This window comes from Lactuca saligna, chromosome 6 (assembly GCF_052625555.1).
Source record: "Lactuca saligna cultivar CGN05327 chromosome 6, ASM5262555v1, whole genome shotgun sequence".
NCBI lineage: Eukaryota > Viridiplantae > Streptophyta > Magnoliopsida > Asterales > Asteraceae > Lactuca > Lactuca saligna.
Genome location: NC_136422.1, coordinates 129,938,117 through 130,010,205, shown reverse-complemented (window position 1 = coordinate 130,010,205; position 72,089 = coordinate 129,938,117). Strand labels below are relative to the sequence as shown.

At 39.0% G+C, this 72,089-nt stretch overlaps 2 protein-coding genes and 1 long non-coding RNA gene across 3 annotated transcripts in view; 1 reads left to right on the top strand and 2 right to left on the bottom strand.

Annotated features, from left to right (window-relative positions):
- The window catches only part of LOC144999791 (uncharacterized), a 3,567-nt gene extending 3,401 nt beyond the window's left edge, over nt 1-166 (top strand). The window contains exon 2 of the long non-coding RNA XR_013661004.1: nt 1-166. This exon is cut by the window's left edge and continues 2,547 nt beyond it. This is a non-coding gene — a long non-coding RNA (uncharacterized LOC144999791).
- A 2,556-nt stretch (nt 167-2,722) lies between these two features.
- On the bottom strand, nt 2,723-4,105 carry LOC145002247 (uncharacterized). The gene is made up of 2 exons (XM_078961551.1): nt 3,999-4,105; nt 2,723-3,782 (listed from the first exon to the last, which is right to left on the bottom strand). Exons 1-2 carry the CDS (start codon nt 4,077-4,079, stop codon nt 2,850-2,852), a joined length of 1,014 nt encoding a protein of 337 aa, XP_078817677.1. The 5' UTR covers nt 4,080-4,105; the 3' UTR covers nt 2,723-2,849.
- A 28,640-nt stretch (nt 4,106-32,745) lies between these two features.
- LOC145002896 (uncharacterized) lies at nt 32,746-34,186 on the bottom strand. The gene is made up of 3 exons (XM_078962078.1): nt 33,905-34,186; nt 33,574-33,703; nt 32,746-33,494 (listed from the first exon to the last, which is right to left on the bottom strand). The coding sequence occupies exons 1-3, from the start codon at nt 34,184-34,186 to the stop codon at nt 32,746-32,748; spliced, it is 1,161 nt and encodes a 386-aa protein (XP_078818204.1).
- Between the last annotated feature and the right edge of the window lie 37,903 nt (nt 34,187-72,089).

Genomic DNA, 72,089 nt, shown 5'->3' with positions numbered 1-72,089 from the left:
TTGGATTTCATTTTTGTAAGAATTAAACATTCCAATTCCATCTTTATTCTTATTTGATTTGTTCTTAGCCATGTGTGGCTAAGAAACCCTAGTTTGCAGTTCTTGTTCAAAACATGTTGATTGCTTGACTTGAAGCATATGATTTGATGTTTGATTTGTGATTTTATTCTAGTTATTATGTTTTTGTTTAAACTAGAATCCTTGAATTTGATTTACGTTTGATTGGCCATTTTCATTAATTGCATTTTTGTGCAGTTAATTAACTTTTGGGGCACCTAATCGTTTTATAAAGTTAATAATTGGTAACAAACAATAAGTTTTCTTATTGTAAAACATATATAACATGTTTTCACACTTCCGAGCGTATGTGAAGAAATGAACATTGTTGGGAAGCCTGTACAAAACTTAATGCAATTTTTCAATACAAACTAAGAGCGTGTTTAGTTTGAATTAGTAAAGCTAGGTCTAGTCAAAGAGCGTGTTTTGGTTAGATAATTTGGCAAATGAGAGGTATTAGAGCGTGTTAATATCTTTCAATACCGAGTTAGAATAGCAATCACAAATTACATCAAGTCATAATCAAGTTAAACAACGATATTGAGAACTAGAACTGGAAACACTTATACAACTTGTTTACAAATCTATTTCATTTCCTGCATGTTTCAAACTTGATTGTTATTTTATTATTTCAATTTTGCAAACAAATCCCCCTTTTGTGATCAAAGTACCTTGCGCAAAAAGGTATAGACTTTTGTCCCGTGTCTCTGTGGTTCGATCCTGCTTGCCTTGTACTATTTTTTAGTGCATTAAAGCAGTGTATTTAGAATTTGTTGTACCCCTACCATTTGTTGGGTTTGACACCCCTAACAGAGATAAGAAAGAAAGAGTAGATGAAACATGAAAACATATAAGAATATAACTCACAAGACATATAGACTAACGTAACAGGTCTAATGTAGTAGATGTTTCATGTTTTAGAGGTTCATGTAGAAGCAGTCATGGTATAATAGGAAAAGATAGGATCACAAGGCCTAGATTAGATTATTTAAATATATTTTCTTGTTCTTTTATGAAATAGATTTTTATTGTAAACCCATGATTTGGCTGGATGTAAAGTGTTTTAATTTGTATAGAATTCCACATATTTTAGATAAAACTCCAATAATCCCAATAGATTAGATGATAGAAAATCTAGATCATTACACTAAATATTCCACCTTACGGATGCTTTCATTCAAATCTTGTTAAAAAAAAATAATTTCTAAGAGTTATCGGTCTCTGTCATGCTCAATCCGTCTTAGGCAACCCTGTAAGACTTAGTTTTATCATCGTATTTAACATTAAGTACATGATATCAAAATATCTCAATTTCAAATGGTCACCATCTATTACGGTCAATGGTTACATCGACGCCACGTAAATAAAAATATGTAAGTGATTAGGGCTATGCCTATGAGTATGCGGTATCCATTAAAAAAATGGTTTGCATAATGGTAAACTCTTTACTTAGTTGGAAGGAGGTCTTGGGTTTGACTTTTGCATCCCATTTTTAGGTTTCCCTTGAATGTAAACATTAAAGAATATTGGCAAAGGCTTAATTACGAAATAACGCCCCAACTTTGTGGTAATTAAGCCTTTGCTTCTTGAGTTGAGTTAAAATTCAAGTCAGCAACCACATTGGCAAGGCAGGTGACTGTTAACCACATAAATGTATACAAAAAATTCAGTGGTATTTTTTAAAAATAAATCAAAAGGTTATTTATAATTGTATACAAAATTAGAGATTAATAGTAATGGATGTACAAAATTAAAAGATTATTGATAAATCATAATATCGTATACAAAAAATAAGTTCACTTGTAAAACATGTATAAAACTTAAAGTTCGTTACCCTTCTATGTCATTAACCTAAGTTGGAACTTGAAAAAATAAAGGATATTAGAAAAATAGTATATTAGAAAAACCCTAAATGGGGTTGTTTGGTAAATCCCATTGTTGAACCTAATGTTTCTTACTTTTTAATAATTGTGAAAAGTAAAGATTGCTTAAGAGTTCAAACGCTCTTACATATTAAACCAAACACACTGAAAGTTGACGGATTCAGATGTGATATTTGAATAGTTTCAAATAAGAGGTTAACAAACAACAATTAATAAATGAGTAACATGGAAAAAATATACAGATCAATGTATTCCTCGAAGGATAGTGTGACATTTGATTTATATATCGCATGGGTATAGGATAGTTTTATAAGTTTACGTAAACTTGTTTATTATTTCGTATGGACTAATAAAAAAACTTGTAAAGTTATGTATTTTTTATAATATTATAAATTCATATATGTAAATCATGTGCATATATTCACGAAAAATAGTCGTTTTTTCAATTCTTTTTTAGCAAATCTCTTATATGAGATCAATGTAATTTTTTGATGCTGTTCACTTAAAAAACAGGAACAAAATTTCTTATGTTTTCGAGGTTAATTACATTCTTATTTGATAATGACACAAACGCGCACATACCCACTACTCAATTGTTGTATAGTTTTTGTGACATTGACACAAGTGGTTAGATTTTTCGAAGTAATAAGAAGACATTGAAATATGAATATTCTAATTGCTATAGTAAACAAATTAACAAACATATACTCCTAATATTTCCATTTAATATTTTACAGGTTTTAGTTCCCTCTACATGACATCATGTGAGGTTGCAACCCCTAGTTAGTTCCTAGAACATGAATAATAGATACTAAAAACATACTCTAGACAACACAAAGAGTTCTAGTTAGTTATTCTAATAGCTATGAGCATCTCCTTGTTCTTATTCTTAGGTGCCAAACTAGACCCTCAATCCCTTTCTCTCTTCGGACAAAACGTGGTGATGTGTCCTTTCTCTCCACACTCGAAGCAAATCACCACATTCTCCGGGCACTCTCGAGCCACATGTCCCGCTTTCCCACAATGATAGCAAAATCTAGCCTCCCCCTTTGGCTTCTTTAAGGACCCCGATGATGTCGACCCTCCCCACTTCCTCTTTTCTCCAACATCTTTCCCCTCCCTATTCTCATTTTCCTCTACACTCTTAGCTGCACAAATGGCCATATCCAAAGTTGTTGCTGTTCTTGATGCCATCAAGTACTCAAGTGGCAACCCGGCCACAAAGAGGTCCACACAATCTTTATCGGTTGGAGCCAAATGTCCCACATACTGCAATTTCTCAACAAACAAACACACATACTCATCAACCGTCATGTTGCCCTTTTTTAACGTGAGAAACTCATTTTCCATCTTAATAAAATCTCTCACCGAGCAATATTGTTTCTTTATCCTCCCAACAAAGTCGTTCCACGTGAGATGGGACACAATTTCATCACCCAACAACACTCGGGTCAAGTTCCACCATGTCCACGCCTTCCCTTTGAGCATACGAACTGCAAACTTCACCTTTCTTTCCTCTTCACACTCGCAACAATCAAACGCCATCTCCATCTCAGTAATCCAGTTCAAGATCGTGGTTGGCTTTGTGCTCCCTGAGAACTCTGGTGGTTGGCAACTAAGAAAAGTCTTGTATGAACACCCATGCAATTGGATTGACTCCACTTTCTTCTCGATTATTCGGATTTGCTTGTGGTTTTTTTCTGCCATGTTACGAATTTGTTCGATTTTTGCCTTTATTGACAATAGAGAATTAGCCTCTTGATTCCCAAATGCCTCTTCTTGTGGTTGTGGCACCCTTTTACTTGGTGCTATCATACTAGCATCTTGATGGATAGTGTTCACCTAAATACAATGATCATATGTTAACCATTTAACAAATATCATAAAAGATCGCAATTAAAACTAATAGAAAGATTCTATTGAGAATGTTCGCATTCAAGATTGTTTAAATAGAAAAGGTGATTCAGTTAGTTATGTATTATGAGTAAGCTAAGCAACTACTTAAATTCAACAAAATGAGCAGCCACAATGTATACTCGGGACTCAGGAGACAATTACATGTTTGCCGGCGAGATATTGTTTAGTGACGGCCGGTGGAGGTGAAGCCGTTAAGGATGAAACGTGTGGAGCAGTAGCCATGATCGAGAATGAAAAGGAAAGAGGTCTTGTTGAACTCCAATGTTGGAAATTGGAAAAGCAAAAGGAGATTATATAACAAAAATAATGGGCTCCTGTTAACACGAAGAATTCATGGGAAACTGATTTTGACTGAGGAGACACCACCTTCACCATTTTGTATGTTTGTATCCAACCTATAAAATTGATTATTAACTAAAATTATATTTGAAAATATTAATCTCAAGGCAATCTATGTAATAATTTTAACATGTAATTCACATCCATTATTTTAAAAGATTATATTTTTAACATGCAATTTCTTAATATTATTATTATTATTATATCCCTTTAATAATAAAGTTTAACATAACATATAGAGAATATAATATACAAGTTTACAAAGTAAAAGATAGGATTTGAAACATTAATAATAAAAGGAGACGAATTGCAAATTTGCATAATAAGTACACAAAGGATTAATGTGTGCTAAAATTTTCACGAATTTTTCAGAATTCTCATCATGCATAAGGAATTATCCAAAAAGTAGGGCCGTTAGCAAAAACAGAAATCAAATAATCATAAGAACCAAATGATGGAAAATTATAGATTATTTGATTTGGTTAATTAAATACATATGATTTTATTCGGCTTTTTCAGTAAAAAAAAATTCTTATTTTGATTAAACGGAATAAAATCAATAAATCATTATATTTGAATTTTTATATTTTACTTTTATAAATTAGTATTTTATTTTATTTGTTAGATTTATTACCATTACTTGATTTTTTTACTTAGTAATTAATTACTATTATTTTATTTGTTAGATTATGCAACTGGTTTTAGGGCATTGACTTCTGATTATCTCACCTTTGAAATGTGCTTAGTCAATTATGGATGTGGTTCCAAAGGTTTATCGATTATTCAGTTTGATATGCTAACAAGTGCAGGTAATGCTATTGTTTGAGTATTTAAAGTGTTTATATATATATATATATATATATATATATATATATATATATATATATATATATATATATATATATATATATATATATATATATATATATATATATATATATATATATATATATATGGAGAGAGATAGAGAGATGTTCAAATGTTTCTAGCAACTATTGTGTGCATGAATACACCAATAGAAATTTAGAAAAAACTAAATAGTTAAATAAATCATTTAAATGTATTATACTAATCTTTGCATATTTAATTATGATAGATAATTAATATATTGTTTATTATTCCTTTAAATATGGGATGTAAAAGTCAAAATCTGTTAAAAAAACCCTAGCCAAATCTTTTTTCTCATTCTCTGTAATTCTTCTTCAAGTCTACAACGATTTCTCCTCCATCTTGTTTTCCCAGCATCTCCTCTCCTCTCCTCTCTAATCTGTTAATTTATATATAATATTTCACTTCTAAATTTTTGATTTATGTGGATAGATATCAAGGGAGGAGGACGATTGTCAATTGTCTGCCCTTTGGCTTCAAAATTCAAACCTCAACTACGTTTTCCCCCAATTTCCCTTTGGCTTTGTCGATTTATCACCCCTTTAGTTTTGGATACAGTCGTCGATTGTTGTTTGCCTGCAATTGACAAATCCACAATCCGTAATAGTCACATTTGAATTTTGATTGTTTTGTGAATTATTAATTTTTGTTTTGTGATGAATTTGATGTTTTATGTTATTATTATGTTCTGTTTTGTTTCTTTTTCAAGTTTCAAATCATCAATCTCTTTACATGCATGATATAATTATAATTATGACAGTGTTTGTACACTTGATTTGTCTTGTGAATTAGTTAAATAAACACAATTTTATTTGTCAACACAAGCTGCAACTTCTTTAGATATGGATGAATCAATCTTATCTGATGATCAAGTAGACAATCTTATCAAAATTTGTCCTACTAAACAAGAAATGGAGCTTCTCATGGTGAAAACATAACTTCATACTTTATTTATTTATGTAGTGAAAAAGTTGCAGTTTTCATTCATGTATTGATCTTCTTCATAGTCCTTTTTTCTATTTAAATTGTTAGGTTTTTTAAATGCAGCTTAATGTCGATCATTCTGCTAGAATGGAATATCGAATTCTAATTTTTTCATAATAGAATCTTGAATTCATTGTCAACTTAAGCAGTGAATTAACGTAATCAATCATGTCAGAATAAAATTGGTTTCTATTCTTGTTATCCGTCTTAATTCTTATAGAATGACATCCAAAATAATGAAACATTACATTCTTTCAGAATAATATACATTGCAAGTTTAAGGATGATTGTTAATATTTGTTTGTAGAAATTATAGTTATATTCTATTTGAATGTATATCACATTCTATTAGAATTTATTGTTTTATTCTATTTAATGCACTAAATTTTTTAATATTTGAAAGTTGATTATGTTTTCCTTGTGAATTTAGGTTTTGAAGAGGTTGTCATTAATGGGGAAAATGAAGAAAACATGGAGAACGATATTGTATTTTAACATAATTTATTATGTCAGAATGTATTCTCTCAGAATAAAGTAGTGTTTTTGTTAGATTTTGATGTTTTTTTTTTTTTTTTTTTTTTTTTTTTTTTTTTTTTTTTTTAACCATTTTTAGTTTTAATATTTAAGAATAAATGTAATCCTTAAACCATTACTGGTCATAATTCATTTTGAATTATTATAATAATTGTTTAGCCTTTTTGTTTACGGATGAATGTAATAGTGATTTTTAAAGAATAAAATCTGCATTATTTAGAAAATGTTATTCTTGATAATATGTTGTATAATTCTTTAAGCATGTTAAACATAGAAAGTATTTTGAATGAAACAATATTCTGCAAGAATAAAACCGTAAATATATTTATTAGTTTATTATTGAGTTTTTGTCATTCTGACAGAATAAAATCGGTTATTATTATAAGTAATATTAAAATTTGATTAGAATTAATTTAAAAAATTCTGATTTTTAAAAAATAAGAGAATTAATGATCCCTTTAAATTCAAAAATTTTCTTATTTTAAAATAGGTTAATTGACCAAAATACCCTTTTGCTGAAATTTTTGTGATTATATGATACATGTTGTCTAGTTGTAATATCATAGACCATCAGATCATGATTGTTGAGTATATTCATCCGATGGTCCAAATCTGTGCATTGCGACACACGATAGTTGGTAAAAACAAAATAACCTAAGCCTATATATATATATATATATATATATATATATATATATATATATATATATATATATATATATATATATATATATATATATATATAACCCTCTTTAGGAACAATACTCTGTTCCTATTGTTTTTTTTTTTGATATCTTTTTCATTAATGCATGTGCTTCACCGACTTCTTTTTGGCTAACGACGATTTGATTTTTCACCATTTATCTGATACACTCCTTCCACCGCCTCTTACACCCAATCAGATGTTGCACCGCCATTTTAATCTTACCAGAATACTGTTCATAGGATGGTTTAAGTCTACCATGGTGACCGCTCAATATCCTTCCCCATCGCCTCTATTATCCAATATCTTCCTATTTTGACTCCATCCCCTTTGACTGCTTTGAAATATCACCTAATCGTGTCCACCATCGCTTACTTCCTACATACAATCTACCTTCTCTCTACCATTCTCCCTCTACCTCGTTACGATAGACCGGTCAGGCACCTAGAAAAACATCAATCGCTACCATAGACGATCTCCTCCACACCTGCTTTAACTTCATCAATGGCTTTCTCTAACGCGCACTGATTGTTCATAAGGTTAGTTTACTCTACCATGATCACCGCTCATCTCTCTATTCTTTTGTTTGGAATCCATCGTCTCTTGATTCTTCTTCTTGGTTAAACCCGGAAATAGCTATGTCTTCTCCGTTAAACCACCGGTTAGATTAATCTGTTCTAGACATTGTCATTCTCTCCTGATCAGAATATACCATCGCCTCCATCCATCTCTCATCGGCTTCTTCTTTTGTTTGGGTTTGAAAGCGACTTCTTTGTATCTGGAAGACACCGATTTCTTTCTTTTACACACACAATTCCTTCGGTTCTTCTATCATTCTTTTTTTCTTCTATGCCTTACCAACGTCATTAGTGAATGTGTAACGCCCGTAGATCCGGGCTAGTCAATTTAGAGATAATAGGAGTCAAAAATAAATTTTTGACAAAATATTAATTGGAATAAATAATCTTAACCAAGTTATAGAATATGTCTCAAGGGTTCCATACATATAAAGAACGCCGAAATCCGAGTTATAACGAAGAAGTTATGGCCCGTCGAATTTTTACGGCAAAACCGACACGACACCGGGAGACGTAAATAGTGAATTTTTGATAAAGGACTTTTTAGCCTTAGTGATCCAAACAATTTTTGTAGTATACGTTAAACCGAGAGCGTCCATAAAAAGAACGCCCAGATCTAATTTCGTATGAGGAAGGTATGAATTTTCTAAGATTTGGCATAACAGTGCACGACCCGAAACTCGAATTTTAGTTCGAGCGGATTTTGGCCTAGGCGACCTAAGTGAGAGTTGAATATCTCATTAATAGGAACTCAACAATAAAAAAACAGACGGAAACGGAGTCTGTATGTAGAAGTTATGAATTTTACGTGGATATTTAACACTATAATCTCCTCCTATCACTAAATTTAAGATCGGTCGAGAATTAGCCAACAGAGTCTAAATAAAAGTTGTAGATCTTGTTTTTACCTATGCGTGGATATAAAGAACATCGAAAATGGAGCGCGTATGCGAAAGTTACGGGGTTTAGAATTCGGTAGGGTGTTGTGCGAAAATGGGTGACGTGGCTGAATATGGGCCAAGGCTTTCTCCCAAAGGCAAGCCACCAAATAGTGATACCTGGCCATGGAATCGATCAGTAGGACCTCCTACTCGACAAGTAGAGCAGGATTCCAACCTATAAATAGAGGTGTCAGGTTCCCTTATTCTTCACACCTTCCCAACTTCACTTTCTCTCACTACTTTCTCTCTCTAAGCCGCCCAACCCCCCTCCCCCCTAAGCCTAGGTAAACCCCCTAGCACCTAAAGGAAGCCCCAAGAAAAGAGCCTTTCAGCTTGGGAACGCTGCTCCAACGAAGCCCGGTTTTCGAGAAAACCCACTTTAAATGAGCTACGCCTAACCTATCTTTAGTATAACTTATGTTTCAATATAGTAATGTTATTAAGAACTTATAATGAGTATTTGGGATATTATTATGAATTATATAAGTGTCATTATAATATCTTTTTAACTACTCGTGGTATGGGGAATCTGGTTTAAAGGGTCACATAGGGTTGTTTGATTTTAAAAGTGCTATATGCCAAAATGGTACTGCCCTCCGTTGTTTTATGTCTGACCCCTGTCTGTATATAGTGGTTGAGAAATATTGTTTCATGCTTATAAAATAGTAATAATAGCAAGAATTAGTCTCAGTGAATAGTAAACTAAACTCTAGTGGTAATGATACTAGGTTTTGTCAAAGGAAAATTGTCATAAGAGTAACGAAGTGTTGTCCGAGTGTCGTGTCACCACCTTTTCAAGTGAGTGCATGGTCCCTTTCATATTACATATAGATATAAAGTATTTAATATAAATTACATGCTATGTGTGCATATTGTCTGTATACTTTCCGTCTATGCTGGATGAAAGATTTTTATACATGTTTTGAATGGTTTAAACTGTATATATATTTTATATCTACAAAATGTGTTGGGTAAAACATGGGTAGATGAAATAGTTCATGTGTGACAAAAACAAAATGATGGGAGGTGATATATACCATGATATAAGGGTGAGAGGTGAACCATGAGAGAAACCTTTTACTCAATTGTTGGCCCCGTCAGCTAGCAGAGTATGAATTGCAAGCACGGACTATTCTAGAAAGTCCAGTGGAACACTAGCAGGCTCGCAACCTGTAGGTGTTATTTGAACTGTGTATTCACCAGGTGTACTCTAAAAACCCATTGGCATGTATTATGAGTGGATTCTCGGAAACGATACCATCGATAAATGAGATAAAAACCCATTGACATGTATTTCGAGTGGATTCTCGGAAACGATACTGTCGATAAATGAGATAACCCTGACAACTATGGATTTAGTGTCTGTTGAGCAAACCCTGGCAACGATGGATTTCGTGCCTATTCCTTAGGATAATCCTTAGGAAAAGATCGAGTCTTGTAACCTCTTTGAAAAAGGGATTAGAATATCATCAAAAAATGAAGTATTCAAAAACTCTGTTTGGAGTACGCTATGTAGTAAATATCATCTTAAGGTTTCCAAACATATAAATAACACAAAAATCCGAGTTATAACGAAGAAGTTATGACCATTCTAAGTTTTTCCGACAAAAAAATCGGCGATACGAGGTTACGTAAAAACGCAAAGTTTTAATAAAACACTTTCTGACCTTAGGTGTCTAAATGAAAGTCATAGATATCGTTAAACTACAAACGTGCATAAAAAGAACGCTCAAATTGGACATCGTATGAAAAAGTTATGAATTTTCAAAGAAATTCCTTAATCACGTCATTTTAATAAATAAATAATAAAAATAATTTTGGAATTTGCCGACGGAATCTAAACGAAAGTTGTAGATCTTACTCTCACCTACGCGTGGTTATAAAGAACGTCGAAAACGGAGTTCGTATGAAGGAGATATGAATTTTTGAAGTTTGATAAATAATTAATATATATTTTTATTCAAAACTTCGGTATTATCCGAAGTCTCAGTCACACAATGTAACAACCCGAAATTGTTCGTCGCCAAAACCCGTTCTACCCGAAAAGTCGCCGTTATCAAATTCGTTCCGTTTTCTCTTTGGAGTTAATAATATAAACTTATATGTTTAATTTAATTTAATGAGTGTCTAAATCACTCAGGAACTCACGTAATTAGCCCGAAAATAATTATTTCATAAGTTTTAAAAATGTCCCCGCCGGGTGACGGTAACTTAATCGGGTGCGACAAAAAGACGCGTTTAGCGTCGGTATCGGGTAAAATTCCACCGCGTACAAATTTTAAGACCTATATAAACGTGTTTTAGCATCCATTTGAAGCTTTTTCCTTCTCTCTCTACTCTCTCTCTAACCTCTCTCCTAAATCCAAGTTTAAGGGTCCAAAACTCAAATTTAAGGCTTCAAATCTCTAAGGTACATTCCTTAGCTTGTATTGTAACATTCCTAGCCTTCAAATTCAAGTTCAAAACATGATTTATGACCATATTCATGAGTTTACGGCCATGGAGCATTCATTGGCCGTAAACTCATATTAAGTGGGTTTTTAAGCCCTTAAACCCCTCCTTGACAAGTTTGGGACTTAGATGTGGCTAAATGGCTTCAAGATATGGACTCTAAACAATTAAAACATGAACTTTGTGAAGTTTGAAGGAGTTTACAGCCAAGGATCATTCTTGGGCCGTAAACTCATATACCTAGGGTTTTCATGCCCTTAAACCCTTCCAAATCACTTATATGTCTTAGTTATGAATTATAGAACATTGATAATTGCATTTAGACACTTGAAACATCATTTTTGGGGGACAAATAAGAGTTTACGGCCAAGGCATGTGCTTGGGCCGTAAACTCCTCTAAATGTGGGATTAAGTGTCTTTAAACATGTCCAAATGCCCTGGAACTCAACCAATGTCCTTGTGGTAAATCCTAGAATCATCTAAAAATGGTTTGGAGACCTTAAAAACATCAAATGCATCACATTTAGGAGTTTACGGCCTAAGCACATAGCCTTTGGCCGTAAACTCATAAAAACATGTCAAAATGTCATTAAACCACCCCTAAAGCCTTGGAATGAATTTTAGAAGTCCATACAAACAAGTTTTTGGCATTAAAACACAAGGATTTACTCTCTATAAGAGTTTCGGCCATGAGAAGGGTCTCATTGGCCGTAAACTCCAAAAACCCCTTCAAAATTACAAACAAATGCATATAAGGCTTTGGTACAATTTTAGCAATCACATGTGAGTAGTTTGGGATCCAAAAACACAACTTTTCATGGATTTATAGGAGTTTACGGCCATGAGACCATGCTAAGCCGTAAACTCCCTAAAATGTGTCATTTTGATGTTAAAAATCCATTCCAAGACTTTGAACCAAACCTAGAAATTATCCCCTAAGTGTTTGAAGTCCAAATTGCACCATAAACCACCCATCATGAGTTTACGGCCGTAAACTCATGGGGAATGGGTGTTTTGGCCGTAAACACCATTTAGAAGTGTACTCTTGAGGAGTAAACTCAAGTCCCAAGTCCCTCGCTTCAATTCCCGTCCTTAAACGCCACCCGGGTCCCTCCAAACACTTGTATCGGAATGTTTTCGCGACTTGAAGCAATTATCCCTATCCAACAATCAATCTAAGTCCTAATTAGATACAAATGTGTATCTTTACATCATAATTAGGAACCTCGTGTGTTTACAAGTCCCGGATCAACTCTTAGCATTCAAACCGTCTCATATCTCGTCCGGTGAATTCATACCCCTACGGCTTTTTCACTGTTTTCAATGTTTTCAGGGGGGGAATACAAGCAAACTATAACTGTTTTCAAATCATAACATTGATATGTTTCAAACAATATCTGACCAACTTATAAACTCTTTTACTCCTTATGTATTATGCTGAGCATAAGGAATGGTTTATCAATTACAACTAAATGAATTTTAGTTAAGGAAACAATCAAACTAATCAAATTATTATGGGAATAATTTGGGGGTCTTTACTGTTCTTTCTATCGTATACTGATGTCTATATAAAGTTAATAGATAAACTATGTCTGATTCAGTTTATCTCCGTATCATTTGAATGTATTGTCAGATAATTTCATTGTATGTATCTATATTTACTGTACTATGTTTCAAAATCCTCTGTATGTCGTTATCGTATGAAGAACCTATGAATAGTTTAGTACTAGTTTGTGAGATAGTCACTACCCTTTATGGATGATCAGTAAATCCTCCCCGGAAGTGTAACCAGAGTCTCCTGGAGGGAGAGCGCGGAATTTGTGAATAGATCTATTCGGGACTGACAATCCCACACCTTAACTGCTAGCTACAGTTAGGCGGGCACGCCTGGGGTGACAAATTTTTGGATATCGTTTCGACGTCTGATAAACGTCAAGGAGGTCTCGTTGTCGTATTAGTATGGTTACCCAACTCACAACATGTATTAATATTAGTTTATTCACAGTTTGGGTTTTCGAATCTATATCTCCTTCGGGATAGTGATCCCATGAGTTCGTATCTATATCTTATACGGGATAGTGATCCCATGGTTTTGTTTCTATATCTCTTTCGGGATAGTGATCCCATGGTATTATCAAACTATTTTGTATCTAGTCCGGGATAGTGATCCCATGGTTTTATACCTATAACTTGTACGGGATGTCTTTCCCCATGGTCTTTATCTATATCTTATACGGGATAGTGATCCCATGGTTTTGTATCTATATCTTATACGGGATAATGATCCCATGGTTTTGTATCTATATTAAGTACGGGATGATAATCCCATGGTCTAAATCTATATCTTGTCTGGGATAGTGATCCCATGGTTTTTAATCTATATTTCATATATATCAAATTATCTCGTGTCTAGTCCGGGATGGTAATCCTATGATCTTAAATCTGTACTCTTATACGTGTCAAACTATTTTATATCTCTTTCGGGATAGTGATCCCAAGATTTTTCATCATATAGTTTTGTGTATTAAACTATACTTTGTGATATACAACTGATCTTACAATTAGGAAAATATGGGATTTTCCTGGGGTAAAACACAGCACGAAATCGAATTGGTAACAAATGATAACTAAACCAACCTCACATAAGAAAATATGGGATTTTCTTGGATAACAAACCTTTTCGGAAACTAAAGGAAACCGATACATTTTTCATAAAACAAAACTGCTTATGAACTCACCAGCTTTATGCTGATTTTCAAACCGCTTGTATTCTCAGGTCCAAGTTAGACAGGTACCCGGTGATCTCTTTTGATGAAGACAGAGTGCGTGGAAGACTCATCTCAACTTTTGTTAATATGATGCATATGTATATCTTGTATAACTTTACTTTTGAAACAAATGTAAACTTTCATATATGTAATGTAATGGTTGTTTACTGTGATTACTATGTACATTGGATTTGATACACAACGTGGTAGTCCACCCCGGAAATGTTTCCGCCTTTGATTTTCGGGGTGTGACAGATTGGTATCAGAGCCCTTGTTTATAGTGAACAGAGTATACCAAACCTTACATGGTATAAAACTATAAACACTAAAGGGCCTCAGTGCTCTGAATTAAAAGTATCTTCAAAACTATAAGTATTTTCAAAAGTATGCAAGTATACCGAACCGTCGAAATCTGTAACTATGAATAGAACAAAACATAAGTAAATGGGTGTTGTACACTGCGGTTAAACCTGGGCAGTTATATAGTCGTGTCTAGGATCAATATAGCCTGGCCAACTATATTCATTCGAGACACGACCAACATGTGCTTGGGAGTGACTGTGGTATGCAGCATGCCTAAAACTTACCTAATATCTCAAACAACGAGTCGTCGCTGCAGCGAACCATGAAATACTATGGGAGTATTTCTCGAGCCAATCCTTCGTTGAAAATCCTTGTATACGCGATGTTACTTGAACATCCCTCTAGCGATAAAATGATCTATCTTGATAACTCTTTCCTGCTTTATCGCTTAGTATGATGCTATATCTGTCTTGATGAGATATCCCCTGTTCCATATCTCTTGATTCAATTCAGAGGACTTATAATCCTCTCTTTCCTGATCTTTTTAGATCAAGATGCCTCTGAGAAAGAGACCCAGCTCGAAGAACAACGACAATCCTCCTCCGCCACCACCTTCTCCTCAATTTGATCTCGCATCACTTCAAACAGTTCTGACTGCTGCAATGGTGGCAGCCATGTCACAAATAAATCCCGGTGGCTCCGGAGGTGGTCCCCAACCACAAAATCCAGAAGACAACCAGGAACACCGAAGAGGGGGTTCCTATAAAGACTTCATGAACGCGAAGCCCACAACTTTCGATGGCACCGGAGGTGGCATTTCCCTGACTCGATGGTTCGAGAAAATCGAGTCAATCTTTGAAACATGTGCCCGTTTGGAGTCTGACAAAGTCAAATTCACCGCCTGCACCTTCCTTGACAAAGCCCTGACTTGGTGGAACGGCCGAGTCAAATCCTTAACCTTACATGTAGCAAATGCCATGGGTTGGGAAGCTATGAAGGAGCTTCTTCTCGCAGAGTACTGCCCTCGGGGCGAAATTCAGAAACTAGAACACGAACTCTGGAACCTTAAAATGAAGGGTTCCAACATAACTGCTTATACTTCAAGATTCGATGACCTGGCATTACTCTGTCCGGGAATGGTTACCCCGGAGAGTAAAAAGATCGAAAGATTCATCTGGGGATTGACCCAGCCAACAAAAGGGAATGTCTTGGCTGCGAAGCCAGACACGTACGACAGTGCTAAATGTCTTGCGAAAATCTTAATCGATCACGAAGACAACTCTGATGAGGAAACTACCACTCCCGAATCGGACACAAGTGGGGGTGAAAGTAAAAAGAAATCTCGGAACAAGCGGAAGGCCCCAAGTATGAAAGGGTCTTCTATGAAACAGCAAACGGTAGCAGTCCATGCTGCTACTGCCCCTGTTGCTGTCTCAGCTGTTGGATCCACAGCCCAAACTCCCGCCAGTGGATACACTGGTACTCTTCCTTGGTGTGGTAAGTGCAACTACCATCACCGTATCCCTGGTCCATGTCGCGAAAGGATCTGCGACAACTGTGGCAAGAAGGGCCATCTTGCTCGAACCTGTAGAAAACCAGCTAAATCAACGAACCAATCATCGGGAGCAGGAATCAGTCCCGCCTGCTACAATTGTGGTGAAGCAGGGCACTTCAAAAGGAATTGCCCCAAAGCAGCTACAACCACTGATCCCTCTGTCGCCGCAGGTATACCTCTCTTTGATAACTCTTATGCCTGCAACTCTTTTCAATTCCGGTATTTAGAAGGAAACCTATTATCTATCTATTTGAACGTTCTCTAAACTCCATCCTTCGTATGTGATTGAAATGTGTATCATCGAGACGACTAACCAATGAGATTGACAACCCTAACTTCGTACCTATAGATTGAATCCTCAGTCCAGAGGACTAATCTGTCCCATTCGGTTAAATTGGAAAACTTTTCGTGAAAATGCTTTGATGCTACGTTTAACATGGAATGACTGGGCCTCATTCATGTTGTTATCTTGATTTCGAGAGGGTCGCCTGTCTATATCTTTTCCTCGACCTAACTCTCATGATCTTCGGCATCAAACCTTCGTATTGTTTCATGCTTTAAAACTCAAGAGTTTTTCTGATACGAATTACCACACATTCCTCGTTTCTGTGATCATTGAGAAACGGGAAGTTAGTAGCTCTTTCTACTAAATGTTTGTCCCGAAGAGTTTCCGGGAATTTCATTTGAACGTCTAAAGTTTAGTTCCATATCATACTTTTCGAGGTCTTCGTAGAGATCTGATTCTACAATCTTCAGGGTTCGGATGCTTATAGAGCTTGTTAACATCTATCCCGTACATCATATCTCGAATCCTTAGAAGCTTCTACCCAACGAAACCCTAGTGACTCCTACTAGAACGCCCAGTAGAGACCCGATTCCACTTGAGAAAGTGAAGATCCGAAGTAACAAATTCATTCGTGTCTCATTTCAAACTCATGATCTATATCTTATTCTTTGAATTTCGGGACGAAATTCCCTCGAACGGGGGGATAATGTAACAACCCGAAATTGTTCGTCGCCAAAACCCGTTCTACCCGAAAAGTCGTCGTTATCAAATTCGTTCCGTTTTCTCTTTGGAGTTAATAATATAAACTTATATGTTTAATTTAATTTAATGAGTGTCTAAATCACTCAGGAACTCACGTAATTAGCCCGAAAATAATTATTTCATAAGTTTTAAAAATGTCCCCGCCGGGTGACGGTAACTTAATCGGGTGCGACCAAAAGCCGCGTTTAGCGTCGGTATCGGGTAGAATTCCACCGCGTACAAGTTTTAAGACCTATATAAACGTGTTTTAGCATCCATTTGAAGCTTTTTCCTTCTCTCTCTACTCTCTCTCTAACCTCTCTCCTAAATCCAAGTTTAAGGGTCCAAAACTCAAATTTAAGGCTTCAAATCTCTAAGGTACATTCCTTAGCTTGTATTGTAACCTTCTTAGCCTTCAAATTCAAGTTTAAAACATGATTTATGACCATATTCATGATTTTACGGCCATGGAGCATTCATTGGCCGTAAACTCATATTAAGTGGGTTTTTAAGCCCTTAAACCCCTCCTTGACAAGTTTGGGACTTAGATGTGGCTAAATGGCTTCAAGATATGGACTCTAAACAATTAAAGCATGAACTTTGTGAAGTTTGAAGGAGTTTACGGCCAAGGATCATTCTTGGTCCGTAAACTCATATATATAGGGTTTTCATGCCCTTAAACCCTTCCAAATCACTTATATGTCTTAGTTATGAATTATAGAACATTGATAATTGCATTTAGACACTTGAAACATCATTTTTGGGGGACAAATAAGAGTTTACGGCCAAGGCATGTGCTTGGGCCGTAAACTCCTCTAAATGGGGGATTAAGTGTCTTTAAACATGTCCAAATGCCCTGAAACTCAACCAATGTCCTTGTGGTAAATCCTAGAATCATCTAAAAATGGTTTGGAGACCTTAAACACATCAAATGCATCACATTTAGGAGTTTACGGCCTAAGCACATAGCCTTTGGCCGTAAACTCATAAAAACATGTCAAAATGTCATTAAACCACCCCTAAAGCCTTGGAATAAATTTTAGAAGTCCATACAAACAAGTTTTTGGCATTAAAACACAAGGATTTACTCTCTATGAGAGTTTACGGCCATGAGAAGGGTCTCATTGGCCGTAAACTCCAAAAACCCCTTCAAAATTACAAACAAATGCATATAAGGCTTTGGTACAATTTTAGCAATCACATGTGATTAGTTTGGGATCCAAAAACACAACTTTTCATGGATTTATAGGAGTTTACGGCCATGAGACCATGCTAGGCCGTAAACTCCCTAAAATGTGTCATTTTGATGTTAAAAATCCATTCTAAGACTTTGAACCAAACCTAGAAATTGTCCCCTAAGTGTTTGAAGTCCAAATTGCACCATAAACCACCCATCATGAGTTTACGGCCGTAAACTCATGGGGAATGGGTGTTTTGGCCGTAAACACCATTTAGAAGTGTACTCTTGAGGAGTAAACTCAAGTCCCAAGTCCCTCGCTTCAATTCCCGTCCTTAAACGCCACCCGGGTCCCTCCAAACACTTGTATCGGAATGTTTTCGCGACTTGAAGCAATTGTCCTTATCCAACAATCAATCTAAGTCCTAATTAGATACAAATGTGTATCTTTACATCATAATTAGGAACCTCGTGTGTTTACAAGTCCCGGATCAACTCTTAGCATTCAAACCGTCTCATATCTCGTCCGGTGAATTCATACCCCTACGGCTTTTTCACTGTTTTCAATGTTTTCAGGGGGGGAATACAAGCAAAATATAACTGTTTTCAAATCATAACATTGATATGTTTCAAACAATATCTGACCAACTTATAAACTCTTTTACTCCTTATGTATTATGCTGAGCATAAGGAATGGTTTATCAATTACAACTAAATGAATTTTAGTTAAGGAAACAATCAAACTAATCAAATTATTATGGGAATAATTTGGGGGTCTTTACTGTTCTTTCTATCGTATACTGATGTCTATATAAAGTTAATAGATAAACTATGTCTGATTCAGTTTATCTCCGTATCATTTGAATGTATTTTCAGATAATTTCATTGTATGTATCTATATTTACTGTACTATGTTTCAAAATCCTCTGTATGTCATTATCGTATGAAGAACCTGTGAATAGTTTAGTACTAGTTTGTGAGATAGTCACTACCCTTTATGGATGATCAGTAAATCCTCCCCGGAAGTGTAACCAGAGTCTCCTGGAGGGAGAGCGCGGAATATGTGAATAGATCTATTCGGGACTGACAATCCCACACCTTAACTGCTAGCTACAGTTAGGCGGGCACGCCTGGGGTGACAAATTTATGGATATCGTTTCGACGTCTAACAAACATCAAGGAGGTCTCGTTGTCGTATTAGTATGGTTACCCAACCCACAACATGTATTAATATTAGTTTATTCACAGTTTGGGTTTTTGAATCTATATCTCCTTTGGGATAGTGATCCCATGAGTTCGTATCTATATCATATACGGGATAGTGATCCCATGGTTTTTTTTCTATATCTCTTTCGGGATAGTGATCCCATGGTATTATCAAACTATTTTGTATCTAGTCCGGGATAGTGATCCCATGGTTTTATACCTATAACTTGTACGGGATGTCTTTCCCCATGGTCTTTATCTATATCTTATACGGGATAGTGATCCCATGGTTTTGTATCTATATCTTATACGGGATAATGATCCCATGGTTTTGTATCTATATTAAGTACGGGATGATAATCCCATGGTCTAAATCTATATCTTGTCCAGGATAGTGATCCCATGGTTTTCAATCTATATTTCATATATATCCAATTATCTCGTGTCTAGTCCGGGATGGTAATCCTATGATCTTAAATCTGTACTCTCATACGTGTCAAACTATTTTATATCTCTTTCGGGATACTGATCCCAAGATTTTTCATCATATAGTTTTGTGTATTAAACTATACTTTGTGATATACAACTGATCTTACAATTAGGAAAATATGGGATTTTCCTGGGGTAAAACACAACACGAAATCGAATTGGTAACAAATGATAACTAAACCAATCTCACATAAGAAAATATGGGATTTTCTTGGATAACAAACCTTTTCGGAAACTAAAGGAAACCGATACATTTTTCATAAAACAAAACCGCTTATGAACTCACCAGCTTTATGCTGATTTTCAAACCGCTTGTATTCTCAGGTCCAAGTTAGACAGGTACCCGGTGATCTCTTTTGATGAAGACGGAGTGCATGGAAGACTTGTCACAACTATAAATTTTGAGCCATGTAATCTATGCATTCAAGTACATGTGAATCAAAAACTTCAATCAAATACAAGATACAAGTACTATAAGTAGTCATCAAACAATTGGAGACCCTAGAAGTTCTTGTTAAATCCATTTAGGACTAGGACTTCCTTATTGGATCCAAATGGACCAATGAATTTCCAAATTGGACTATCATGGGTTTAGGACCCTAATTGGGTTCTAATTGGACCCACATTCGTTTATTGCAATATTTTGGGCTAGGTAGAACCTAGAATGAAATAAAACACAAGTTTTGATCCATAATTTAACCTAACCTAGCTTAATAAAGCATAAAAATCACAATTTTATTTTATAAGGCCAATAAATACCCTAAACTACCTCTAATAGTGGGCTTAGGGGCAAAAGCCCAAAATTTTCCTTTTTCCCTTCACATTCTCGGCCCAAGGCCCAAATCCAAGAGAGAATGGACTTGCAAATGACACCTCATCTTTACCCATAGGATATCCATGCATTAATCTCATTTCTCCATGCACATCACCTCAAATATCACCTCTTCTTCCCTTCTCTCTCTCACTCTCGGCCATACACACATACACACACCAAAAATATCTCAAATTCTCTCTAGATCACTCAAGAACTCTCCTTCCTCCCCTCTCCAAAAATCTCGAAAATTAGGGACTTTCCAAGAGGATTTTGCAAGTAAATCATCATCTAAGGTAAGATTATGCATAGATCTATGGTTTAAATTCTTTTGTTATCAAAACCCTTTCCTAATCTATGCAAAAATCGTGATCTTGCACCCTAGAACCATCTCAAAACTCGAGATCTTCATCAAAGGGAGCCAAGGCCAAAAACATTTCATTTTTCCTTCCATTTTCCTTGCAAAACCGAATCAACACCCCAAGGTGAGCTTCATACCCCCTATTTTCTGTTTTTATGAGTTTTGTTGGGGGGGGGAATACAAGTGAAAGTGTAGATCTATATGTGTTTGTATGCCTTGTATGATTTCCATGCTTATATGTATGCTTTTATGTGTTTTTATGTTGGATCTAGCCTCAAAACTCATCAAAACCGAGATATAACTTGTGCTACATGATTTTAACTTCAAATATATTTCTAAACACAAAGTGCTTCAAGAAAAATTGGCTAAGTAGTTTAGCAATAGTTTCTTTGGGTTAAAAACACAAATTTTGGGTCTAAAATGTGAAAAATGCAAAAATAAGGGCCCAAATCGACATGTCACAGATTCTGATGGATGAAGTGTGCCAAAACAGTTTTCATAAATAAATTTCTGGAAATATACTCATTTAGGGGACTAAAAACATAAATTTTAAGCTTAATGGGCTAAAAATGTAACTTTCGGCCCAATAAGGCCCATTATGCGAATTTTTCTGTTTTGGAGGGCCAAAACTGTAACTTTCTGTAAAACAGTGGACTATAAGTGTTCCAACTCCTTTTCAAAGGTTTAAAATGCTTTTTAAATTTAAAAAGGACCAAAGTTGCAAAAATTTTCCAAATTGGGCCAAAATTGTAAAAATTGCGAAAAGAAGGGGTTAAAACCGTAAAAACTGCATTTTCAAGGACTTAAACTGTTTTTATGAAAAATATGTTGAAAAATATTAATTTCAATAATTTTTGGTGTTAAAATGTCAAGAAAAATAGTTTAAGGACTAAACCGGGAAGTATTTAATATAAGGGGTTGAAAATGTAAATTTTACAAATGATGAGGGGCTGAAAACAGGAATATTTCAAGGCTAGTTCAATATACCCAATTTGATCAAATGATGGCACCACGACTATCAACGGAATACAATACATTACAATACCAAAAGTCGTTGTTAAACGAATTGGCTCGGTCTCGAGCCAATAGAAATCTACAACTACTAACACTACGACACTACAATTCATACAAGTAACGTTTGGTTATACATACACATGCGAGTGTGCACAGACGTCTATGCACCATCTTTGGGCCCCACAAGTGTAAAATCTTGTTCGTTGAGCCTAGCTAGCCCAATGACCTGATCTTAAGGCCCGAAGACATTTTTTTTTACGGAGTGTTGGGTTTTACCGATCCGACACAACGTAAATGGACTTTCAATGGCTTGTATACCACCGGTCCCCAAGGGTCCTTTGGTCTTGCTAGTAAGGTCTACATTTCATGCGAGGCGGGTCTGGGACCCCTCGTACATTTTATCCCCAACCGGCTAATGGAGTTACCGGGGTCTTCGTGACCTCTTTCTCTTCGGATGTGGGACTTCACCTAGTCAGGGCGATTGGATAACGCGATTAGTATTGACGACGCCTTCGGAGTCATTAGTATAACTATAAACTGGGCGTTTGTGTAACGCGGGTTTGTAGTAAATAATCCTGCTCGAAAACCTTCCAACGTCGCCCGGGACTGACACTATACGCTATGCCATGGTTTCAATGTAACATCACGTAATTCAAGGAACTAGGAGAACGTTGGGTTTTTCCTAGGGTTTTCAATACTTACAAATTTGAAATGCATACATTTTAAACGAACATTTTTTTACAAGTATAGAAACGAACAAGCATACCTATGGATCTTCACAAACATTTTCGAAAACTTATCTTTTCATAAAATATCGGATTTTCTGGTGGTTTATCAAACAATACAAACATTCGATTTCAAACACTACTTATGAACTCACCAACATTTCATATGTTGACGTTTTTCAAAATACTTGTATTCTCAGGGAGCCAGTGAATCAAGGGAAATCATATCCAGTGACGGTTGCGGTTTATTTTTGTATGAATTAAACAACTTAATTTTTTGGGGAATGTAATGTTTAAACAATGTATGATATGTAAACGCTACTGGTTGTACTATGTTGATGAATGGTGACGAATGTTGTTATGTTTCATATATATTCAATGTCATGGTATTCAATTGAGTCACGACAGCCCCCGGACGTTTCCGCCGTCTGGTTCGGGGGTGTGACAGGTAGGTTGGTATCAGAGCTTTGTTTATAGTGAACTAGCATGTCGAGCCATACATTGATATGCAACTATAAACCAAAAAGAGGGACTAACATAACTCTGAACAAAACAAGTAAATAAAACACACTTGCTTGCATTAGGGATAAGAACCTAACGTCGAATCAAACACAATAATACTGGTATCTCGGTTAATTCGGGACTGTTCTTAGTGATACCAAGGAGTGAATGTAGTCTGATCAACTACATTCTCTCCAAGGTAAAATTAACACACGTCTTGATGAGATCGGAATAGCCAGGGAACCTAAAACTATACCCTTTACCACCCAAAAAGAGAATGTTTGCTTAGTCTGTACAATAGTCATAGCATCCTAGGATAATGTTAGCATATGTACGTACTCGCGCAGACAGCATGGCTGGTTTTCATCACCCTGGAGACCCCTACTTCCCTAATCAGGGAAACAACGGGTGGCTAGAGGAGGAGGAGCAGCAGGGTATCCAGTATCATCAGGCCTTAGTAGCTCACGGGATGCTTGTGGATGAGCCAGGAGAGAATCCAGGTGAAGCACACGATGTCGGACCCGATGAATACGTAGACACTGACTACGAGTTTGGAGGAATCGACAGTGACGACGAGGAAGGTCAGGCTGGGGACCAGGACCCCATCCCGCCATATGAGGACGTAGCACAACCCGATCACCCCGCTCCACCAGTGAACCCCCCAAGAGAGAACCGTTCCCTCGAAGCTGAGGTCGTCGCACTGCGACAACAGCTGTATGCTATGGAAGCTCGGGCGGTGCGAACAGAGCATGAGAGGGATGAGGTTATTGGAGACATGGCAGAGATGGCGCAGTTACTGGCGCAACATTTCGGCATGTGACTTCGGCACCACCTCCTGACGCAGCTCAACGCGGTTAGGAATAGATTTATCATAGTAGGTTATTAGGAACTATGTTATGTACTCCGGCTCTATGTTTAAGTGACTACACTACTCATGGAGCCGTTATGCTGTCGGATTAGCGTTACTTATGTATGCTCCTACGAGCAAATTTTCTTGTACTAAATGCAACAAGTGCGGTTTCCATCACCAAGGAGAATGTAGGGAGTTCCATTGCACCAGTTGCAACCGAAGGGGACACACTGCAAGGTTCTGCAGGACTTATCCTTCTCAGAACCAAAGTCAGGGAAACAACCAGAACAACAACAACAACCACCGCAATACCAACAACACCAATGCCGGCGGCAACAACGCAGGGCCTAGCCACACCTGTTTCGGGTGTGGAAGGACGGGACATTTCCGTCGAGACTGCCCTAACAACAACAACAACTCAGGAAACAGAGGAGCAGGAAGAATGCTGACTATGGGTCAGAGTGATGCAGTTCAGGACCCCGCAGTTGTGACCGGTACGTTCCTCCTAAACCACGCTTATGCATGCATCTTATTTGATACCGGAGCGGAGCGAAGTTTCGTAAGCGAGAAGTTTAAACATTTATTAAAACAACAACCCCAGAAGCTAAATGAAACCTATACGGTGGAAATGGCCAATGGGAAAACCGAATCCACTAGGGAGATCTACATCGGATGTACCCTAACCCTTAACCAACACGTCTTACGAATAGATCTGATGCCAGTGTCAATTAGGAGTTTCGATGTGATTATCGGCATGGATTGGTTAAGCCCCCACCATGCTGAGATTATGTGCCACGAGAAGGCCGTTCGCCTTCGTCTCCCGAATCACGAAACCCTAGTAATTTACGGAGACAAACCTAGCACGAGTCTTCGTCTTATCTCGTGCATCAAAGCACAAAAACATCTGCGAAAGAACAACTTAGCGTTCTTGGCCCACATAGTGGACAAGGCTAAAGAAGAAATTAACATCCAAGACATTCCGGTAGCGTGTGAATTCCCGGACGTGTTTCCTGAAGATCTTCCAGGAGTACCCCCAGAGAGACAGGTTGAGTTCCGAATCGACCTCGTCCCAGGAGCAACTCCCCTCGCTAAATCACCATATCGATTGGCACCTGCTGAAATGCAGGAATTGTCCAGCCAACTCAGTGAGCTTCTGGACAAGGGATTTATCCGACCTAGCTACTCGCCGTGGGGAGCTCCGGTGCTCTTTGTCAAAAAGAAGGACGGATCTTTCAGAATGTGCATCGATTACAGAGAGTTGAATAAACTCACTGTTAAAAACCGCTACCCACTCCCACGAATCGATGATCTATTCGACCAGCTCCAAGGAGCTAGCTATTTTTCTAAAATAGATCTACGGTCCGGATACCATCAACTCAAGGTCCGAGAAGAAGATATTCCTAAAACCGCTTTCCGAACCCGCTATGGACATTATGAATTCGTCGTAATGCCCTTCGGTCTAACAAATGCACCCGCCGCATTTATGGACCTAATGAACCGAATCTGTCTACCGTTCTTGGACAACTTCGTCATTGTGTTTATCGATGACATCCTCGTCTATTCTCGAAGCAAAGAGGAGCATGGCCAACATCTCCGACAAGTCCTAGAGACGCTGCGATCGGAAAGGCTTTACGCCAAACTCTCTAAGTGTGAGTTTTGGCTACGGAGCGTGAATTTTCTCGGTCACGTAGTTAGCCAAGATGGAATTCATGTGAATCCCTCTAAGGTCAAAGCTGTGGAAGGATGGGCAACTCCGACTACGCCCACAGAAATTCGTCAGTTCTTAGGCCTAGCAGGCTACTATAGGAGATTCATCCAAAACTTCTCTAAAATCGCCAAGCCACTTACCTTGCTTACGCAAAAGAGTGTGCCATTCAAGTGGACAGACCGCCAAGAGATTGCGTTTCGAGCCTTGAAGCAAGCTCTTTGTAGCGCTCCTGTACTATCTCTACCCGAAGGAACGGAAGATTTTGTAGTTTACTATGACGCGTCAAATCAAGGTTTAGGTTGCGTTCTCATGCAACGTGGAAGAGTGATAGCATATGCGTCCCGTCAACTAAAGACGCACGAAGTGAATTACACAACCCATGACCTAGAACTGGGAGCCGTGGTCTTCGCCCTAAAAATTTGGAGGCACTACCTGTACGGTACAAAGTGCACCATCTTCACAGACCACAAAAGCCTCCAGCACATCTTGAATCAGAAGGAGCTGAACATGAGACAACGAAGATGGGTGGAGTTGTTAAACGACTACGAATGCGAGATCAAGTACCATCCAGGCAAGGCCAACGTGGTAGCTGACGCATTAAGTCGGAAGGAGTACACAAATCGCCGTACGAAAACGCACTCGATAACCATTCAGTCTCATCTGACCGCTCAAATTGCATCAGTCCAGGCAGAGGCTATGAAAACGGAAAATAGAACTAGCGAGGCATTACGCGGAATGGAGAAGAACCTGGAAGTCAAAGAGAATGGGGTATACTACTTCATGAACCATATTTGGGTTCCAAAGATCGGAGGATTCAGGGAGATCGTTATGAAGGAAGCCCACAAGACACGATACTCCATTCATCCTGGTTCGGACAAGATGTATTTGGACATTAAGCAGCACTATTGGTGGCCTAACATGAAGGCGGAAATCGCAACTTATGTTAGTAAGTGCCTTACGTGTGCCAAAGTAAAAGTGGAATACCAGAAACCTTCCGGATTGTTACAGCAACCGGCAATCCCTGAGTGGAAATGGGAGGGGATTTCTATGGACTTCGTGACCAAGCTGCCCAAGACGTCGGACGGATTGGACACCATATGGGTAATAATCGACCGACTGACGAAATCTGCCCATTTCCTGCCCATCAAGGAGTCCTACAAGATGGAGAGGCTGACGCGTTTGTACCTACGAGAGATTGTAAGACTTCATGGAGTGCCAAAATCTATCATCTCGGATAGGGACAGTAGGTTCACGTCACGCTTTTGGCAGTCGCTCCACAAGGCAATGGGAACTCATCTTGATATGAGCACAGCGTATCACCCACAAACGGACGGTCAAAGCGAACGAACCATTCAGACGCTTGAAGACATGCTTCGTGCATGTGTGATAGACTTCGGAAAGTCTTGGGATACCCACCTACCGTTGATCGAGTTTTCATATAACAATAGTTATCATTCGAGCATTAAGGTGGCCCCTTTCGAAGCACTGTACGGGCGTAAATGTAGATCACCGTTATGTTGGGCTGAAGTAGGTGACACCCAGCTAGCAAGAACACATGCGTCAAACAGGGCATTAACGGGACCGGAAATCATTCGCGAGACCACAGAAAAGATTGTCCAGATCAAAGTTCGATTACAGGCATCGCGTGACCGGCAAAAGAGCTACGCTGATAAACGGCGAAAGCCCTTAGAATTCCAGGTCGGTGATCGAGTAATGTTGAAGGTCTCACCCTGGAAAGGGGTTATACGTTTCGGAAAACGGGGAAAGCTGAACCCGCGATACGTTGGACCTTTCGAAATCGTCGCCCGAATAGGTCCAGTAGCATACAGACTACAACTACCCGCAGAGCTAAACGGTGTACACCCCGTGTTTCATGTTTCTAATCTGAAAAAGTGCCTATCAGATGAAACCCTTGTCATTCCTCTTGACGAAATCGAAATCAATGAGAATCTCCTGTTCGTCGAAGAACCAATCGAGATTATGGACAGGGAGGTGAAGCGTACTAAGCAGAGTCGCATCCCGATCGTGAAGGTACAGTGGAACGCAAAGCATGGGCCAGAATTCACGTGGGAACGCGAAGATCAAATGAAGCAAAAGTACCCTCACCTATTCTAGTTTTCTCAAATCTAGCTTTCAAACAGAATTTCGGGACGAAATTCCCTCTAACGGGGGGATGATGTCACAACTATAAATTTTGAGCCATGTAATCTATGCATTCAAGTACATGTGAATCAAAAACTTCAATCAAATACAAGATACAAGTACTATAAGTAGTCATCAAACAATTGGAGACCCTAGAAGTTCTTGTTAAGTCCATTTAGGACTAGGACTTCCTTATTGGATCCAAATGGACCAATGAATTTCCAAATTGGACTATCATGGGTTTAGGACCCTAATTGGGTTCTAATTGGACCCACATTCGTTTATTGCAATATTTTGGGCTAGGTAGAACCTAGAATGAAATAAAACACAAGTTTTGATCCATAATTTAACCTAACCTAGCTTAATAAAGCATAAAAATCACAATTTTATTTTATAAGGCCAATAAATACCCTAAACTACCTCTAATAGTGGGCTTAGGGGCAAAAGCCCAAAATTTTCCTTTTTCCCTTCACATTCTCGGCCCAAGGCCCAAATCCAAGAGAGAATGGACTTGCAAATGACACCTCATCTTTACCCATAGGATATCCATGCATTAATCTCATTTCTCCATGCACATCACCTCAAATATCACCTCTTCTTCCCTTCTCTCTCTCACTCTCGGCCATACACACATACACACACCAAAAATATCTCAAATTCTCTCTAGATCACTCAAGAACTCTCCTTCCTCCCCTCTCCAAAAATCTCGAAAATTAGGGACTTTCCAAGAGGATTTTGCAAGTAAATCATCATCTAAGGTAAGATTATGCATAGATCTATGGTTTAAATTCTTTTGTTATCAAAACCCTTTCCTAATCTATGCAAAAATCGTGATCTTGCACCCTAGAACCATCTCAAAACTCGAGATCTTCATCAAAGGGAGCCAAGGCCAAAAACACTTCATTTTTCCTTCCATTTTCCTTGCAAAACCGAATCAACACCCCAAGGTGAGCTTCATACCCCCTATTTTCTGTTTTTATGAGTTTTGTTGGGGGGGGAATACAAGTGAAAGTGTAGATCTATATGTGTTTGTATGCCTTGTATGATTTCCATGCTTATATGTATGCTTTTATGTGTTTTTATGTTGGATCTAGCCTCAAAACTCATCAAAACCGAGATATAACTTGTGCTACATGATTTTAACTTCAAATATATTTCTAAACACAAAGTGCTTCAAGAAAAATTGGCTAAGTAGTTTAGCAATAGTTTCTTTGGGTTAAAAACACAAATTTTGGGTCTAAAATGTGAAAAATGCAAAAATAAGGGCCCAAATCGACATGTCACAGATTCTGATGGATGAAGTGTGCCAAAACAGTTTTCATAAATAAATTTCTGGAAATATACTCATTTAGGGGACTAAAAACATAAATTTTAAGCTTAATGGGCTAAAAATGTAACTTTCGGCCCAATAAGGCCCATTATGCGAATTTTTCTGTTTTGGAGGGCCAAAACTGTAACTTTCTGTAAAACAGTGGACTATAAGTGTTCCAACTCCTTTTCAAAGGTTTAAAATGCTTTTTAAATTTAAAAAGGACCAAAGTTGCAAAAATTTTCCAAATTGGGCCAAAATTGTAAAAATTGCGAAAAGAAGGGGTTAAAACCGTAAAAACTGCATTTTCAAGGACTTAAACTGTTTTTATGAAAAATATGTTGAAAAATATTAATTTCAATAATTTTTGGTGTTAAAATGTCAAGAAAAATAGTTTAAGGACTAAACCGGGAAGTATTTAATATAAGGGGTTGAAAATGTAAATTTTACAAATGATGAGGGGCTGAAAACAGGAATATTTCAAGGCTAGTTCAATATACCCAATTTGATCAAATGATGGCACCACGACTATCAACGGAATACAATACATTACAATACCAAAAGTCGTTGTTAAACGAATTGGCTCGGTCTCGAGCCAATAGAAATCTACAACTACTAACACTACGACACTACAATTCATACAAGTAACGTTTGGTTATACATACACATGCGAGTGTGCACAGACGTCTATGCACCATCTTTGGGCCCCACAAGTGTAAAATCTTGTTCGTTGAGCCTAGCTAGCCCAATGACCTGATCTTAAGGCCCGAAGACATTTTTTTTTACGGAGTGTTGGGTTTTACCGATCCGACACAACGTAAATGGACTTTCAATGGCTTGTATACCACCGGTCCCCAAGGGTCCTTTGGTCTTGCTAGTAAGGTCTACATTTCATGCGAGGCGGGTCTGGGACCCCTCGTACATTTTATCCCCAACCGGCTAATGGAGTTACCGGGGTCTTCGTGACCTCTTTCTCTTCGGATGTGGGACTTCACCTAGTCAGGGCGATTGGATAACGCGATTAGTATTGACGACGCCTTCGGAGTCATTAGTATAACTATAAACTGGGCGTTTGTGTAACGCGGGTTTGTAGTAAATAATCCTGCTCGAAAACCTTCCAACGTCGCCCGGGACTGACACTATACGCTATGCCATGGTTTCAATGTAACATCACGTAATTCAAGGAACTAGGAGAACATTGGGTTTTTCCTAGGGTTTTCAATACTTACAAATTTGAAATGCATACATTTTAAACGAACATTTTTTTACAAGTATAGAAACGAACAAGCATACCTATGGATCTTCACAAACATTTTCGAAAACTTATCTTTTCAGAAAATATCGGATTTTCTGGTGGTTTATCAAACAATACAAACATTCGATTTCAAACACTACTTATGAACTCACCAACATTTCATATGTTGACGTTTTTCAAAATACTTGTATTCTCAGGGAGCCAGTGAATCAAGGGAAATCATATCCAGTGACGGTTGCGGTTTATTTTTGTATGAATTAAACAACTTAATTTTTTGGGGAATGTAATGTTTAAACAATGTATGATATGTAAACACTACTGGTTGTACTATGTTGATGAATGGTGACGAATGTTGTTATGTTTCATATATATTCAATGTCATGGTATTCAATTGAGTCACGACAGCCCCCGGACGTTTCCGCCGTCTTGAAATAACTTGTATTCTCAGGGAACCGCTAAGCAGGTTTGGAAATCAACTTTTGAGATTGACGCGCTGGCGTTAATTACTTCTTTTTGAAAGATGTTTATGTATTTATCTTTTGAACATGTAATGAATACAATTATGTAAACATTTTTAAAACCTTTATATATGTATGGTGGTGTGTACTTTCCTTTCTATGAACTGTTATGATACTGAATATGATGTCCTCCGCCCCCGAACGTTTCCGCCGTTCTGGTTTGGGGGTGTGATAGATTGGTATCAGAGCTTTGTTTATAGGGAATTAAGTATATCAAAACCATTTCTTTTTGGTATACAACTATAAACTCAACTGGGCAAAAAAACTCTGAGAAAAGTCATACTTTTGAAATTAAATTTATTTAGTTTTAAGGTAAGCATGCACTCATTTCATACTAATAACAGTTTCATATCAAATAACTCTAGAAGTATTATAAATAAGTTGTGTAGTACAGGTACGCCTTGGGACATGTAATCGGAACTGGGAAGAATATAGCCTGATCAACTATATTTGTCCGAGAGACGACTAACGTATGCCAAGGAGTGTCTGCAGTGGACAACGATTTTAAAACGACAAAACTGCAAATTTGGTCCTTGTGGTTTGCCAAAACCTTTGGATGGGGTCCAAATAGTTTCCAGCTTGCACCAAAGGTCCAAAATCAAGGTTTTCATGGGTTTTTAGTCCATTCCGTTATTGACCGTTTGTTTGGAGCCGTTAGTGCCTTCACGTGCCCTCCATGTGAGGGCATTTTGGTCATTTTAGGTACTTATTTTTAATAATATCATATTTCTCCTTTATATACATACTCATACGCAATCCTCTTCTTCTTCTTCATTTTTATTTACAGAGAAGCAACAAAAAGGGCTTCTTCTTCGTCTCTCAAAGGATTCTTCTTCTTCGTCTCTCGTCTACTTCTACTACTATGAGATTCAAAAATGGTGCTCTGCTTCTGTGGGAACGTTGCTATTGTGCGAACCTCATGGACTTCACGAAACCCTGGTCGTCGTTTCTATGCATGCCCTAAAATGGTAAGCAAACTCATATTAGGTTATGATATTTCGGTAGTTATGCAATAACTCTTCTACTTTAATGTATTCTTGTAGGGATCCAGATGTGCATTTTTGGGGTGGTTCGATCCCCCTATGTGTCAAAGATCAACTGTTATCATACCAGGACTGTTGAGAACAATGAATAGGTATGAGGTTGAAGTGGGCCAGCTGAAGATGTGTTTGCTTGTCTCGTGGGTTTTGTTTCTGTTGTTTGTGCTGTTTTGGAAATAAAAATTAGAGGTTAGGACTTTTTTGTTGGTAGTAACCACTTAAAAATGTTGTCTTTTGGTGCTAGAAGGTTTAATTGTGGTTTATATATGTTTTTGTTGGTAGTAACCACTTAAAAGTGTTATCTTTTGGATCATTGTATATGTAATGCTTTTATGACAATGGGAAGTGTAATGGTTTTATCCTTTTATGAATATGAAATTATAAAGGTTTGATCTTGACATGATATGCAAGTGTAATGGTTTTTCTCTACGTTTGAATATGCAATTGTAATGGTTTTATATGCATACATTAAGTACATTGCCATAACATCTTCATGCTTTGACAGTACAACATAAACAAATAACAAACAACATTACCAAAAGGGGACCATAACAGATAAATGCCAAAACACAATCATTACCAACAAAGGGCATTAAAGTACATTATCAAAAGGGCATCAAAGTACATTATCAAAATGGAACAAAAAAAGGCAACAAAGTGCCAACTAAAGTGCATTAACAAGTCTTGACAAACATAAAAAGTACTTAAACATCAATTCCCATCTTTGGCCTTGCAGGTCCTGACATTGTGACCCTTTTGCTTACACTTACTACATGTCACAGTCAAAAACTTCCTGCTCAGTGATTGAGTTTCATTATCATTTTGACTTTGACTGTTTGCTTGCCTCTTACGTTGCTGGATTTCAATCCTTTCCTCTGCTGTAATCCTTCTTTTCTTTTTTGGCCTGCCTATAGCTTTGTTGTGTGGTGGAGGCACAAGAGTTGTTGGGCAGTCACTCTTAGGCCACATGGCTCTACCTTTGATAGGCTCCACCTTGAAGGAGTACATCTCTTTCCATGTATCAAGCCAATACACCTTATGCACATAGGTGTATAGTTCTCCTACCTTTTCATTGTTGTCTGCCATTTCATTTAGGCTTGCAATAGCATGTTTGCAAGGAATTACAGTAAGCTCCCACTTTCTACAACTACACACCCTTTTCTCCATGTCCACCACATGTTTATCATTCCATGGACCTTTAACCTGATACTTTTGTCCCCCATTCCATCGTGCATGATACTTACTAGCTAGTGTTGTGTTTGCTTCCAAAATCCTAGTACCAGTTGGAGTTAATGGACCTTGACACTTGTTTAACACCTTCATCACATTGCATACTCTCTTCATAAGGTACTCTCTGATGAACTCCAAACAACTGATAATGGGTTTGTCTCTCCCTTTTACAAGTTTGCTATTGAACACTTCACAAAGGTTATTCAATAACATGTCTGAAATTGCCCTTCCTAATAGTTCATTAACAAAACAACAGTTAGTGTATATCTATACTACAATAAAAAATAAGACAACAAATTGAGAAAATACCTAAAAAATGACTTCTAGCCCAATGATGTGGAGGGATTTTCAAGAGCCATTGATATGCTTCTATGTCATAATTCCTTAGCTCTACCATTACAGCTTCAAACTCTGGTATGGTGGTGGCTGTAGCACACCTCTAAAAATACTCCTTGTACTATGTAGTCTTAAATAACTTCCTTATGTTCTGGTATATGTGTCTAATACAGAACCTGTGTTCTGCATTAGGGAACAATTGTTCTATGGCTGGTAGAAGACCTTGTTGTCACCAAAACAAAATAAGAAATTAGCATTAGTTTGTAATGAAACTAGTATGCAATATTAAATGTAACTATAGTACCTTCTGCATATCACTGATAAAGGTGAAGTTGGAATTTGAATACAAGTCAAGATCTTCTGCAAGACACTGAAGAAACCATTTCCAACTTGAAGTGTTTTCACTTTCAGCAACAACATATGCCAATGGGTAGGTTCCATTGTTGGAATCAACACCAACTGCACTTAGTATTTGACCTGGGAAACCTGGGAAAGGTCCCTTCATGAAGGCTCCATCTAAGCCTAAAAATTCTCTCAAACCTACCTTAAGACCTTTCTTCAAAGGACCTAAACTGTAACGACCCATTCCCGGTATGTTGATTTATTGGTAATTATAGTAAGTTTTTCAAGAGGGACTCGGCGAGTTCTAGCCTGATTCGCCGAGTAGGATCGCGCCTGAGGGCACGCGTGAGCCGGGGACTCGGCGAGTCCATATCCCTGACTCGGCGAGTCCATCTGTCTGGGTGAAACCCTAAAATCCCCTGGTTGCCCACTATTTATACCACCTTATAGCCCCCATTCTCGCCTCCCTCACCCTGAAAACACAGCTATAGAACCCTAAACCTCCCTTGAAGAGCTTATATATGTTTTGGTGCCATTTTGTGAAGGTGTGAAGAAGGAGAAGAAGGAAGAAGCAAGGAGAAGTGTTGTAGTGCAAAGATCCAAGGCCAAATCAGAGTTAATTGAGGTATTTTCGGAGTTCCATCTTGTTATATGCTTTAAACTTCCATTAGAGCTCTCCTAAGAGCTAGTTGATGCTTGTTCCAAGCCTTACACTTGCATGAACGTCTTATTAAGTCGGAATATCTATGGATCTGAATGTTGGGGTGTTGTAGAGCCCAGATCTACTGTCTTTTTGGAGTTATATTGCATGATAACCATAGATCTACCCATTTTATGCATCTTTTAGCCTTATTTCCCTTATTCATGAGGTTGTACACGTAAAATTGGAAACTTTACGTGGTAAATCAGCTTATTGGACTCAGATCTATCAATTGTATGCATTGGATTCAAACAAAATCAAGTAAAAATCAGTTGCATGGCGGCAACTCGGTGAGTCGGAAGAACGACTCGACGAGTTGGGTCGCGAGTCCTGAGTTCTTCAGTTTTATCAGTGTCGAGTGGACGAGGTGAGTTAGAGAGTGGACTCAGCGAGTTGAGGGTGAACTCAGTGATGGAGGGACTCGGCGAGTTGTTCATCAACTCGGCGAGTCCAAGGCAATCTTCTTGGGATCAAGAACAACTCGTCGAGTCTGTTCATACGACTCGGCGAGTCGGATGAAGATTGTCTGAGTTCTTGGATCAAGAGGGTACTCGTCGAGTCGATGCCAGACTCGACGAGTAGCAGTGAGTAAAAGTGAAAAGTGAGAGTAGGACTCGGCGAGTTGGGTGGCCCAACTCGACGAGTCAGCCCAAAGGAGAGTTGACTTTGACCGAGGGTAAAAGAGTCATTTTACCCCAAGCGCAGTGTTTAGTATTTGATTGAGTGTGTTTATGGACTTGTAGCCGAGGAGATTCAGGAGCAGCCGCAGTTAGCTTTCCGAGCCACACACTCAGCAGCCAGCTTACGAGGTGAGTTTCCTTCCAGTAGGAACGGGTCTAAGGCCACAATGCCGGCCCGTTCAGTTAGCAGTAGTTTCCGGATTTAGGTCCGATGCAGTAGTTAGTATGTTCGATGCCTTCGTGGCTCGAACAGGATTTGTGTGCTATGTTTCATGTGTTAAGTATTATGTGTTCCGGGCCACGGCCCGATGTAGCATGTCGTATTTGTGTTAGGCTAGTTGATGTGTTATGCTATGCCATGTTCAGTCAGTCAGTTCCGGACTTCGGTCCGATGCAGTTAGTTCCGGACTTCGGTCCGATGCAGGGGACAAGGTCCCAGTCAGTTCCGGACTTCGGTCCGATGCAGTTAGTTCCGGACTTCGGTCCGATGCAGGGGACAAGGTCCCAGTCAGTTCCGGACTTCGGTCCGATGCAGTCAGTTCCGGATTTCGGTCCGATGCAGTTAGTTCCGGACTTCGGTTCGATGCAGGGACAAGGTCCCAATCAGTTCCGGACTTCGGTCCGATGCAGTTTCCGGGCTTCGGCCCGATGCAGTGGGCAAGGCCCAATATGTGTTTATATGTTATTGTATGGTATGTGGTAGTTTGGGGGAGCTCACTAAGCTTCGTGATTACAGTTTCAGTTTGGTTTCAGGTACTTCCGCAAGCAAAGGGAAGAGCTCGGGGTGACAGCATCGCACACACCACAGCATAGCTTTTATCCTGGGGACGTCTCTTGATGTTTTGGATTGATGTAGTATGATACAGTTTTCCGCACAATATTTTATTATGTTTTGGGGATACATCGCGTATGTTTTATGTTATGATACTTATATTATGGTTTTGATTATATGGAAAAACGAAAATTTTTGGGTCGTTTCAAGTTGGTATCAGAGCCCTAGTTTGAGGGATTCGGATACACTTCCGGGTGTATCTGAACTCAAACTAAGGGAAATAAAAGATTTTAATAAAAATGTTTTACAAAAAGAATTTTGAAAGCACTTGGAAAGAAAGAATTGTTTTTAACAAGATAGAGGTGTGTGCATGCGGTCAGCCGAGCTCAAGTAAGTACTCCCAAATTACCCATACAAGTTATTTGTTCAGTTTCAGTTTTAGTAGAACAGCATGCTAGTATAGGGCTAAGGATCTAGGAGAATGCCTTATGTGCCTGCTTATGTGTTACAGCTTTATGAGTATTGCATGCTAGAATTGAGTAGACAGCAGTAGGATAGCCTGTTTAGGTTATGCCTGATAGTATGAGCTTAGCATCCTATGCTAGTGCAGTTTCTTGTTATAAGAATAGTTTTGCCTGAGTCTATTTCCCGTGTCCGAATGTTGCTTGCTTCGTGCTTAGTGGGGTTCTGAGTAGTGGGAGTTAGCCATTAGGTGAACACGTCACACCACATGTGATCAGGTTTGAATAATCCCAGAGTGCTGGAACTGGCTCTACTGCGCAGCTCTTGTTTGAGTCCAACCGTTGTAGGGACAGATCTTTTACTTGAAGGATTATCTGATCCTCATCACATGTGATGGTGTTTAGGTGGTGGCTAACTGGCATTATGAGGAGACCTACAGCAGCTGAGGACCAGTCGCGCTGAGCTTGAAGTTTCCCTAGGGCAAGCCTAGGATGAGAGTTGCAGAGAATGGCAGTAGTAGAAGCGACTTGGTGGAGTCAAGGCAGTTCTTGAGGAAAGTACGGATAGATGTGGAAGGTAGTAGGGGCCCATACTACTGAAAGCAGAGGATCCGTACTCGAATTAAGGAAGGCCAAGACAAGACCAGGAAGCTAGTAGTAGTATCATGATCCCTTGAGATATTTCAGTGTTCTGATGTTGTCATGATATGTTTCAGAATGGTAGTTTTGCGTCCGAGACCAGCAGTCGGCAGCTCAGATGCCGGAGGGGGATCAGGATCGGGATCAGGCCCGGAGGTCGGGCAGATGGATGAACAGACTAGAGAGTTCCTTTCTTCTGAGGTTACCCGCATCATACTGGAGCAGACTCCTGTGATCTTCAGTTCGATCAAGGAGGGTATTTTAGAGCTGTTGGATGAGAGACTGAGTACTTTCCGTGCTGAGATGGCGGCCGTGATGGGGTCGCGCACGCTTACGTTCAGGGAGTTCAGGGTATGCGGGGCTCCAGACTATCATGGGGCGCGGGACCCCATAGCGAGTACCAGATGGTTAGCGGATGTGGCCAACGCTTTCCGCACTAGCAGGTGTCCCGAGGGGGACAAGGTCAGATTGGCGTCCTGTCTTCTGAAGGACAGGGCACGGGATTGGTGGGAGGAGGTCGGACATGCCATCGGGGATGATGCGGAATTGGATGCCATGACCTGGGCTGATTTCTCTACCAGGTTCAGGGCGGAGTTTGCACCAGTCATTGAGGTGCAACAGTTAGCTAGGGAGTTTCAGGACCTTACCCAGACTACAGAGACAGTGGCGGAGATCACCGCCAAGTTCAGGGAGAGGGCCCTTCTTGTTCCTCAGTATGCAGCCGATGAGGAGATGAAGAAGGCCCGTTATCATGAGATGCTGCGGAGTGACATCCGCATGTTTGTGAGCCGGTCCAGTTGTAAAACGCTGGACGACATGATTGCCAGAGCTAGAGAGAGGGAGATTGATCTCGAGATGGAGAAGAAGAGGAAACCGGAGGCGGTTTCGGGTTCAGGCAGTATGGGCAAAAATCCCAAGGTTTCAGATCACAGGTCTAGGGGTCAGCAGAGCCACGGTCGGTGTGGCAAGTGTGGGAGATTGCACGAGGGGGCGTGCAAGGCAGGGAGTTCCAGTTGCTACAAGTGCGGTCGGACTGGGCATTTGAGTAGGGATTGTACGACCCCTGCTACTACGGTTACAGCATCAGATCTGATTTGCTTTCAGTGCAATCCGAGGGGACACAAAAGGTCCCAGTGTCCCAGTTTAGCTGCAGCAGGGAAGGTGGTTGCACCTGCCCCTGCCACCTTGCGGATTACGGATGGCCGGCAGGGCCGAGCTGATGCGCCAGTGGCGAAGAGCAGGGCATTTCAGATGACAGCAGAGGAGGCGCGAGCGACTCCTGATGTGGTGACGGGTATGAATCTTTCCTTCATCTTTTGTTATTATATCGTTTGTATATTACTTGATGATATGTTTTATTTAGGGTCGTTCTCGGTGAACGGCATCCCTGCTTTGGTATTGTTCGATTCGGGGGCTACCCGATCATTTGTATCGCTTGCGCTTAGCAAGAGACTTAGCAGAGCTCCCGAGGAGCTGGATTGCCCACTAGAGGTTGAGATAGCAGATGATAGGACCGTGAGGGTCGGCAGAGTGCATAAAGGGTGTTCCCTTCAGATATTTGATGAGCAGTTTTCAGTGGACCTGGTTCTTATTCCCCTGCGTGGGAATAAAGTTATTGTGGGCATGGATTGGCTGAGCCCCAATGGGGCGATGATTGATTGTGAGCTTCAGCTAGTGAGGGTTCGCACTCCCAGTGGGGGAGAGATAGTGATTCAGGGCGAGAGGCCCCAACGAGGACCGATCTTTTGTTCTGCCGCAAGGGCGAGGCGCTATGTTCAGCAGGGTTGCGCCGGTTTTGTAGCTTACGTCTCGGATGCCCGGGAGAAGGACAAGACGACGATTGATGATGTTCCTATTGTTCGTGACTACCCGGATGTGTTTCCCGAGGATTTGCTGGGGATACCTCCAGAGAGGCAGGTTGAGTTCAGGATCGACCTAGTTCCTAGTGCGGCTCCGATAGCCAAAGCACCGTATCGACTTGCTCCCCCTGAGATGCAGGAGTTGTCTACACAGCTTCAGGAGCTGTTAGACAAGGGTTTCATTCGGCCAAGCAGTTCGCCTTGGGGAGCGCCGATCTTATTTGTGAGGAAGAAGGATGGGTCGCATCGTATGTGCATTGATTATCGGGAGTTGAACAAAGTAACGGTGAAGAACCGTTACCCAATTCCGAGGATAGATGACTTGTTTGATCAGCTTCAGGGAGCGTCTTGGTTCTCCAAGATCGATCTACGCTCCGGTTATCATCAGATGAGGGTTAGAGATGAGGATGTACAGAAGACTGCTTTCAGGACCCGGTATGGTCATTATGAGTTCGTGGTGATGCCATTTGGGCTCACCAATGCCCCAGCCGCGTTCAAGGATCTCATGAACCGCGTGTGCAGACCGATGCTGGATCGGTCGGTGATAGTGTTTATAGATGACATCTTGGTGTATTCCAAGACACAGGGGCAACACGAGGAGCACCTGCGGGAGGTGTTGGAGACTTTGAGGAGGGAGGGACTTTTCGCAAAGTTCTCCAAGTGTGAGTTCTGGTTGCGCGAGGTGCAGTTTCTTGGTCACCTCGTCAACCAGAAGGGTATTTTGGTAGATCCGGCCAAGATTGAGGCCGTGATGCAGTGGGAGGTCCCAAGGTCTCCATCTGAGATTCGGAGCTTCCTGGGGTTGGCAGGGTATTATCGGAGATTTATTCAGGACTTCTCCAAGATAGCAGTGCCGCTCACCCGACTAACCAAGAAGTCGGTGGTTTTTCGCTGGGGGCCTGAGCAGCAAGTGGCGTTCGAGACTCTCAGGCAGAGATTGTGCGAGGCTCCGATCCTTACCTTGCCAGAAGGAGTAGAGGATTTCGTAGTCTATTGTGATGCATCGATCACAGGTATGGGAGCAGTATTGATGCAGCGAGGCCATGTGGTAGCTTATGCCTTGAGACAGTTGAAGCCTCACGAGGCTAATTATCCTACCCACGATTTGGATCTGGGGGCAGTTGTGTTTGCCTTCAAGATTTGGAGACATTACCTTTATGGGGTCCGCTGTACTATATACACGGATCACAAGAGTTTGCGATATCTTATGGATCAGCCGAGTTTGAACATGAGACAGAGGAGATGGTTAGACGTGCTGAAGGACTATGACTGTGAGATCCTTTATCATCCAGGGAAGGCCAATGTGGTGGCCGACGCCCTGAGCCGCAAGGTGTCGACGGCCCCTATCAGAGATCTGTGTATGAGGATGACAGTGATCACTCCCTTGTTGGAGCAGATCAAGGAGGCTCAGATGGAGGGTCTCAAGGAGGAGAGGCAGAAGTGTGAGAGGATAGTGGGCCGAGTAGCTTCATTTGATTACGACAGTCGGGGTTTGTTGACGCTTCATGGTAGGGTGTGGGTACCGTACTGGGGTGGGGTACGGCAAGTATTGATGGACGAGGCTCATAAGTCTCGATTTTCTATCCACCCAGGAGCGACGAAGATGTATCGAGATCTTCGACCTGATTATTAGTGGCCCTGCATGAAGCGAGATGTCGCTTGGTATGTGGAGAGATGTTTGACCTGCCGGAAGGTCAAGGCGGAGCACCAGAGACCTCACGGCAAGATGCAGCCGTTAGACATTCCCGTGTGGAAATGGGAGGATATCACCATGGATTTTGTCACCAAACTCCCCAGGACCGCACACGGGGTGGACTCGATATGGGTAGTGGTGGATCGGTTGACGAAGAGTGCCCATTTTATTCCGATTCAGGAGAGTATATCGGCGGAAAAGTTAGCCGATATCTATGTGCGAGAGATTGTGGCACGTCATGGAGTGCCGGTATCGGTAGTGTCGGACCGAGATGTTCGTTTCACGTCCAGATTCTGGAAGCGATTCCACGACGAGATGGGTACTCGTCTCCATTTCAGCACCGCTTTTCATCCTCAGACTGACGGGCAAAGCGAGAGGACGATTCAGACTATCGAGGACATGCTTAGGGCATGTGTTTTAGATTTTGGGGGCAGTTGGGATACGTATCTTCCGTTAGCGGAATTCTCGTATAACAACAGTTATCATGCGAGCATTGATCGACCTCCTTTTGAGATGTTATATGGCAGGAAGTGCAGGACCCCGATTTGTTGGGGCGAGGTCGGTCAGCGAGTCATCGGGAGCACCGAAGTGGTGCTCAAGACGACTGAGTTGATCCAGCAGGTCCGTAGTAGGCTGCAGACTGCGCAGAGTCGGCAGAAGAGCTACGCCGACAGGAGGCGTTCGGACTTGGAGTTCCAGGTGGGTGACATGGTTCTTCTGAAAGTCTCACCTTGGAAAGGTGTCATTAGGTTCCAGAAGAGGGGCAAATTGGGCCCCAGATTTATTGGTCCTTTCAGGGTTTTGGCCCGGGTGGGTCGGGTTGCTTATCGGTTAGACCTCCCTGAGGAGCTTAGTCAGATACACAACACCTTCCACGTGTCGCAGTTAAGGAAGTGTTTGGTGGATGAGACGGCAGTCGTTCCCTTAGAGGACATTCAGGTTGATGGCGGCCTAAATTATATCGAGAAGTCGGTCGCGATTCTGGAACGGAAGACCAAGACCTTGAGGAACAAGGTAATTCAGCTAGTAAAGGTGCAGTGGCAGCATCGGAAGGGGTCTGAATGGATGTGGGAGGCTGAAAAGGAAATGAGAGCGCACTACCCGGAGTTATTTGCAGATCCAGCCGTAGCAGACTTCGAGGACGAAGTCTGAGACAAGTGGGGGAGAATTGTAACGACCCGTTCCCGGTATGTTGATTTATTGGTAATTATAGTAAGTTTTTCAAGAGGGACTCGGCGAGTTCTAGCCTGACTCGCCAAGTAGGATCGCGCCTGAGGGCACGCGTGAGCCGGGGACTCGGCGAGTCCATATCCCTGACTCGGCGAGTCCATCTGTCTGGGTGAAACCCTAAAATCCCCGGGTTGCCCACTATTTATACCACCTTATAGCCCCCATTCTCGCCTCCCTCACCCTGAAAACGCAGCTATAGAACCCTAAACCTCCCTTGAAGAGCTTATATGTGTTTTGGTGCCATTTTGTGAAGGTGTCAAGAAGGAGAAGAAGGAAGAAGCAAGGAGAAGTGTTGTAGTGCAAAGATCCAAGGCCAAATCAGAGTTAATTGAGGTATTTTCGGAGTTCCATCTTGTTATATGCTTTAAACTTCCATTAGAGCTCTCCTAAGAGCTAGTTGATGCTTGTTCCAAGCCTTACACTTGCATGAACGTCCTATTAAGTCGGAATATCTATGGATCTGAATGTTGGGGTGTTGTAGAGCCCAGATCTACTGTCTTTTTGGAGTTATATTGCATGATAACTATAGATCTACCCATTTTATGCATCTTTTAGCCTTATTTCCCTTATTCATGAGGTTGTACACGTAAAGTTGGAAACTTTACGTGGTAAATCAGCTTATTGGACTCAGATCTATCAATTGTATGCATTGGATTCAAACAAAATCAAGTAAAAATCAGTTGCATGGCGGCAACTCGGCGAGTCGGAAGAACGACTCGACAAGTTGGGTCGCGAGTCCCGAGTTCTTCAGTTTTATCAGTGTCGAGTGGACAAGGTGAGTTAGAGAGTGGACTCAGTGAGTTGAGGGTGAACTCAGTGATGGAGGGACTCGGTGAGTTGTTCATCAACTCGGCGAGTCCAAGGCAATCTTCTTGGGATCAAGAACAACTCGTCGAGTCTGTTCATACGACTCGGCGAGTCGGATGAAGATTGTCTGAGTTCTTGGATCAAGAGGGTACTCGTCGAGTCGATGCCAGACTCGACGAGTAGCAGTGAGTAAAAGTGAAAAGTGAGAGTAGGACTCGGCGAGTTGGGTGGCCCAACTCGGCGAGTCAGCCCAAAGGAGAGTTGACTTTGACCGAGGGTAAAAGAGTCATTTTACCCCAAGCGCAGTGTTTAGTATTTGATTGAGTGTGTTTATGGACTTGTAGCCGAGGAGATTCAGGAGCAGCCGCCGTTAGCTTTCCGAGCCACACACTCAGCAGCCAGCTTACGAGGTGAGTTTCCTTCCAGTAGGAACGGGTCTAAGGCCACAATGCCGGCCCGTTCGGTTAGCAGTAGTTTCCGGATTTAGGTCCGACGCAGTAGTTAGTATGTTCGATGCCTTCGTGGCTCGAACAGGATTTGCGTGCTATGTTTCATGTGTTAAGTATTATGTGTTCCGGGCCACGGCTCGATGTAGCATGTCGTATTTGTGTTAGGCTAGTTGATGTGTTATGCTATGCCATGTTCAGTCAGTCAGTTCCGGACTTCGGTCCGATGCAGTTAGTTCCGGACTTCGGTCCGATGCAGGGGACAAGGTCCCAGTCAGTTCCGGACTTCGGTCCGATGCAGTTAGTTCCGGACTTCGGTCCGATGCAGTCAGTTCCGGATTTCGGTCCGATGCAGTTAGTTCCGGACTTCGGTCCGATGCAGGGACAAGGTCCCAATCAGTTCCGGACTTCGGTCCGATGCAGTTTCCGGGCTTCGGCCCGATGCAGTGGGCAAGGCCCAATATGTGTTTATATGTTATTGTATGGTATGTGGTAGTTTGGGGGAGCTCACTAAGCTTCGTGCTTACAGTTTCAGTTTGGTTTCAGGTACTTCCGCAAGCAAAGGGAAGAGCTCGGGGTGACAGCATTGCACACACCACAGCATAGCTTTTATCCTGGGGATGTCTCTTGATGTTTTGGATTGATGTAGTATGATACAGTTTTCCGCACAATATTTTGTTATGTTTTGGGGATACATCGCGTATGTTTTATGTTATGATACTTATATTATGGTTTTGATTATATGGAAAAACGAAAATTTTTGGGTCGTGTTTTTGGGTCGTTTCATAAACACACGTATATCCTTCTGAATTGCCTGGTTGGGGATGAAACCACAGGTTCTGAAACCACATCAATCTTTACAGTTGTACCTTCATTTGTCTTTTGTAGCTCTAGTACATAGTCTCTCAAAGCTGCATATTGCTTTACGTAATCCCCTGCAACATTTTTGGTGGCTAATGCTTTTGCCCTAAATGCTTTCTCTTCTGAAATACTAACTCCTTAAGTTGATTGGAGTTGCTCTTGTAGGGCACGAACAGGCAGTCCAGGATTAGCTTCAATCTGATCCATAATACGTTTGGAAAGAAATGTTGCTGTGCAAGATCTGATTTTTCGTGTTTGGAGGCAGATGTGTTTCTGATTATAGGTCTTAATAAACCAATAGTCCTGTTCACTTGACCTAGATGCATGAAGTTTCCATGTGCATTTAACTTTATCTGAGTTTACATCTTTACCCTTTACCTTTTTCCCAGAGGTAGGTCCACCTACCCCACTTGCATTTAAAACTACAGTTCCATCACAAACAGTTGTTAATCTACTCTTGTCGTTTTTTGTGAATGAGATATTCCTCCTTGTCTCTAAAGCATGCAGGTCAATTTTATCTTTCAATTCTTTCTTGGCTTTATATTTCTACCCAATATGAAAAGCTACCTTGTGCACCTCACCAGCAGAACATAAGGTTTGTTTCCCTAGCTCTTTGATCATTTCTCTTCTTTTCCTGTTGTCCCCTGAGTCATCACTTAGTGAATCCCACTCGTCATTGTCAATTACCTCCAAATCATCTTCTTCATCACTATCTTCATTTCTTTGACCACCCATTCTTTGACATCCATTGAACTTTGCTTCTGTATCAATATTTAGATTGAAATCCTCCATGTCAACGTCAACATCTTCAATTATGTTGTCCTCATCAATCATAAAGTCACTATCTTCATCTTCACTGTTTTGATTCTCAAACGCAATGTCATTAGGCTCCTCTTGTCTCCACTCATCATTGAAAGGAATATTATCTTGGTCTTCAAACCCATTAAATGGGATGCTATCTTGGTCTTCAAACCCTTCAAAAGGTTGAAAGTTTGTCATTAACTCATCATCTATGTTGATGTTAGTTGAAAATTCATTGACTCCTTCAGGATCATTATCCATGACAACTCTATACCCCTCATTTGCAAATCCTTCTACACCCTCACCATTGGATTTGTTCACATCAAGTTCTTCATTCACATCAATCTCGTTGTTTAACTCTTTTTCTGCATCAACTACAACAAATTCATCTACAAATCGTTCTACACCCTTACCCTTATCAACTTCACCACATGCCATTGTTTTTTCAGCACCTTCCCAATCCAAGTTAAGCTTTCTACTACAAGACGATGCCCCTTTACTATGTTTCCAACCTTTAGACCTACTAAATTCAGGTGTTGCTGATTTGTATAAGGTTAATGCTAACCCTAAATCACCCTCACCAACATCAATTTGGATTGGAGTTACCACTTCATGAGCAACTACAGGTGATGAGGGTCTAATGGAATCCTGCTTCTCCATGTCTTCTATTATAACCCTTCTTGGACCAGTTGGGGACATAAAATATGTAAGCAACTTTGTTTGACCATGCTCTGTGTACACTTTAATCATTTTGTTATTATGGGTAACATACCGTGAGAGATTATGCACATCATCATTGTTACCTAATGCTCGGAGTCTAAAGTCAAATCCTTCATTAGGCAAACGGAAATGGTAATACATGATTTCAGTACCATCATACCCTAATTCTCTCATCATCAAGTCTAGTTCATGAACAGAAAATTCATCAATGTCGACAACATCAAAGTACCTTACTTGGCCATTAATATACCTGATATTTGGAAACTTTGTGAAACTCCCTCCGTGATGAAGTTCAATAGAGAATATGTTGGGGTAACCATCTTCAAAACAGAAAGAGACGATTGTTAGTTAGAGTTTTTCAAAGTTTGAAGCTTGATCATAAAATATAGAGTTTTCTAAGTTTGAATCTTACCATAAACTTCTTGAACGTTGAAAATCTCTCCAACATTTCTAAGTCCCCACATTTTCAAAAGCATGAACACAATCCAATTTTCAGACGATCGTTAGGGTTTTTGCGTTTGAATCAAGAGGTATGAGTAGAAGACGAAGGAGTGAGTACAGTCTGCAATCTTATTAATTAAAGTGGCGGCAACGGAGGCTAGGACCTAAAATGACCAAAATGCCCTCACATGGAAGGCATGTGAAGGCACTAACGGCTCCAAACAAACGGTCAATGACGGAATGGACTAAAAACCCATGAAAACCTTGATTTTGGACCTTTGGTGCAAGCTGGAAACTATTTGGACCCCATCCAAAGGTTTTGGCAAACCACAAGGACCAAATTTGCAGTTTTGTCTTTTAAAACTTACCAAAAGCACATCATTACATAATACTAAGGGAGTTTTTGTGTTGTCATCAACCATTAAACTTAAGGGTAAGTTTCATGTGCTCTAGCTTATAGTAAATTCTTAACCCTATTCTCGTACAGACTAAATGGTAGGATTCCATCACCCCAATGACCCCTACTACCCCAACCAAGGTAATGGAGGATGGATCAAAGAAGATCCTGAAGAAGACGAAGAGCCTATAGAGTTGGAGGAAGGAGATGACTTTAGCACAGATTCGGAGCCAGAAATTATCAATCCACCAATCCCACAACCTTCTGTCCACGTGAGGAACTTCCAAGGACCCACTCCTGTGTGGGGAAGTCACCTCCATCATTTGGAGCCAACAACAAAGCTTACGCCCTCCCTACGGCATGTGCCGAGACTTCTATGATGTCAGAGGTGGGGGATCAGCAGACCGAGCACTTCCGGTCATGGTTGGCAAACTCGCCAACCAGTGCTATCAATCCGGAGTACAAGCCAACTGAATCCGAGAGGTCAACGTGGAAGTACAAATCCACACGGCCGACATCAACCGCCTAGAGATGTTGCAGAATGACATCCACCTTCGCGCCGAAGCATTCCAAGCACAAGCAGATGCAGCCTTTGCAGAATTGAGGGAACAACAAGCTGCGTTTGATAGGTGCCTCATGGAGTCAAAGTAGTCCGACACGGAGTCGAGCTCCAAGCGCAAACCGCACCGCAAGTAGTACTTGCCCGACTCTCAATTTTTGTTATAAATTAGGACTTCGGATAAAAGTATTATTTTCTTAAAAAATTTCTGTAATCGGAGACCTTTAGAAAGGTCAAGAACTTTTGTCTAGACTCAGATGTAACACAACTATATGTTGAATATATATAAGGGCATATCCCTTTTCTTGTTGTTAATTATGTGTAGTTCGTTCAATTCATAAGTACATCTATTCAAACTTTATTTTCAAGCTCAAAACCCTGTGTTGGTCAAACCCAATTTCTTAGAACTATTAAAAGTTGACTCAATATCATTCAACTCTGAACTACGAAAACTTATAAATCTTTCATTTTCTTTTGGCAGTGCGATGCCTCCTCGTCCAAACCTAAGGCCCAGACCGGGCACGGCACCACCTCCACCACCAACGTATGATCCGACCATGGTCCAGGCTGCTATCACAGCATCAGTAACTGCAGCCCTCTCGCAAATAAACTCCAACGAAAATGGAGGGACAGGTAGCAGCACGAATCATTCAAATCATGGCACTGGTCGTGGTCAAGTAAGAGAATGTACTTACAAGGAGTTCTCTAACGCTAAGCCAAAAACCTTTAATGGAATTGGAGGATTCATTGCGCTAATGCAATGGTTCGAAAAGACCGAAACAGTTTTTGAGATCTGGTCATGCCAAGAAGCAAGCAAGGTTAAATTCACTGCTTGCACCTTCATAGATCGAGCCCTCACTTGGTGCAAAAGCCATGTGAATTCGGTGACGCTCACTGTCGCCAATGCCATGAGTTGGGAAGATCTGAAGGTTCTACTACTGGAAGAATACTGACCAAGAGGCGAAGTGCAAAAGCTTGAGCAGGAGCTCTGGAATCTGAAAATGATTGGGTCTGACCTAGTCGCCTACACAGCTAGGTTCAACGACCTCACTGCATTGTGCCCTACCATGGTCAACCCAGAATCAAAGAAGGTTGAAAGGTACATTTGGGGGTTGTCACCCCAGATTCAAGGGTATGTCCTAGCTTCCAACCCTATTACCTACAACAGCGCTAAACGCCTGGCTCAACGACTCATCGACCACGGAGTAAAACAGGGTACCATTGCAGCAACCGCAAATCCATCTAAGGAGGCTCAGGGCCAGAGTAGGCCTTGGAACAAGAGGAGGGGATAAACCCTCCAGGAGAACCCCAAGAAACAACAAGTAGTAGCGACCCATGCTATGACTGTACCTGCCAACCCTGCCCCCACAAGCTCATATAATGGGAAACTTCCTAAGTGCAACCAATGCAAATTCCACCACCACGGTCCTTGCCATGATCTTCAATGCACCAGGTGCAATAAGAAGGGACATACAACCCGCTATTGCAAAGAGCCAACCCAACCATCCGCCCCCATTGCTAATACCGGAGTAAGTCGTTCCTGCTTTGAGTGCGGAGACACGGGGCACTACCGCAGGGACTGCCCAAAGGAAAACAACCGGAATACCGGCGGAAGGGGCCGAGTATTCGCAATGGGACAAGATGAAGCCATTGCGGACCCTACTGTTGTTACGGGTATGTTTCTTCTCGATAACTCGTATGCATGCATTTTGTTTGATAGTGGAGCGGAAAGGAGTTTTGTGAGTCACGACTTTAAAGGCCCGCTAAAATCAATACCACAATCATTAAGTGAACCATTCATAGTAGAAATGGCCAACGGGAAAACCGAAGGCACTAATGAGATATACTTAAACTGCACCCTAACTTTAAATGATAATCCCTTTTCAATCAACCTCATGCCAGTCTCGATTAAGAGTTTCGATGTCATCGTTGGCATGGATTGGCTGAGTTCTCATCATGCGGACATTTTATGTTACGATAAGGCCGTTCGCCTTAATCTGCCAACCGGCGAAACATTCATTGTCTTGGGCGACAAACCCAGTACCACACTTCATATCATCTCAAGTATCCAAGCTCAGAAATGCCTATGCAAGGAGTGTCACGCGTTTTTGGCACATGTTGTAGATGCGAAACACGAAGTCCAGGACATCAAGAATGTGCCCGACGTATGCGATTTTCCCGACGTTTTTCCCGAGGACCTTCCGGGAATACCTCCCACGAGACTAGTCGAGTTCAGAATTGATCTGGTTCCCGGAGCTACCCTAGTAGCCAAAGCACCCTATCGATTAGCCCCGACAGAGATGCAAGAGCTATCCAACCAACTGAATGAGCTACTTGGAAAAGGATTCATTAGGTCGAGCTTCTCGCCATGGGGAGCACCCGTGTTGTTCGTGAAAAAGAAGGATGGATCATTCAGAATGTGCATCGACTACCGAGAACTCAACAAACTTACCATCAAGAATCGATACCCCCTACCCCGAATCGATGACTTATTCGACCAACTCCAAGGAGCCAACTACTTCTCCAAGATCAATCTGAGATTGGGATATCACCAGCAGCGAGTACTGGAGAGTGATGTTCCCAAGACGGCCTTCCGAACGAGATACGGACATTACGAGTTCGTAGTGATGCCGTTCGGACTAACCAATGCCCTGGCAGTATTCATGGATCTAATGAATCGGGTATGTCGTCCATTCTTGGATAAGTTTGTAATAGTATTCATAGACGACATACTCATTTATTCAAAGAATAAAGAAGAGCATAGTCAACATCTGAGGCAAGTCTTAGAGACGTTACGGACTGAGAGACTGTATGCAAAATTCTCAAAATGTGAGTTTTGGATTAGAAAGGTGGACTTCCTCGGTCACGTGGTCAGCAAGGAAGGAATCCACGTGGATCCATAAAAAATCAAGGCTATCAAAAACTGGTCTGCACCAACTACACCAACAGAAATTCGCCAATTTCTAGGTCTTGCTGGTTATTATCGAAGGTTCATTTAGAATTTCTCCAGCATCGCAAAGCCTCTTACCGCTTTAACCCAGAAATGTGTGACCTACCACTGGGGAGAAAAGCAAGATGCTGCATTTCAGACCTTGAAACAGGCCCTTTGCAGTGCACCCATCCTTTCTCTTCCAGAGGGGACCGAAGATTTTGTGGTGTATTGCGACGCTTCGAAGCAAGGGCTGGGCTGTGTGCTAATGCAGAGGGGAAAAGTTATTGCATATGCCTCACGACAACTGAAAACGCATGAGGTCAACTACACCACTCATGACTTAGAACTTGGGGCGGTGGTCTTCGCTCTTAAAATCTGGAGACACTACCTATATGGTACCAAGTGCACTATCTTTACAGACCACAAGAGCCTCCAACACATCTTCGACCAGAAGGAGTTAAACATGAGACAGCGACGTTGGGTCGAATTGCTCAACGAATATGATTGTGAGATTCGCTATCATCCGGGAAAGGCAAACGTCATGGCGGATGCCCTTAGTCGTAAGGAGTACTCTGGCCGAAGAGTGAAGTCATTAGCCATGTTGATCCATTCGCACCTGTCAGCACAAATCAAGGAAGCTCAAATAGAGGCCTTGAAACCCGAAAACGTGATGGGTGAGACCCTTAGGGGAATGGACAAGAACTTAGAAATCAAGAGTGACAGAGCACGCTACCTAATGAACCGAATATGGACACCCAAGTTTGGTGGATTCAGAGAGGTAGTTATGAGCGAGGAACACAAGACTCCATACTCCATACACCCCGGGTCAGACAAGATGTATCAAGATCTCAAGCAACTTTACTGGTGGCCAAACATGAAAGCGGAGATCGCTACATATGTGAGCAAGTGTTTGACTTGCGCCAAAATAAAAATAGAACACCAGAAACCCTCAGGGCTACTCCAACAACCTGAAATACCTGAGTGGAAATGGGAGTAGATTTCCATGGACTTCATAACGAAACTGCCCAAAACTCAGGGTGGCTAAGATACTATTTGGGTAGTCGTCGATAGATTAACCAAGTCTGCTCATTTCTTACCGATCAAGGAAACTGATAAGATGGAAAAGCTATCGAGAATCTACATCCGAGAGATTGTACGACTCCATGGAGTGCCAATGTCTATCATCTCGGACAGAGACAGCTGATTCACCTCCAGATTCTGGCAATCATTGCAAAAATCCATGGGAACAAGATTGGACATGAGTACAGCCTATCACCCCCAAACTGATGGACAGAGTGAGAGGACGATCTAAACCTTGGAAGGCATGCTGCGAGCATGTGTAATCGACTTTGGTAAGGCATGGGATGTTCAATTACCTTTGATCGAGTTCACTTATAACAATAGTTATCATACTAGTATCAAGGCTGCTCCATTTGAAGCCCTTTACGGCCGTAAGTGCAGATCACCTCTGTGCTGGACGGAAGTGGGCGACACACAATTAGCAAAAGGTCTAGTCCCTGATAGCACCCTCACTGGTCCAGAGATCATCAGAGAAACTACTGAAAAGATCATGCAAATATAAGAACGACTGGAATCCTCAAGGGATAGGCAAAAGAGCTATGCCGACAAAAGACGTAAACCCTTGGAATTTCAGATTGGCGATCGTGTACTACTGAAGGTCTCACCCTGGAAGGGCATGATACGCTTTGGAAAACGTGGGAAGCTAAATCCTAGGTACATTGGACCCTTCGAAATCATTTCAAGAGCTGGTCCAGTGGCCTACAAACTCCGACTTCCAATCGAGCTTAACAAAGTACATCCAGTATTCCACGTATCGAACCTAAAGAAGTGTTTGTCCGATGAAACACTTGTAATTCCACTTGATGAAATCGAACTAAATGAAAATCTTAAATTTTTGGAATAACCCATCGAGATCATGGATAAGGAAGTTAAACGAACTAAACAGAGCTGCATTCCAATAGTAAAGGTCCGATGGAATGCTACGAGGGGACCTGAGTTCACATGGGAACGAGAAGATCAAATGCAACAGAAGTATCCACACCTCTTCCTCAGCCCCTAAAACTTTCCTTTTGTATTAGAATTTCAGGACGAAATTCCCTATAACGGGGGGATGATGTAACAACCCGTCATTTCAGGTCATCAAAGATCGAGTCTTGTAACCTCTTTGAAAAAGGGATTAGAATATCATCGAAAAATGAAGTATTCAAAAACTCTGTTTGGAGTACGCTATGTAGTAAATATCGTCTTAAGGTTTCCAAACATATAAATAACACAAAAATCCGAGTTATAACGAAGAAGTTATGACCATTCTAAGTTTTTCCGACAAAAAAATCGGCGATACGAGGTTACGTAAAAACGCAAAGTTTCAATAAAACACTTTCTGACCTTAGGTGTCTAAATAAAACTCATAGATATCGTTAAACCACAAACGTGCATAAAAAGAACGCTCAAATCGGACACCGTATGAAAAAGTTATGAATTTTCAAAGAAATTCCTTAATCACGTCATTTTAATAAATAAATAATAAAAATAATTTCGAAATTTGCCGACGGAATCTAAACGAAAGTTGTAGATCTTAGTCTCACCTACGCGTGGATATAAATAACGTCGAAAACGGAGTTCGTATGAAGGAGATATGAATTTTTGAAGTTTGATAAATAATTAATATATATTTTTATTCAAAACTTCGGTATTATCCGAAGTCTCAGTCACACAAGTACGCCCCGCGTACACGAGTACGCCCAGCGTACTCAAGACCATGGTTCGTCTATCATTCTTTTTTTCTTCTATGCCTTACCAACGTCATTAGTGAATGTGTAACGCCCGTAGATCCGGGCTAGTCAATTTAGAGATAATAGGAGTCAAAAATAAATTTTTGACAAAATATTAATTGGAATAAATAATCTTAACCAAGCTGTAGAATATGTCTCAAGGGTTCCATACATATAAAGAACGCCAAAATCCGAGTTATAACGAAGAAGTTATGGCCTGTCGAATTTTTACGGCAAAAACCGACACGACACCGGGAGACGTAAATACTGAATTTTTGATAAAGGACTTTTTAGCCTTAGTGATCCAAACAAATTTTGTAGTATACGTTAAGCCGAGAGCGTCCATAAAAAGAACGCCCATATCTAACTTCGTATGAGGAAGGTATGAATTTTCTAAGATTTGAATTTTAGTTCGAGCGGATTTTGGCCTAGGCGACCTAAATTAGAGTTGAATATCTCATTAATAGGAACTCAACAATAAAAAGACAGACGGAAACGGAGTCTGTATGTAGAAGTTATGAATTTTACGTAGACATTTAACAGTATAATCTCCTCCTATCGCTAAATTTAAGATCGGTCGAGAATTAGCCAACAGAGTCTAAATAAAAGTTGTAGATCTTGTTTTTACCTATGCGTGGATATAAAGAACATCGATAACGGAGTGTGTATGCGAAAGTTACGGGGTTTAGAAATCGGTAGGGTGTTGTGCGAAAATGGGTGACGTGGCTGATTATGGGCCAAGGCTTTCTCCCCAAGGCAAGCCACCAAATAGTGATACCTGGCCATGGAATCGATGAGTAGGACCTCCTACTCGACAAGTAGAGCAGGATTCCAACCTATAAATAGAGGTGTCGGGTTCCCTTATTCTTCACACCTTCCCAACTTCACTTTCTCTCACTACTTTCTCTGTCTAAGCCCCAAACCCCCCTCCCCCCTAAGCCTGGGTAAACCCCCTAGCACCTAAAGGAAGCCCCCAAAAAAGAGTCTTTCATCTCGGGAACGCTGCTCCAACGAAGCCCGGTTTTCGAGAAAACCTGCTTTAAATGAGCTACGCCTAACCTATCTTTAGTATAACTTATGTTTCAATATAGTAATGTTATTAGGAACTTATAATGAGTATTTGGGATATTATTATGAATTATATAAGTGTCATTATAATATCTTTTTAACTACTCGTGGTATGGAGAATCTGGTTTAAAGGGCCGCATAGGGTTGTTTGATTTTAAAAGTGCTATATGCCAAAATGGTACTGCCCTCCGTTGTTTTATGTCTTACCCCTGTCTGTATATAGTGGTTGAGAAATATTGTTTCGTGCTTATATAATAGTAATAATAGCAAGACTATTAATTAGTCTCAGTGAATAGTAAACTAAACTCTAGTGGTAATGATACTAGGTTTTGTCAAAGGAAAATTGTGTTAAGAGTAACGAAGTGTTGTCCGAGTGCCGAGTCACCACCTTTTCAAGTGAGTGCATGGTCCCTTTCATATTACATATAGATATGAAGTATTTAATATAAATTACATGCTATGTGTGCATATTGTCTGTATACTTTCCGTCTATGCTGGATGAAAGATTTTTATACATGTTTTGAATGGTTTAAACTATATATATATATATATATATATATATATATATATATATATATATATATATATATATATTATATCTATAAAATATGTTGGGTAAAACATGGGTAGATGAAATAGTTGATGTGTGACAAAAACAAAATGATGGGAAGTGATATATACCATGATATTATGGTGAGAGGTGAACCATGAGAGAAACCTTTTGCTCAAGTGTTGGCCCCGTCAGCTAGCAGAGTATGAATTGCAACCACGGACTATTCTAGACAGTCCAGTGGAACACTAGCAGGCTCGTAACCTGTAGGTGTTATTTGAATTGTGTATTCACCAGGTGTACTCTAAAAACCCATTGGCATGTATTATGAGTGGATTCTCGGAAACGATACCGTCGATAAACGAGATAAAAACCCATTGACATGTATTTCGAGTGGATTCTCGGAAATGATACTGTCGATAAACGAGATAACCCTGACAGCTATGGATTTAGTGTCTGTTGAGCAAACCCTGGCAACGATGGATTTCGTGCCTATTCCTTAGGATAATCCTTAGGAAAGAATGAACGAGGAATAGCTAATTCATAGGGTAAATCCTTAAGAGTAAAGAAGATAATGGGGATGGGTACTTGGGTTAATTGTTTGATGATTAAACATAATAATTATATTATTGTGGGTTGAAAACCCTATGTACTCACCAGGTTTCCCAACCTGACTCACTCAATTTATTTATATCACAGCTGTTAATATGAAGTCTCATTACACTGAGAGATTAAGGAGATATAAAACACTAGAGATAATGATGTAAGTTCTGTTTATGCTTATGTTTCTGTACTGACGATGACATCCCAATGTTTTTAAAATGAATAAAAATACATTTTTTCGGAAATGCTTTGATAACGTATTTATCATGATTTACTGGGAACAAATTCCGCAATATTTTTATTAAAAGAAGTACTCTGATTTTTTTAAAGCATAAGAAAGAATCGGTCTTTTCTGGCCGTGAAAATGAGGATGTCACAGAATGGATTCTTTACCAAATCGAAATTTGATTCCTTGATGTTATGTCTTTCACAGTTCCTCCAATTTCTTTCGACAGCAACAAATAGGAATTCATTTTTTTTAAATGTGATTTAGGTTAAATAGGTTGTGCCCCAAAGATTTCATGAAGACTAAGATTGATGAAATGAATATTCAACTTACTTTAGTTCAAACCTAATTTTCGAAAATCTCATAGTAATTTCCGAATTTTATTCAATGCACATCCTTTATCTAATGTTTACTCAAATTTTTAGGTTTTCTACAACATGTTGTGTCACTATCAATGGGTTGAAATGGTTATGGAGGCTTTATCATGAAGCTCAATATGATTATACTTTTTTTTTTGTATGAAAGAATGGTAAAATACCCTTGCTAACCCTAGCCTTGTATAATAACTAAATTAAGAGTTGAATCTTTGATGAAAAAAGGTTGAAAAAAGGTTACAAGTTGAACAAATGATATGATTATGTGATTCCTCATTATTTACATTCCAAATAAAAAGGAAAAGGAATATAATTGAATTTCATTCTATTATAATGTATCCCCAAGCTACTTGGTTAAAAGTATGTGTTTTGTGTGGTAATAACTCTAATTCTGTTTTTTGGATGATATTGTCTTTATGTTTATTAATATCTTTCTCTTAGAAACAATTTGCAGAATTTGTTAAATTTGTTAATTATCTAATATTTTTATCATGAGTATCTAAATGTTACTTTTTTCTTGATTAGGATTATTTGGGTTGTGAAGATTCATGAAGGGAGATTTTTTAAAACAATCTCTTACTCATTAATTATTAAGGAGACAACCTCATGGGTATTAGATTTTACTCATATCGAGCTTTCAAAAACTAAAATAAAAAAAATAAAAAAAAATCATAATTTTAACTTACACTGATATGTATGAAATCAAGTTATTAGCTTTCTTTGATTTATAACTTTACATTTAGTTGTGTGGGTGAGACAATAGTTTAAACAACTAAAATGGCTTAAAAAAGTAAAAATAGTTTAAATCAAATATTTTGACAGAAAATGTGGTTTTACAAGCTGCAACTTCATTAATGGCGGAATTGGTGTCATTGTGAGAGGAGAATTTGTAGTAGAGATTTTGAAGTGCATAAAGAAAGAGATCGGAGAGAAAGAGGGTATCAATGGAAGCTAAGAGTAGGCTTTGGGGACATGGAGCAAGATGAACTGTAGCCATTGGATTTTACATTTTGTTGATAGTAAGAGTAGCTTCACTAGCATTTTGAATATTGAAAAGTTTCTTATTGCGTTATTTGTTGTAGAAAAAAAAGTGTTGCAAGTTCAGTGGCTTATGTGGACACCTTTGGCTGCTAAGTTCCATAGAGAAGGTTAGAGGAATTTTTTTAACATGGATATGAAGTGTAAATATACAAAAGGAATTTATTTACAAAAATATCTAGTTATATATCAAAACAAATTGGAAATTTAAAATTCAATTATATATATTTACAATCAATAAAAGTATATTTAAATAAAATTAAAATTAAGAAATTATATAATTTTATTATTATATCCCAGTCAAATACCAACTAACAAGATTTGTAACAGATTGTCATTCCCATATTCCATTTCTCAATTCATTTTTTTTTTGTGGTTCCTTTCTTTAGGATGAAGAAAATTAAAAAAAAAAAAAAAAAAAAAAAAAAAATTGGTTAATTATGCGTTGAATGATCATAAGGGGTGATAGGACCTACTATTTTCAAAGATGGGCATATTGTTGACATTGAGGTTAGATGAGAACTAAATTTTTAACTTTAAAAATTATAAGCATGTCTAAAGATATATGGTTACATTTAATATTTAATATTTCAAATACATTTTTTTAAGTGAATTGCTTATTCGTTTTATGAATAATACCAAACATGATTAGTCAATCCTTCCAAGGAGGCAATTACAAAATTTAGAATATCATGTGCTCTTTCAGGTTCATATAAATCCACAAGAAGAATTTATTATTTTCATATTCTATCTCTTGAAGTGTTACATGTATGTATTTTCTATTGTTTATATTGTTTTGTTTGAGAAAACAGAGAAATGAAAAGATCTGGAATGGAATTTCAAGTGTATTAGCAATGTTGTATTTTCTGTTCTTCATACAGTTTCGTTTGAATTTGCTTTAGAAATTTGCATTCTTATTAATGTATTAGCCACATCATTGGAGGTTAAATCATAGAGGATTTCGTGTCAGGTCTTTTTGTGTGCGTGTGTGTATTTATGTGTTTCCGTGTTATTTCTTATTTTTATGTTTTGTTCTTTTTACGGTTGAAACATCAACATCTCACAAAATAAGTTCTTTGACAATAGAAGCACCTGTAACAACAAGAATGTTAGTTAATGCATTTTCTTTTGTGAATTTATGAATGATTACATATTTTGAATCTCAATTTCATTTATGATTAGATAAAAAAGGATTTGTAAATCAGTGTTTATAACTTGGTAGTTTTTATTCTATATAATAACCTGGAGGGTTGGATTCTATCACCACTCACTTTTTAATGATTTTTTTTTGTAGGGTTTATTTTTTATTATTAAAATTTCGTTTATGTAAATAAATTCTCATGTGTATTTTAGCTAACTTGAAAGAATATCTCATGAAGACCCAATTCCCATTAGCTTTGTCATTAGCAAAAAAACAATAAAATTAAAAATTAAGTATATAAGCATTTTTATATTGTTGATATATAATAATAGAAGTTAATTTTTCATTCCTTATAAAATAAATTTAACCAAAATATATATATATATATATATATATATATATATATATATATATATATATATATATATATATATATATATATATATATATATATATATATATATATATATATATATATATATATATATATATACAACTTATTTCTTTCAAGACAAGTACCCATGACATGGTCTCAAATCCATTACCACTAAACGTGGCCCAACATAACCCATGTCTTATAATTTATGCGTGCCTAATATCCAACATGCCTTCGTAACCCAAAGTTACTTTTTGAGGAGGTATTTTAGTATGCTCTCTCTTGGTGTATTTTTTAGAAAATTGTATATGATTATTTGTTTGGTTGTATGTTTGCAGAGTGGTTTGGTTGTATGTTTGCAGAGTGGTTTGGCACTTAATGTTGATGGTATATTAGGTGCCACTAACTTAGTATTTTCCCGCATAAGGTGTGGATTTGAAGATTGATTGATAAATAAAACCACATTTCTCACAACAAAATAAATGTTATATTTTGTTTGGTGAATATATAGAACCGAGACTTTTGTTTTGTGGTTCAAACAAGCTTCAAGTCTAAACTATATGTACACAGTTAGAATATGTACACAATTAGAATAGTAATAATGCTTTGTAAATTGGAAAATACCTACGATAATACAAATTAACTTTTCATTGAAGGCTTCCAATCCCGCAAAGTAGAGGTACTTCTCTAGTTTATTTATTTATTTTACATTCAAAACACATAGATTGCATTAGCTTCAAAATAAATAAATAAATAAATAAAACTTTTTGGTTTATTAAGTTTCTGTTTCTTCGCATATTGATTTTCCTAGTCTATGTTTAATGGAAGGAAATTTGTTAATTAATTTTGTCTATAAGTTCAGTGTTTCCGATCAGTGGCGGATTTAGGGTTCATGAGAATGATACTCATCACATCCAATTAGGTGGAGAAGCTTATCATTTATAGAATTAGAACTTACGCTTTACAACCTCAAAGAATTTAAAGAGATGCGTGGCTATACATAAATAAATATTAATGCAATAGCTAAGTGTGTCTAATATCCTCCCTCAAGCGAAACGGTAGCCAAATAATACATAACTTTCCTCAAAACAACTCAAGCTGATGACATGGTAAACTCTTTGTGAAAATGTCAGCCACATGAAGCTTGATCGGAATGAACTTGGTGTGAAGTTTACCTGACGACACAAGTTCATGAATAAAATGATAGTCAAGATCAATATTCTTGGCACGTTTGTGAGAAACGGTATTTTGAATAAGAAACAGAGCACTTCGATTATCATATAACAATGTTACATGGTCCGATGGCAGTGCATGATTTCTCACAAAAAATGAGTGCAAATAATTTTTGCTATAGTTTTGGCAATTGCTCGATATTCAATTTCACAGTTGGAGCGAGACACAATTGGTTGTTTCTTGGCACTCCATGATACATGATTGCCCCCGAGGAATATCGAGTAACCATAAGTGCAACAGTAGGTGTCGAGACAACGAGCCCAATCAGCATCAGAGTAGGCATACAAGAGTGGTATATGCCGGTTTTGAAAATGAGGTTCCCAAAGAAATCATACCCTTGACATATCGCAAAAGTCGCTTAATTGCTTGAGAATTAGAAATAGTAGGAGCTTGAAGGAATTGGCTAACTTAATTAACTGCGAATGAAATATTCGAACAAATGATTATCAAATACTGAAAAGCACCAACAAGGGACCGATAATGTGAGGGATCCGAGTAATCATCACGACTGGTACCAAACACCATGTTGGAGGAAACTATAGGAACCAGTTTACCATCAAGAAGACTGACTTGAGCAATAATGTCATGAACGTACTGATGGGTTTTGGTCATAAGAACATCCTATGTGCTCATACAAACCCTAATGCTTGGATCTAGGTTTCTCTATTGTACATGCAAGTTATTCAAGACTATAAACCCTAATTCTAGCATACAAGTAATCATATTAACATAAGAATGGGTTTAATACATTACCTTGATTTTTATGTAGCAATATCAATCCAATTCCTCCTTGTATTGACTTTAGAAAGCTTAGAGTCACAAATGTCACTCCATAAATGGTTCACAAACACCAAGAGCAAGAGGATGAAGAGGAGAGAGGATGGAGGCTGCCCTAAAACATGTGAAACCCTAGAAGAATGTTTAGCCACGTTTTAGGTCATAAGGGATGTATATATAGTTAGGCTATTAGGGTTATCTAACAAGGAAACCCTAATTTGGATGCTTAAGCCCTAAGCAACCCATGGACTTCATTCCTTAAGGCCTTGGACGATTTCCTCATGGGCTTTCCCATAGAATTCGTCCACTCCTTAATATAAGGCAATCCATAGCCTAAATTGCAATTATCTTATAATTACAATTCCAGTCCCTTAAGTTTAATTAATCTCTTTTAGTCACAAAACTAATTACCAATTAATTATTGACTAATATTAATTAAACAATATGATTTCTCCTTTAATATATTATTCTCATAATATATATTAATAAATCATATTTAATCATTTCTCTCCATAATTCATCCTATCAAGTTGCTTTAGTGAAGGCAACCCAAAAGGACCATGCACCATCGGGTCAAGTACATACCAAAATAGTTATGGACTTAGACACTAATCCAACAGTCTCCCACTTGGATAAGTCTAATAACTATTATGCGTATGACTTCAGATCCTGATCTGCAATCGTAGCTTTCCAAAGCCGCTGTCAACTCTGATCATATCAGATACGCGTGTCCTTAGATAAGGGATCATATATTCCTCCATTCTAGATATCGTAAGACATGATTTCTAATCATTCTCTTTGTACTATTTCTCGATCTCCGATTTATGACGAATGACTAATTGAACAAATCAAATTAGCCCTAGCCCGGCCGAGCATTTACGTTTTTCATCACAAATCATCGAGGGGCCCAAAGATATCGTTTTTATCCTTCTTTGGATAAAAGGAACGGATAAACTTTGATACAATGCTTGCTTGCACTTACTCACCGAATCACACACAACAATAAGTTTTATAACACCAACTTACTAGTGCGTTTACATATTATCAATGTGCAACCGATTAGAAAGATACAACTCACACATCTCGGTTTCAAGAATATAAGATGTTATCGTCTCACCAATCACTCGTGATACAATTCATGGAGTGATCCAAGTGAGCGTGGGTTAATCCAATGCTCAAATTCATATTCATAAGCACTCATGAACATTGCAGCAAAAATTTTCTTATGTCTAATACACTTTTAGACAATCCACACACCAATTCACGACAGTCTTCATTCATACCTACTTCCAACATACGAACGACTGTGGCCCGTTCGAATAATTTGACCGTTCTTAACCAATTAAATTATTCAGGAAGTCAAAACATGCAAAGTGAAACACAAGAATAATACTAATCCCATATGGCCTCAAACCTTTGAGTATAAATAAACCTCCTTTTATTTATCACCATATCAATTACTCATTATTTGTCGTTTTGGGTAATCAACTTCTTACTTGAATTATTACACTTGTCCCATGCTCCCAGCATGCACACAATATTTACCTATGGTTCTTACTTTGTGAAATAAATCAAATTGAACACATTCCCAATCATTCTCATTTCACAACTCCAAATCCTTTTTCATAAGTGAAAGAATATCAAATTCTTGCTATTTATAGAATATGCAAGATTCTAACATTATATGCAATGATTCTTTCGTAATGTCACTGCACCAAAGTCACAAAGACTATTGCCAATGATATTACAGAATCTTCTATCGGAGATTGTTACAAGACAATTCCGTAGATATGATGTATCTCACTCAAAGTACCTTCCTTTGAACATCCTTTTGCATAAAAGTTTCTAATCTAGACATAGATTTTCAATATTCAATTCTCAATATGGACACGCTTCCATATTTTCCATATGATAACTCATTCTTAATAAAATCTTATCTATTCGTAATGATGTCGATATGGTCCATCCAATATGGAAACATTTCCATATTTTCCATATGACAACTTATTAATAGAATCTTTTCAATTCATAATAATGTCGATATGGTCCATTCAACACCATGCTTCCAACTACTCATAAGCAACCAATCCTCGTTGAACTTTGGATTGTCCTTTGATAGTTGTTTAATTATTTTAGTCAAAACCGATTCTAGTTGTTTTTCCCTCTAAATGCGCTAGACATTTGGAAAATTTTAGAATGGTGAAATATTAAAGCATTTGCAATCGATCCTATACCCGAAGCGTATGGGACACGATGCATAATGTTTTATTTGCTATGTTCTCAAAATCCGAATTGTGAAGAGGAATGCCGTAATCATAATCGAAATTTTAAGAACACACTATGTACCTTTCACTAAATTTATTAACATTTCTCAACCTAAGCCTTTAGATTTGAAATGAAGCATAATATTCTCTCCCTTAATTATAGCAAAACAACTTTATTTTGCAAGGCATAACTCTTGTTTTCTATAATTAATATTGTCAACTTGCAATACGTGCCTTAATAATCATACAATCATAACATTTATGCTCCCACTATCATGATGATTATTATAAAACATAACACTTATGCTCCCACTAGCTTCGACATGTATTCATAAACATCTTAACTTTCAGAAAAACAATACCTATTGAATTTCTTAAGACCATGTTTCTAATACTTAATGCTTTGATAATCTTTTATCAAGGCCTCTTAAACTTATACACATTTTCCTTAGATAGCTCATATGTGTGTCTATACAATTAAGACTAGTTGCCAAACCTCACAATTCAAATCATGGAAAGGGATACCGTAACCATAATCGAATTTGAGAATGCAATTTTACAATCACTATCTTTTTAAAATCTTTCTTAGTGAAAGCATTTCCTCACAATCATTTTCATGAAGGAGGAAATCTTATGACACTTAGATTTAAACGGTGTATGTGTTCCTATCCATGTGAATTTGTTAAAACCAAAGTTTACGAAAAATTCAAACTCATATGGACCGAACTTTCTTAATCTTGATTTCTTGCCTTATGGTAGCACAACTGCCCACCATGTCTTCCAAGTAGTTAAGCAGTTCACCTTTGCCTATCAAAATACTTTCCATTGATCAAGGTCCTTGCCTTTTATGCATTCAAACAAGAACTCATAGGACTCATATGCACAATTAACTCAATTGGAATGGCATAGAAAACAAAATAGTGTCAACATGATAGGTTGTAAACCTCAACTCGTGTGCTAGTGATGATCGATAAGGTTTATTTGATTTGTTCTTGAAACCTTTCAAGACCATTAAGACTCCCACTGACTCCTTGACATATAAGATTCTCTTGTTAATAAACATTTCTTGACAACCAAATATTCAAGAGTTAGTGTAGTTTTTTTTTTTTTATCAAAACATAACACTTCATAAAATGGTCCTAGTTGGTCTTTGTCTTATCCAAGACATCACAACTTTCCACATTTGATGAATGTTAAAAAAAAACTTTCTTAATACTTGTCACTTATTGCCACAATTTTAACTTTAAGACTTGTTATTGGAACGAAGTATGATTGACTTTTTGATTTAACCATTTCTTCAATTCTTGATTCCTCTTCTTAGACATACAATTGTACTAAGACTCACTTAGAGGATCAATTGAGATATGGTTCTTAATCATTAACACCTATCATAAAGTCTAAAAGGTACTCTCCCTTCTTCTTAGAATGGAGAAACTTTTGTCTTTCTGCCTACTTGATTCTTCTTATTCGTTTTGCTATTGATTTAAACTTTTTCAATCAATTTAGAATTACACTTAATCTTGTAAGTATATCACATTTACTAAACCTTTAGTAAATTATGACGAATATCTTTGTTACTTTTATGGTGGACTTGATCAACACACAACTTTGTGTACTCGATCTTCTAGTCCCTCACTTAACACTTTGTCAGTGAATTAGTCTAATTTCCAAATATGAAATTTCTCATTCTTCATGCAACCAAGTTGCAGGATTCCAAATTTCTGTCCAATTGAAACTTGGGCGATGAGAAACTCTCCCTATTTGGTAAATTCTCGACCTTTCCATAAACACCATAAATAAGAATCATATCCATTTCTTGTAGAAATATGCAAACACCAATTTTCATAACGATTTCATTGCAAGGAAATAAACAAATAAATAAGTCAAACGAAAATTTATTTTATTTATAAAAGCAGCGGAAAAAATTTGTCCTTACAATGCAAAATCCATTGAAAACTATGTATTTCAAAAAGGAAAATTTCTAACAACTCTATCATAACTATTTAAGCTCAAAATCTAATCTATCATTCCTTGTGATTAGATTCATCTTGCTCTTTCACCAAACTTCCTTTCTTTTCACCGATCCTGCAAAACATTCAAATGCAATCTTATCACATCATGTATTAAGAATCAATGAATAGGAACTTAACGGAGTTAGATTGTGGATTTTACCTGAAGCGCAGCCATACACTTTGACTTTCCCATCTTCTGGACACTTCAGGCTCTTTGGGAAGACTTGTATCCAACGCCCTTTCTTTTGGCAGCAAACGCAGGTCGGTTCTCCTAGAACATCCTCGGAGGCATGGTCGGTTGACTTTCCCAACAAATACGCTCCATTGCTTCACCAAATCATTTTTGATTCAGCAACAATGAGCATGTAAGTTAGGTCAATGAGATTGTCGTCATGATCTTGATGGGTTTTGTACATAAGAACATTCCTAAGTGCGCATACAAACCCTAATGCTCGGATCTAGGTTTCTCTATTAAACATGCTTTCAATCCAAGGCTTCTAATGACTTATTAGGTGTAAGAACCACACAAAACAGATCTAGAAACATACCTTTGATTCTCTTGTTTGATCTTGTTGTCTTGGAGCTCTAGAGTCACAATTGTCACTCCTCTAATGACTTACAAACACCAACTAACAAAGAGGATGATTTGAGAGAGAGGAGAGGGGATGGAATTCGACCAGAGTATCCTTACTTTAGAAGATGTATCGAATTCCTTCAGTCATAGGGTCTATTTATACTTGTAGACTCCTTAAGGGTTACAGCTTAAACCCTAGTTGGATAATCATCTCTTAGAGTCATCCAAATCCTTACCAAAGATAATGCCTTGGACGAATTTAGGACTTATCCTAGCCAAGAATTCGCCCAACCCTTTATCCAATAAGGATTTAAAGTCTAAAGTTTAACTATCAAGCAATTGACAGTTTATACCCTCTTATTTAATTAATCTCTTTAAGTGACCAAATTAATACTAATTAATCTATGACTTATATTAATCAAATAACTATATTATTATTCCATATTAATAATATCTATTCTCTCATAATAAATCATCCTACCAAGTTGCTATGGTGAAGGCAACCCAAAAGGACCATGCACAATCGGGTCAAATACTTGCCTAATATAGTTGCAGCCTAAGACACTATTCCAACAGTCTCTCACTTGGATAAGTCTAGTAACTATATGCGCAGGTACACTCCGATTTGCAATCGTAGCTCTCAAAGACGCTGTCAAACTCTGAACTAATCAATCTTGTCCTTTAGATAAGGGATCGTACAGTCCTCTGTTAGATATCATGCTGACAATACTATGGAATAGTTAGTCTAGCATTTGGTTTCTCGATTTCCGATTTATTTGACACAGAACTTAATCGAACACATCAATTCAGTTCTGACCGGGCCCGGCACATAAGTCAAATCAAATCATCGAGCGGCCGAGATATCACTTTTTCCTTCTTAGGATAAAAGTTACAGATAAACTTCGACTTATATGCATTTACTTATTCATTAACCAACTACACACAACAATGCGTTTTATAACATCGAGTTACCAATGCGTTTTCGCATTCTTAATGTACAATCAATTAACCAATAACAAACCATATATCTAGGTTTTAAGACTATATGATATTATCGTCTTGCGATCACCCATTTACTATCACATTCCATAAGGTTATTCCAGCAAGCGCGGGTTTGTTCCAATGCTCAAATCTAGTTCATAAGCACTCATGAACGTTGCAACAATCTTTTGCTATGTCTAACACCATTTAGACACTCTACACACCTATTCATGACAATCTTCATTCATATCTACTTTTGACATATGAACGATTATGGACTATTTGAACAATTCGATTATTCTTAATAAACTCAATTATTCTGGAAGTCAAAACATGCGAAGTGAAACAATAGTTAAATAATTAGCATAAGACAGTAACATTACTTATAAATAAAACTCCTTTATTTAATCATCAAATGTCAATTACATTTATCTATTACACGTTCCTAATACTAATATAATCTACACTAATATCATCCTTCAGCCCAATACTCCTAGCATGCTGCAAATGCTTAACCCTACTAAGTCCCTTCGTAAGCGGATCTGTTGGGTTATCTTCCGATGATATTCTCTTCACTACAAGTTGTCCTTCTTCTACACGATGTCTAATAAAGTGATATTTTCTGTCGATATGTCGTGATCTACCATGATCTCTCGGTTCCTTGGTTAAGGCAACCGCTCCCTCATTATCACAGAAAATCTCCATGGGCTCCTTTATGGTAGGTACAACTCCAAGATCACCAATGAAGTTCTTTAGCCATATTGCCTCCTTCGACGCTTCGCTCGCTGCAATGTAATCTGATTCGCACGTTGAATCAGCTATGGTATACTGCTTGGAACTTTTCCAAGTTACTGCTCCTCCATTCAGGGTAAAGACCCAGCCCGACTGCGAACGGTAGTTGTCCCTGTCGGTCTGAAAACTGGCGTCACTATACCCTCGCACATTCAAGTCATCACTCCCTCCAAGGACTAAGAACCATTCCTTCGTCCTCCGAAGGTACTTAAGGATATTCTTCACCGCAACCTAATGGGATCTGCTTAGATTCCCTTGATATCTACTAACCATGCTCAAAGCAAAGGCTACATCAGGGCGAGTACAATTCATAGCGTACATGATTGAGCCTACTGCGAAAGCGTATGGAACTCGGCTCATTTCAGCTATCTCGGCTTCGGTACTCGGACATTGAGTCTTACTCAACTTGGCATTGCTTTGTATCGGTAATTCTCCCTTCTTCGAGTTTTCCATATAAAAACATTTTAGTACCTTCTCTAAGTAAGTGTTCTGACTAAGTTCTATTAGTCTCTTACTTCTTTCTCTTACTATCCTTATTCCCAAAATATAGGAAGCCTCTCCGAGGTCCTTCATAGCGAAGCACTTCCCGAGCTAGGACTTAACCTCCTGCAGATTCGGGACGTCGTTTCCTATGAGTAATATGTCATCGACATATAAAACGAGGAAGCTTACTACACTCCCACTGGCTTTGACATATACACACGATTCATCTTCGCTTCGTACAAATCCAAACTCTTTGACTTTCTCATCGAAGCAAAGATTCCATCTCCGAGACGCTTGCTTAAGTCCATAAATGGACTTCTCAAGCTTACACACTCTATTCGGATGCTTCGGATCCACAAACCCCTCTGGCTGAGCCATGTAAACATCCTCAACCAACTTCCCATTAAGGAAAGCAATCTTGACATCCATTTGCCAAATCTCATAATCATGAAATGTGGCAATAGCTAGCATCACTCTAATACATTTTATCTTCGCAACTGGTGAGAAGGTCTCTTCATAGTCAACTCCGGGAGTTTGAGTAAAGCCCTTCGCAACTACTCGTGCTTTAAACGTGTGTACCTTTCCATCCATGTCGGTCTTCTTCTTGAAGATCCATTTGCACCCAACGGTCTTACGTCCAGGCACATTATCAACCAAATTCCAAACTTGGTTATCATACATGGATTGGATCTCGCTATCCATTGCCTCTTTCCATTTCGCAGACTCCGAGCCTGCCATGGCTTCCTTATAGCTATTAGGTTCATCAAGATTTATTAGTGTACTATCACTAATATACGTGTCCCCTTCGGTAGTAATATGAAAACCATATAACTGGGGTTGAAAGCTAACTCTTTCGGAACGTCTAACAGGTAATGATACGTCAAACGGTTCAATCGGAGTTTCCTCCTCGGGTTGAGCGCCAACGGTTGAGGTTCCTTTATCTATCAACTCTTGAATCTCTTCAAGATCGATTTGCCTCCCATTGTCTCCTTGGCCTATGAGTTCTCGCTCTTGGAAAACTCATCTCCTCGCAACAAAGACAACATTGTCCTTCGGTCTATAGAAGAGATATCCAAAGGATTTCTGCGGGTAGCCGATGAAAATACATCGCTCACTACGAGGTTCGAGCTTGTCGTGAGTATCTCGTCTTGCGAAAGCCTCGCAGCCCCAAACCTTGATATGTGCTAACGAAGGAGCTTTCCCCATCCACATCTTGTGAGGTGTTTTGGCAACCTTCTTAGTAAGGACTCGGTTAAGGATATGGGTGGTAGTCTCTAAGTCATACCCGCAAAAAGAGATAGATAGTGAAGCACGGCTCATCATAGAGCGAACCATGTCCAACAAGGTTCGATTACGCCTTTCTGCCACACCATTCAATTGTGGTGTCCTAGGTGACGTCAATTGTGAAACTATTCCACACTCCTTGAGATAATCGTGGAGTTCAAGACTTAGGTACTCTCCTCCTCGATCGGATCGAAGCATCTTGATCTTCCTGCCCAATTGATTCTCCACTTCATTCTTAAACTCTTTGAACTTTTCAAAAGTTTCTGACATTTGCTTGATTAAGTAGATATACCTATATCTACTATAGTGATCGGTAAAAGCCACGTAGAAGCGGTTACCATCCTTCGTGGTAGATCTAAACGGTCCACACACATCGGTATGTATGAGGTCCAGTAGACCCTCACCCCTTTTGCATGAACCAGCAAAGGGTGACTTAGTCATCTTTCCGAGTAAACAAGACTCGCATGTGTCATCTTCCCTAAGGTCGAATGACTCCAACACTCCATCCTTTTGGAGTTGGGCTATGCGTTTCTTGTTGACATGTCCGAGACGACAATGCCATAAGGATGCCTTATCCATACTATTGGAAGAATCCAAGTACAAAACATCATTTCCTAAGTTATCAACAATCATAACAGTTTCATAAATTCCATTACATGGTATAGCTTCAAAGTAAAAGACACCATTTAGATAAGCTAAAATAGAACCATTCTCATTATTAAAAGAAAATCTAAAACCTTGTCTAAACAAACCATGAAAAGAATTGATGTTTCTAGCCATTTCTGGAGAATAGCAACAATTGTTCAAATCTAAAGATAAACTATTCCTAAGCACTAAAGAATACACTCCAATCTTGGTCACAGGCGACGATCTTCTGTTCCCCATGATTAGATTTATTCTTCCATGCTCCACGTCTCTACTTCTTCTTAGTCCTTGCACACTAGAACAAATGTGGTAACCACAACCGGTATCAATAACCCAAGAAGTATTGTGGGAATAATTAGATTTAATTGTATATATACCTGCGAAAGATGGCTTGATCTTTCCTTCCTTGATGGCTTGCAGGTATTCCGGGAAGCTTCTCTTCCAATGTCCTATCTTGTGGCAGTGGTGGCACTCTGCCTCCTTTGGATTAGAGCAGGGATTAGTGGGATCAACTTTGGTCCCACTAGAAGAGGCATCATCTCGGGCTTTCACCTTGCGATGGTTCTTTGACGAAGCCTTCCACTTCTTTCCCTTTCCTTGTCCAATTTCCAAGACAGGAGTAGCGGTCGGATTGGTGTTTGTGCAACAGACTTGTCCTTGAAGTTGCTCTCAGCAACCCTCAAGAGACCTTGGAGTTTGCTTAGGGTGACCTCTTCTTGTTCATCTGATAGGTCATCCTAAATTGATTGTAACTCGGAGGCAAAGAGTGAAGCACCATGTCGATCGCCAAGTCTTCCCCAAAGTCAACATTTAACTTGCGAAGGCGGTCGACATACCTTTGCATCTTTTGCAAGTACACGGTAAGAGATTCTCCATGAACCATCTTAGCGGAAATCATGTTCGTGAAAATCTCATAACGCTCTTGTCTCGCGTTTTGATGGTATCTCTCCAATAAGTCTTGATGCATTTCGTACGGATACATGTCCTCGTAGGACTTTTGGAATTAAGAGTTCATAGTCGCGATCATGATGCAATGCACTTTCGTTGCATCACGCTCGTGAGTTTCGAAAGTGGTGATTTCGGCGGGAGTAGCAATTTCGGGGTTGATTTTCGTGAGCTTCTCATTGAGGACATACTCCTTATCCTCATAGCGAGCAATCGTGCGAATGTATATTATCCATTCACTAAAGTTCGTTCCATCAAAGGTGACCTTTTGACAAAGGCTCATCAAAGTGAAAGAACTCGCAGCAGCATTGTTGGCGTTCGACATCTATAAATAGAAAGGACAAAGATAGATTAGAATGTGAATCCCTAATATTCACCCAATAAGAAAATTAGGGCTAGGATCCAATAATATTTACACATTAGAAAATGGATGCCGTAATCTATCATGCAAACAATTTGAAGGTAAGTGAATGACGATTCACTAATTCTCCACCATGAAAAACATAACTTTAAGTCCTAAATGTATTGAGAATTCCTAGGTTCGGATGAGATTCATTGAAACTTTTCAATGGCATGTTTAAATCTCGATATTCCCTTCTTGTTTGTGATTGGGATACCGAGGATCACAAAGCGGGTGTGAATTACCATGCAAATTCACATGGTGCCTTCATTGTAACGATCACCTATTTGATGTGCCGGTAAACCACACACGCTCCATCGAACTATGATAAACAATGAATCACCCTTTGCCACCTTTGCTTAGAACCAATTATTGTGCCGGTAAACCACACACGCTCCACTAACTTCTTAGCAAGGTGCAAAGTGTAATTTCATGGGATTGCATCAACTCACTTTTCCTAAAGTAACTAAGATTGGGAAATTTTAAGAAAACATGTAGTTACTTTGTATTTCTTATTATACTTTTAATGAGAGGATGAGGTTGCCATGTCCTACCCGTTCGACTAACGACCCTCCACCAATCAAGCGAGCGGTGGGTGTGAGTGTACACCCATTAAGCGCCATTTTATAGGCCCCAACCTTATACCCACCTTATAGACCGGCTTCGTGAATGAGGCCTACTAACGGTAAGACTAGCATTTAAGTTATATATATATATATATATATATATATATATATATATATATATATATATATATATATATATATATATATATATTAATCTTGTAATATTATATTAGTATAGGGTTGTATTTTAAACTTGTAAAATTCTAGGGTTTGAAATTTAAATTGTCTAAATTAAACTTTTAATCACAAAACATAAATTTCAACACTTGAGGACTAGTTTTAAACATTTAAAACATAAAGGATCAAATAAAAAATAATCTAAATCACATAATTATCCATATTTAATTAATAATTATCATATAAGGAAATCATATATTTTATTAATTGATAATTATCTTCAATTAGATCAAAAATATAGTCATATATATCACAAAATCGGATTAGGGTTGATCTAATATGATTAAGGTAAGTTTCCATAAGATAAATATGAAAAAAAAATCCCATTTTTGGCTAATCCTGACGCTCGAACTCGCCGAGTACCCATACTGGACTCGCTGAGTCAGGTCAACTCGCTGAGTCCACTATGGGACTCGCCGAGTCCATGACTCAGAAACATAAAATCGAATTTTTCAGTTAAGATTCAAACATTCAAGCATCAATTTAATAGAAACCAATCAAGTCTCTGATACCACTGATGGGTTTTGTACATAAGAACATTCCTAAGTGCGCATACAAACCCTAATGCTCGGATCTAGGTTTCTCTATTAAACATGCTTTCAATCCAAGGCTTCTAATGACTTATTAGGTGTAAGAACAACACAAAACAGATCTAGAAACATACCTTTGATTCTCTTGTTTGATCTTGTTGTCTTGGAGCTCTAGAGTCACAATTGTCACTCCTCTAATGGCTTACAAACACCAACTAGCAAAGAGGATGATTTGAGAGAGAGGAGAGGGGATGGAAT

Bases quoted from the DNA above. Each gene is read 5' to 3' on its own strand.
- LOC145002896 (XM_078962078.1), bottom strand. From the start codon at position 34,186: ATGGGTCGTTACAGTTTAGGTCCTTTGAAGAAAGGTCTTAAGGTAGGT. The intron at 33,704-33,904 runs GTACTATAGTTA...GAGTATTTTTAG, and splicing joins TTATCAGTGATATGCAGAAG to AGGTGTGCTACAGCCACCAC. The intron at 33,495-33,573 runs GTATTTTCTCAA...ATGAACTATTAG, and splicing joins GGCTAGAAGTCATTTTTTAG to GAAGGGCAATTTCAGACATG.
- LOC145002247 (XM_078961551.1), bottom strand. From the start codon at position 4,079: ATGGCTACTGCTCCACACGTTTCATCCTTAACGGCTTCACCTCCACCG. The intron at 3,783-3,998 runs GTAATTGTCTCC...CATTGTATTTAG, and splicing joins AATATCTCGCCGGCAAACAT to GTGAACACTATCCATCAAGA.